The following is a 70084-nucleotide window of genomic DNA, read 5'->3' on the forward strand; positions in this document are numbered from 1 at the left end:
TCCAGGACCAAGGAGAGGCAGGCTTACTGCTCCCTATAAAAGATGTCAGAGCTCCTTAAAGTCAGAGCTCCTCTGCTGGGGTGCAACCTCCCACATGCACAGCACCCCCTGGGCTGCTCCGACAGCACCCCCTGGGACTTGGGGCCCAGAGAAGTAACACAATTCCTGACATGGAGTTGTGCCAGCACTAAGTCCTGTGTCTCTGACCTAGGATTCTCGTGTCTTCTGCCACCATCCATGAAACTGGACATCTAGCTCATTAACTTACAAGTAGCATGAAATCTCAGGTCCTTCATAAGGATGGACAGGCAAGTGGATGGCATAGACAAAGGCCCTGTGGTGGGAGAGAGTAGAACCAATAGAAGGATGTGGAAGAAGGCATGTGTGTGTGGGGTGGAGGGAAGGGGTGTGGTGTGAGATGAAACTGAGAAGTAGTGAGCCCTGGGGCCCTTGAACTGTTCTGCTGGGGCCATTCATCATGACAGTGTCACCTTGAGGTAGAACATGTGGAGTTAATAAGCTGAGCTTGGGGGAGCACAGGACAACAAGAGATAACTTTTTTTTTGCATAGTAGAACTGGGGTGTAATCCAGAGGTACAGGGCATAAGAGGATTCACCAGAGACAGAGTGGGGAGCAGAACAAGCTTATTTACTAAGGGGAGCAGTGGGCAGAACAGGAGAGGTCTGCTGGCCATATGTGGGTTAGCCCCGGGCTGGGGATTGAACTCAGGCTGCAGTGATGATAGTGCTGAGACTTAACCCTATGGCCATCAGAGAGGCCCCCCCAAGAGATAACTTTCAACAAAGAGAGAAAGGGAAAGTGGAAGGGTTTCCTTTTCTTTTTATTTATTTATTTATTTTTTTGTTTTTATATTCCCCATACAATTGTACCCCCCCTTATTTTGGCCCCAATCCCTCCTTTCCCCACCCCCCACATAGTGTGTCTCTGGTTTATAGTTGTTTGTTGACTTTGATTTTTTTCTTTCTTACAGTTATTCTTTTAACTGGTCCCTTATTTAGGTATTCTAGATTCCTGCTATGAGTGAGACCATCCGGTATTTTTCTTTTTCTTTCTGGCTTATTTTGCTGAGCATGATCCCTTCCAGCGCCATCCATCTTGCTGCAAATTGCATGAGTTTATCTTTTTTGATTGCTGAGTAATATTCCATTGTGTGTATGAAGGGTTTTCTTAACATCCTGCACTCTGTTATGAAAATATCCTGCTACTTTGTAATACATCTAGGAGAGGTTGAAGGGAGTCCATTTGCAAATGAGAATTATCATGCCTCTCACTGCTGTCAGTCATCTGGGTTACAAAAGGAGGCAGTGGCTTAAAGGCTAGTGACTCTTTAGCACTCAGAATATGACTGTGGACAAACCACTTTTTTGCCGACTCCTCATATAATAAGAGGAGTTATTGCTAATAACTCTTATAATAATAAAGAGGAGTTGTTCCAGTTTGCAGGGGAAGGAAGGTGGGGGAGAGAAACTTCACCCAGAGAGGCTTCAGCAACAGCAGGGAGGCTGAAAAAAAGCTCCTTTATTTTTACAGTAACATCGGATTATTACCTAATGTTATTGTAATAATAAAGGAACATTGTGGAGAAGCCTCTGACCCATTCCGGCTCTTGGAGCGCTGAACTTTCCACACACTGCCTGTTCATTAATCTGCAGCCTGCAAAGAACGGAGTTGCCATGGAGTTTTGGCCAACTCTCCACAACCAGGGTCAGACCAGGCAGGGCCTCGTTAAGAAGTTTTGTTCTTATCCTCAGAGTGCAGAGAGGCCGCGGGAGGACTTAGGGGGTGGCGTCATTAGGCCTGGGTTGCAAAGGCTGGGTTGAGAGAGGAGCAGAGATTATCCATCTCCCAAGGTTGTTCGCTCTTGGGGGAAGTGAAGAGACTTTGTGTTTGCTCCTGGGCAGCCACCGCCACCGCCATCACGGCCATGGCCACCTGGGCCCAGGCCGGGGACAGATCCTTTCTCACTTGTTTTAACCGCCATTTTGAAAGGCAGCAAGAAAGCAGCAGGTCTCAGGGCGTCTGGGAACTTCCCGCTCCTGTCTGACTTCTTTTAAATAATTAGCACAGCAATTACTGAAAGGCCCTGCCTTCCCCTGACTCTCAGCCGCCCTGTGAGAAACACTTAGAAGGAGAAGCTTTCAGGGGAGAGTGGGCCCGGCAGCCTGTTTGGTGGCACAGAGGGTTATAGGACTCAACTGCACCCCATTTCCACCTGGCCAAAGCCAGAAAAGCCGGGAAACTGCTGGCAAGAAAAGCATGTGGTGAAGGGTTCAGAAGGACAGGGAGGAAGGTCTCTAGAAAGAGGGTGAGTCACGCACCCCGGGAGCCCACAGATCTTCACCCAGAAGGCTCTCCTGCTAGCAGGTGCCTTTGAAGACTTGACCCAAATTTTCAAAACTTTCCAGGCTTTCTCAGTCCTTCTCTGGGCCCTCAGCTCTCCTCTCCCACATGTCTAGCCCAGTCCAGCTCCTCCCTGACACACAGCTTAGTTGGAAATGGCATCACTTGGAGCAAGGGGGTGCGGGATGCAACAGGTACAAAAGGAAGGTCGAGGGGCCTACCTGGTAGCGCAAGGGGTTAAGCACAGCACTATGAGGCTGTCAGCAGCCTCTGTAGCAAGAGTTTGATCCCCCGCCAGGGAGCTACCCACATGGAGCAGCAGACCTCTCCTGTCTCGCCTGCTGTTCCCCTCAACAGTGTATTTCAGTCAGTCTGCCTGTTCTGTTCCCCACTCTGTCTGGTGAATCCTCTTACCCCCTGCACCTCTGGCCTGTACCCCACTTCTTCTATGCATAAATAAATAAATTTAAAAAAAAAGAAAGAAAGCAACGACGAGGGTGGGAAGAGGCATCTGAACACCTGGAGCTGAGGGGCCCTGGTCAGCCACGATGCTGAGGTCTCTGAGAGGCTGCAGTGGTCAGGGATGCAGGTTTTCAGGTAGAGAGCCACTGGGCTCTCCTTCCCCTTCTAGATTTTTCTCTCAGGCTTGGGGGCTCTGAACTTGCAAAAGGAAAGGCCACCCTGGCCTCTGGCAGGCCCAGGGAATCCAAAAGGAGGCCAGCGCGTGGTCTTGCCCCAAGATGGCTGATTGCCTACCAGATAGAGAAGCCATGGTTATCCAGAGCTGGCAGGCACCATGCATCCCCACCCTTCATCTCCTCTCACCCCAGGACAGGGGAGGGAGCCAGCCCCAGGGCCAGTTAGACCCTGGACTTCCAGGACCAGAAGAAAACATTGCTGTCACCCCAAGTGTACTCTCTCCCTCCATTCCTCCCAGAAGTGGGGTCTCTAGAGGACACTTGAGAGGTGGGACCCCAGCCTCCCCGGTACTTCCAGTGACCAGTAGCTCGTGATCTTAAGGAGTCCTTTCCATTGCTGGGCTGAAGTCTGTCAGATGTCCTAGGCCTGCAGCTCAGGCCTCTGTCCTTCTGCTTGTCCTGACCCTCTGGGGACACGCTCATCCCTCACCTATGCAGAGGTCAAGGCTCCTCTGCTCCTGCTGAGGGGACGTGAGGTGGGAGGGATGGATGAGGTGGGCTCTGAAGACCAGCCAGCCTTCCTTCCTGTGTGAGTTGCCCACATCCTTACCAGCCAAGTTCTGCAACTTCCCAGGGCACAGCATTCCTTGTTTGAAGAGAGTCCAGAGGCAGGACATTCTCAAAGAGAATGTATTTGTGGATGTCCTGATATTCCAATTCTTGGCCTAGGGGTTAGTGACACTGGTTGGAGGTGTAGGGAAGGCTATACCTGTTGACTGCCCTGAAATCTGAACCAGCTAGAGCCGGGCAGATGTAACAGAACCCAAGGTCACAGCCAAAGGCAGAGAGACTCAGGGCTTGGCCAGAGCTGCGGCGGCATTTCACTTCCAGCCGGTGGCCAACATTCCCTAGTCCCTGCCCATGGCTCACCCTACCACACGAGGGTCTTTGAAACCCCAGGGGCTATGAGCCCTCCTGGGCAGCACCCTCCCCTGCCCCCAGCTGCCCTGCCCCCCACCTGAGACAAGCTCGGCTGGGCTGACTCAGGGTCCTTTGGAGTTAGTCACATTCACTTATAGCTGCAGAGTCAGGCCAGGGAGAGATCGGGTCTCCTAGGCCCACCCCTGGCTGACAGGACACTGAGTCACCTGGCAGAGGGCATAAGCACCCAGGCCGGGCAAGACCCGGAGGCTTCCCAGGCCCTCCACTGCCACCCCCAGTGAGGACAGGCAAGGATGAGATGCACCCAAAGAAGGGGTGTATTGGGGGCCCCGATCAAGTACATGTTTATTGACTTCTAAGTTGTGGGATAGAGTGTGTAGAATGTGTTTAATTTAAAGAATTATTATGGAGTGAAACTTGTGTAATCACCACCCAGGACAGGAAATGAGCCCTCAGTGGTGTTCCTAAAACTGCACAATCAAATACACCCCTTCCCTCCACTGAGGCCACCACTGTCCTGACCCTCAGCTTTCCCAGGGAAGAGCCTGGCTTTGAACTTGAGGTGGATGGGATTCCGCCATCTCCGTTACCTGGCGCCTTTGCTCACCACGTGTCTGGGGCGCGATCTTGTTTGAGCTGGTTTGTTTATTTTATTACATGTCTTGTTTCATGGGTGCAGCCACACTTATTACTACACATCGCACTATTGAAGGGCAGCTGTTGCCCCCAGGTTTGGGCTGAACAGATTTGGATGGCTCTGAATGGTTCCTTGCAAGCCTCCTGGGGCACAGGTGTGAGGGTTTCTGGGGTGTGGCTGCTGAGCCAAAAAGCATGCGCCTCTTCACTTTCACCAGGCACAGCCTCACTTTCCCCAAAGGGATCGCTACACCCACCACCAGCCAGGAGAGAGCTCGCTGCCTCACCTCCTCCCTGAAATGTGGTGTTTTCAAGCTTATTAAATGATCACCAACCGTAGTGCTTATTGGATAAATGAACCAATGTCTAGAAACTTGGTCATGCCTGCCTCATTTCCCCACCACAAATGCCCATGCCTGCGTCCTATTTGGAAGAGTCTAGAAGTTTCAGATTGCCCACCTCCTTGAGGGTCCCGTCTAGATCTGCGTTAGGGCTGAATCCCATCCCAAGGGCTAAGGGGCTATCCCTGTGCTCACCATATAAGGAGGAAACTGAGGCCCAGAGCAGGGATTAGGGAGACCAGGTCCTTGCTAGTCTCCCCAACATGGCAGTAACCAGGGGTCTTAGATTCCCTTCCTGGGGTCTCATTGCTGGAAGATCTTCCTCACCCCCACCTTGGACATCTTAGTTCCTCCCCCACCGCTGGGACCCTCCACCTCATACAGCACAGAGGAGAGTCCCCAAGGAATGCAGGAGCCAGGGTGGTGTGGAACCCCTGGGCAAAACTGGGAGTGGTGGCCGGGAAGGCTGTTCCCAGCTGTCTGGGTCCCCGCACCCAGGCGAGAAGCCCTGGGCACGAGTGCCCCACAGCAGCCAAACACACAGAGCGTATCTGGGCTCGTGCTCCTGTGGGAGAACCTGCTCCATGACCGCGACCCCTGGCACAGGCCCCTGCCTACGTCCCATCCCACCCATGCGTGCCCTCCTCCCCTCTGGGCACCAGCACCCTGGCTGCTGGGATCCAATCAGGGGATGGACGAGGTAGTGTGCTCCTTAAGGGACCCTGTGGTTCCTCCCCCAGCGCTATTCCTGGCCTGGGTGCCTCCCGCCCTCCAGTCCTCCTGCCTGACCTGACCTCACAGCTGGGAATCATTCTGCTGGGGGCGGGGCCACCCGACTATATAAGCCCAGACCTAGGTGTCCCGGGCACCCTGGAGACCCAGCCCCTCCACTGCTGACCCCTGCACACTCCAGCCCGGCCCTCAGCTGACCGGCAATGACAGGGAAAGCCACCTCGGAGGCTCCTGCCGGGGGTCTGGAGGAGATGGCTGCTGAGGCTGCCAAGATGCCCATCACAGAGCCCTCGGGAGAAGGGGCAGCATCGGAGTCCACTGGGGAAGAGCCAGCTCCCAAGCCACAGGAACCAGCTGCTCAGGAACCTGCCTCCACTGCCCCTGCGGCCCCAGCTGCCTCAGCCACCCCAGCCGACCCTGCAGCTGACCCTGCAGACCCTACAGCCTCTGCTGCCCCAGATGCCCCTGAGGCCCCTGCTGCTCCAGACACCCCTGCAGCCCCTGCTGCCCCAGAGGCCTCTGTGGCCCCTGCTGCCACTAAACCTGCACCTCCCAGTGAAGGTGACACGTAGGGCAGGTGGAGGAGGGAGAAGCACAGCAGGGAGAGGGTAGGGAGAGCCCTGGATATGAGACTCATCTGCCTGCTTCTCCCCCAGATGTTCCCAGCGCCCCGCTGCTGTTGGCCTTGGAGGACGTGAGTGACAGCTCCGTGAGTGTGAGCTGGGAGCCCCCAGACAGGCTAGGGCGTCTGGGGCTCCAGGGCTATGTGCTGGAACTCTGCAGAGAGGGAGGTGAGCTCTGGGCTAAGCCCCATACCCAGGGGTGGGCCAGGGGACAGCAGGGTCGGACCCCCGCCCTGTGACTGTGTCGAAGCAGGGGCAGGGGGAGACAGAGGAGGAAGTGCAGGCAGTCCACTCACCCACTCACCCACCACTTCTTGCCCAACCCATGCCCCTCTGAGGGCAGGAAGATGGCCCAGTGACCTCAGGAGGCCCTGTCCTCTCACACCAGGGAGCCTCTATGCAAAGTGATGGGACACTTTCATGAAAAGTGACCCACCTAAGTCTCAAGGACCCTGCTTGGGGAGGGCCAGTAGGAGGTGGGAAGCAAAGCAGCTGGGGACTGGGGGCTTAGAATAAGAGACAGTGAGGACAAATAGAGGGACAGGCCTAACTCCTGTTGCCACTGTCCTATTGTCCACTCCGTGGCAGCTGAGTTCAGCCTGGCCTCTGCCTTTGCCCCTACCTTGCTGTGTGACTTGGCAAATGTGTCCAACTCTCTCTGGGCTCCAGCAACCCCATCTTTTGCCTCCAATCCCAGGCTCAGGCATCAGGTGTCTCTAATGCCATTTAGCAGTGAGAAGTCAGGGAAGTGGGACAAGGGGAACATAAGGCCCAGAGAGGGAGGTCAACTTCCCTGGCCACCAGCAAGAAGGGAAGCCCCGCTGAGAAGGGTACCCGCAAACACAGAGCCATCTTGTCCCCACTCCACTTTCCCAGCCTCGGAGTGGGTGCCTGTGAACCCCCGGCCCATGATGGTGACCCAGCTGACGGTGCGGAACCTGGCTCTGGGCGACAAGTTCTTGCTGCGTGTGGCTGCGGTGAGCTCTGCAGGGGCTGGCCCCCCGGCGGTGCTGGACCAGCCTGTGCACATCCGAGCCATCATAGGTGAGTCCCGTCCCTCTGCTCCCAGTCCTTCCCAGGCTGAAGGGAGAACCGGAGGCCGGCAGGAGGAAGGAACAGGGGGCCACTGCCCACCCCCCAGCTCACCTGTGCGAGCCATGTGCTGTCACTATCTTGCCTTAAGAAAAATCCAGGTTCCTCAGTAACAAGGGGCCACTGGATGTTCAGGAGGCCATTTCCAAGAGAAACCCAGCCTCTAAGTGTGGGAGAAGGGCTTCCTGACCCCAGAAATGAAAGCCCAACCCCCCAGCTGCCTCAGGGTCCCCAGGCCAAGAGTCCATCCTCTTCCTCCTGTCTAATCTTAAGCCCTCTTGGGGCCCTGGAGCTCATTTTCTTCCCATTTTCAGCTCTTCACATCGCCTGGGGTCTCGCAAAGACTTTGGTGCACAGAGCACTCTCATCCCTCTCCTTCACTGCTGACTTAGCAGGAGGAAGACAAGAATTCTGCAGAGGCCCATGAAGGCTTCTGCATCCCTAGGAGAGCAGGGCTGCGCGGGACCCAGGAGGCCAGCTGCTGTCTCCTTGCTAAGATTTCTATTTGCAGGGTGCAGCCTACCCTCGCTCTCCTCCCAGTACCGATCAGGTTTCAGACTGTTAATGGCAGTGAGTCATTTGGTCTGATCTGAGGTCTCTGGGGACAGCCCAGGGCCACAAGGTGAGGAGAGATATAGGCCAGCAGGTGGCCTGAGGCCTTCTCCACCTCCCTTCTCAGGGACAGATGGTTCCTGGCAGAGGCTGTTGCAGAACCTTACTGTTCTGACAAGGCCTCCAGACAGGGCCTCTGACAAGGGGTCTTCATGGCCACAGGTATGGTCAAGCTTGGATCCAAGGAAATACATCTCGACTATAAGGCCTGAGGGGCATAGGAACCAGGGGGCTAGAAAGCTTCAGATGGAAGATGATCACAGCTGGTCTGTCCCAGCCAAGGAGGCTCCGAGGGTCCAGGAACTCCTTGAAGCCTCCAGCCCAACAAATCACCCAACCCGATTCCCTGGGACTACTCACAGCCTGCCAGGTGGTTTGCAAGGCCAGGGATGTCCCCGTCCTCTAGTCTGGGGGGAACTGCTCCCACCTGGCAGCCACGGTAGAGACACAAGACAGCCTAGAGGTGCCAGGGAGGCCTCCTGGTTGGAAGGCACCTAAACCTTCCCTCCTTGAGTCCCAGGGGCCCTAGACTTCTGGTGCCTGAAGCCCAATGCAGAAGGAGCCAGGCACACTCAGCACCCACCACTCCATTAAGATTCCTCTGGCAGGAAGGAAGGGGATTTCCTGGAGAGAAGAGGGGGAGGAGGCCGTGAACAAGTGGGGAGCAGCCAGGCCCTCTTCAAGGGCTGGGCAGGGCGGGGACCCCATCCAGAATCCTCGGCTGCTCAGCTGTCCCTCCTCAGCCACCTGGAGCTGCCAAGCATTCCTGGCCCCTGCAGCTGCCCCTGGAGATCCCAAGCCTGGCGCTCCTGGAGCCAAGTGCCTACACAGCTAATCCTCAGAGACACAGTGTTCCTTCTCAGCCTTCTCCCCCTCCGCCCTGCGCGGCACCAACCAGCTGTTGCCACCTGTTTGCTGCTGAGGAGCCTCCGCCACCCCTCTCCTCACCCCCCACCAACAGGGGGACAATGGCAGAGGCTGCTGCAGCTGCCCCTGAATGCCCAATGGCTTCTGCGGTTGCACTTGGCCGGGTGGCCGTGAGCAAGCTGCTCCCTCCACGGCAATGGCTGCAGCGGGATGTCAGGAAGGACTGTCAGACTGAAGGCAGCGGGAGGGTGACAGGGGACCAAGGCGGCACGTCTGCTCTGGGCCATTTACGAGGACAGATCCCCATCCTTCCATCTGGCCAGGCCGTGATAGAGCACAGGGCAGACAAGTGTCCGGGAGCTTCTCTGAAGGTCCTGGGCTGGTGGAAGGTGGAAGTAGCGGATCAAGAGGAAAATGGGTGCAGCGGGGCAAAGGGTGCAGCACCTGCTCTCCACCAGGGGGAGCCAGGGAGCCCACAAGGTCCATCTGGAGCCTGGGAATGCCTGGCCTGGGCGGCAGAGCAGATCCTAGGCTGGCAGGGTCTGGATGCCAAGGGCATGCCCGAGAGGCTTACCAGTTCACTCCACAGAGGCCCTGCCCTCCTGGAATGCCCCAGCTCTCAACTCCCCAAGGGCTTAGGGGATTTGGGTCCCTGGATCTCCAGAGCGAACTACACCTTCCCAACAGGAGGCAGCCCCAGAACACACCCAGGAGGCCTCTGGCCAGCAGGCTTCACCAACCACCCCTTCCCCTGACCCTGCCACAGGAGGCCCCCCATCAGCTATCCACTGCTGTGCTAAACCTAGTCTCTTGCTTTGAGGCAGAGGCCCCCAAGATCCGTGTCCCCCGCCACCTTCGTGAGACCTACATCCGCCAGGTGGGAGAGGCGGTCAACCTGCAAATCCCCTTCCAGGTGGGTGTGCCTCCTGCTGGGTAGGGCCTGGCTTCCATGTGAGGTGTGTCGGGAGAGGGAAAGCTCAGGATTCCCGTGGAGATCTACCTGGGACCCACCAGGATGGCCTCACCTTCCCTCAGCCCCATCCACAGCTGGGGTGTGATGCCCCGGCCTATGGACAAAGCAACTCCCGGCTGGCTGGACACCTGGAGGATGTGGCTCTGGTCAGCATCTGTGTCTCCAGCCTCCACTTTCCCTCTTGGGAAGGGCTGATGGGGCCAACTCTCCTCGACCAGGCTCCAGAGATCCCCAGAGCTGAGGGAGTGTGACACTAGTACCTCCTGCACCCACTCTGAGGGCTCCTCTCTCGCAGGGGAACCCCAAGCCTCAGGCCTCGTGGACCCACAACGGCCAGGCCCTGGACAGTCAGAGGGTGAGCGTGCGAACGGGGGACCGGGACTCCATCCTCTTCATCCGCTCAGCCCAGCGTGCCGACTCTGGCTGCTACGAGCTCACCGTGCAGCTGGAAGGCCTGGAGGCCAAGGCAGCCATCAACATCCTGGTGATTGGTACGGGCAGGGGGACAGGGGAGGCAGGGCCTTCTCCGTGGAGACCCAGGCCCCACTTCCTTCCCCCCAAAGCTGAAGGCTGGTGGGTGTCAGGCCAGGAAAGCATGATAGGGGCCTGATCTTGGGTGGGGTGACTTGTGGCACACCCAGCCCTCACATCTGCACCCCCTCGCACTCTGGTCCTTCAGAGAAACCTGGACCCCCCAGCAGCATCAGGCTAGTGGACGTCTGGGGCTGCAACGCTGCTCTTGAGTGGACTCCACCCCGGGACACAGGCAACACAGAGCTCCTGGGCTACACGGTGCAGAAGGCAGACAAGAAGACAGGGGTGAGGCCTGCTGGGGCAGAGAGGGGCGGGGAGGAATAGTGCCTGGAAGGCCCAGCCCACCAAGAGTCCACAGACTGAGGCCTGGTCTGACCACCAGTGATTTACTGACTCCCTGTGTAGCTTTTGGCAAGCCAGGCCTCAGTTTCCTCCTGAAGACTGCAAGGAGGGCTGAATTGTTTCTGGAAACAAAAATTGAGCAGTGTTTCTGGAAACATAATGTGCATAGGAATCACCTGGGAATCTTCCTAAAATGCAAAGTCTCACTGGTTAGACCAGAGTGAGGTCCCACACTTCTAAGAAGCGCCCAGGTAATTCCCAGATTGCAGGTCTGCGGACCACACAGAGTAGTAGCAAGGTTCCAGAATTCTCTGAGGACCCCAGAGAGGTCACCCGAGGGGCCCAAGGGACCCTCTCCTGATTCAGCCCCTTGGGCCCATGGCTGGATGGTTGGACTCTCAGGGCAGAGGGCATGGAGGGAGGCCTCCTGAGGAAGGGGGTGCAGGCCAGCAGTGAGGGTGAAGGCAGGGGAGAGGCGAGGCTGACGGAGCGGGGGTTCCTCAGCAATGGTTCACAGTGCTGGAGCGCTACCACCCGACCACCTGCACCATCTCTGACCTCATCGTGGGCAACTCCTACTCCTTCCGGGTCTTCTCGGAAAACCTCTGTGGTCTCAGCGCCTCGGCCGCCACCACCAAGGAACTTGCCCGCATCCAGAAGGCAGGTGGGTCCACCAGACTGGAAGGCAAGCCAGACCTGGCACAAGAGCCCTCTCCCTGTCTCCGTCTTTGCCTGGGGGTCTCAGAGCCCTCCCCACAGGTCTCTACCCCCATCCCCCAGGCACAGCTATGCACACACACACACACACACAGGCACACACATACACACACACACTCAAGCACATACACACAGAGGACTGTCAAGACTTGGAGTGGCTGATTGGTTTTAACAAACACAGCAGCGAACCCATGCAATGAGAAGCTGGGGGGGGGGGCTGTGTGCTGATTCCAGTTCTCGAAGGCGGCGTCTGGAGGGAGGGGCTCCCCCGGCAGTGGGTCGTAGGTGGACCCGGGAGATAGGATCTAGCACCACCGAGATGGACAGAGAGATACGGGTATTTACAGTCTCCACAGGCACATGACCCTCCTGCGTCAAATGTGGCATTCCAAGCCCCTCTCCCGCCGCGGCTCGCACCCCCGCGCAGTCTGTGTGGGCTCGGGAAGGCGCATTCTTTTTAACACCAGCCTGAGCTGCACAGAATTAAGGAAAATTTTTTGTTTAAAAAAGGAAAGCCAGCCAGGTCTCCAAAGACAAACAGAAATGAAATGTGGTATCTCTGAGTTGCTAGTCTCCACTCTCAGCCAAGATCATCGCTCTGGCTCCCCAGCCCACTCCCTTCTCTGCACCCCTCCCTGGCAGCGAGGGGAGCCCCTAGGCTCGGTCTCCACACAGCTGCCTGCTTGGGACATTCCATCTCTAAGGTCCTGCATGTAAGCCTTCCTTTGCTCCCCGAAGATCCCAGGGGCCTGGGGCCTGCCATGGAGCTTCCGAGGAGGACCCAGGAGGACATGGACGGTCCCCCATGAGGCTCTGACTTGCTCCAGAGCCCCTGCTCCTACCCAGGGAACCTCAGTCATCACGTGACCGCCCACCCCTAAGTCACTCGGTCACCAAGGGTTTCCTTTCCCACCTGTCAATTGGGAGCAAAGTGTGGAAGAACGTGCAAATCAAATGCGATGCTGCGGTGTGCACTAAGATTGTTTTAGGAAAGTAGGGAAATCAGTGCTACAAGGTCTACTCCTATAATCTCCAGTTCACCCCGTTTTCTCCCCTGAACCCAGATATTGTCGCTAAACCCAAAGGGTTTGTTGAGCGAGACTTCTATGAGGCCCCCACCTTCACTCAGCCCCTGGCTGACCACACCTCCACCCCTGGCTACAGCACCCAGCTGTTCTGCAGTGTGCGAGCCTCACCCAAGGTGAGGGGCAGGGCCCGCTGTGGGGGGACGGGCAGGGTGCTGGGCTGAGGAATGCTCTGGCATCTCTGCCCAAACTTGAGGGTGGTCTTGGAGAGCCTGCCCAGCCCCCACCTTCCCACCCGCTCCTGATCAACTCCCCCAGCCCAAGATCATCTGGATGAAAAACAAGATGGACCTCCAGGGCGACCCCAAGTACCGCGCCCTCACCGAGCATGGCATCTGCACGCTGGAGATCCGGAAGCCCTGCCCCTTTGATTCGGGGGTCTACACCTGCAAGGCCATCAATGTGCTGGGGGAGGCCTCTGTGGATTGCCGGTTGGAGGTCAAAGGTGAGGGTTTGAAGAACATCCTCCTTAGGGACCCTCCCATGGATGGGAGGACAGACACTACCTCTTCTCCGGCTGGCCTAGGTGAGGCGAGCCCTGGGAGAGGCACAGAGGGGGCAGGTGAGGTGAGGCTGGCCTCAATTCTTTCTCAGTAGGAGGGTGGGAAAGGAGGGAGTGTGTCTGGATCTCCTGGGTAAAGTGGGCAGCTTTGGGCCTCTCTTGTGCCCCCTCCCCTCTGCGGGTCCCCCAGCAGGCCCCCACCCTCAGCTCTAACCTACAGGATCTCTTTCAGCCTCAGCCACACACTGAGGGTGACTGGAGGAAGCTGCCAGGAGAAAGGTAACTGGCAGGGCCCACACCTCTGCAGCCTCTGGAGGTGCCAACTGGAGCAGGGGGTGGTGAAAAGCGGGGTGGGGGGGCAGTATTGGCTCTGGTGCAAATCTGCCATCACAGGCACGTCCTGGGGGACATTTTGGGGCCACCACCAGGATGGGCAGTACTGGTAAGGCCGGGAAGGGGGTGACTCAGTGGATGGGCACAGGACAGGCCCAGTCTTGGGGTATGGGCAGACCCTGGACCTGTGTCCTGTCAGAGGTGGGGCTGACGACCGGACCCCACCCTTGCTTTCTGGGTGGTTCTGAGGCTCTGGACAATTGAGAAAGGCTTTCAAGGCAGAGCACAGATCGGGGTGTCTTGGGAGGGGCTGGAGAAGGGAAGAGGGTGCTTCTTCCCCTGCCCCACCTCACCTCTTCAGCCTAACATCAGGGGCTCAGGAAGTGTGTTCTCTCCCAGGTGCCACAACCTGAGGGGTCAGACCCCCAGACGAAGGATCAAACCATGGACTTCCCAGACCACGTTTCCACAGCGACAGCAGATGGCTTCGCTCCCTGTCCTTGTCTAGCCTCCCTGCCAGAGGCCGGAGCCCGGTGCCTGGGAGGGCCCAGAGGCCTCAGCCAGGCTTCCTAGCACCAGGATACCTAGCGGGTGCAACACTAGAAGGACCCCGCAGGGTTGTGCTGGGGCCAGACGTGCTCAAATAAAAGCGTGTGGTGTTCGGTGCGGGGGCTTTGCTGTCGTGACGGGGAGGCATGTGTCACCGCAAGGGGGTGCAAACGTGTCACCATGAGGGGCCTTCACGTGTGACACCAGGGGGAGGTGCTGCCAGGAGGGGACTCCAGATGTCAGGGGGCCTCCAGATGTGAGGTTTTTCAGGGTCTTGCTTTCACCTTCAGGGTTTGCTACCCAAGTACATGGCTACAGGAACAGATGCACCTTTCTCTGGAGCGCCCCCTTGCTCCCAACACCCCCACACCTGCCCAGCATCTCCCACACCCCGCCTTGGCATCTTCTCCCTGAGGTTGTCTGTTGCCCTCTGCAGGGCTGGGGTGGGCAGCCAGACAATTGAGATCTCTCCAGGAGGGTTCAGGCTTTTATTAGTCACGTGGCCCACCCTGGGGAGCAGGGGACACCCCCTCTGACAGAGGGAAAGGCCTGGAGTGAAGGCCTGGGGCTGCTTTTCATACTGAGAACCCCGCTCTCCGGACGAGGGGCTCCTGGCTTCGCAGGGCGTCAGTTCTTTCCCAGATGCCTTGAAAGCCTCAATGCTGTTACAGAGCTCTTGAAGTCGCCAAAAAGTGCTAAGTGCCAAAAGGGCTGAAGGCATTTGAATGCCAACAAGCCCTCCCACCCCCACTCAGGAGGGTGGTCTTCTCGGACCTGTGCCAGCCTGCCACACCCCACCCCAAGAGTGCGCAGTCAGTCCACTTGCCCTAGTCCACCCCCTCCCCAGACAGGCAGAATGACTCCCAAGAGTTGGCACATATGGGGTTCTCCTCTCCATCTGGCCAGGAAGCGCAGAGAGGGGTGTCACCTGGAAGAGTCCAGGCCAGGCTGTTCCTTGGGACACGTGCAGCAAGACCTTGGGCTCAGTGCTGCCATCTGGTGGGTATTTGAGAACTGCACCTACCACTCCAATCTCACTGGGGGCCTCCAAGACCCCACCCAGGGTCCAAATGAAATAGTGGAAAATAAAACACATGTTGGAAATGATATCTGGACCTGCTCTTTCTGCCTCTCCCCTATATAACCCCGGGCTCCCCAGAATGAGGAGAGCAGGCACCCAGTCACCCGGTATGGCCGGGAGGGAGCACAGGGTCCTGGCACTGTGGGGCTCTCTGGTGGGAGTCCTGGTAAAGACTGGGGCTCCTCATTCCTACCCCTTGGCTGCTCTGGCCACCTTCTCCTGCAGAACAGGAGAGAAAGCGAGGCCAGCACATTTAGTTTCTCTCTTTCCCTGATCCTGGAGGGACATCTGTCCTCTTCTCAAGTTGAGTCTCGGGCTTGCACCGCCAAGGGATTCCTGTGTTTGCCCTCCCGGCACCTTTGACATCTCAGTCCGCGGGTCACCCAGGTCAATGCTGGGCTGCTCAGCAAGTGGGGGGGCTCAGCCCACTTCCCTTCTCCCCTTGGGTTACATGGTTCCTTCCCCATAGGCTGCCCTTCCAAACCTCCCCCAGGAGCCGAGGTGCAGGGCACCACACCCCACAGCCCAGCCAGGGAAGGCTTTGGGGAATGGGTCAAACAGTGAGGAGGTGCCGACCGGGCTGAGATACCCGGATGTGGGCAGGTGGGAGCAGAAGGCAGAGTCTAGTCATCGGGCCTCTCTTCTGGGGGGTCCTCGTCAATGGGGGGTGCGGGCCGGCAGCGGAAATGGTCATTCCAAATCTTAAGAAAGGTGACCCGGAACTTCTGGATGCGAAAGGCATAGACGATGGGGTTCATGGCCGAGTTGCCATGTGTGAGGAAGATGGCGATGTAGATGAGGATGCTGGGCTTTTGGCAGGATGGGCAGAAGAGGGTGATGCAGTTCAGGATGTGGAGGGGCAGCCAGCTGAGCGCGAAGAGGAAGAGGATGAGGGCCAGTGACTTGGCGATCTTCAGCTCCTTCCCATAGTACTTGTGCGGGTCGCCCGAGGACGCTGACACCTTCTTGTTGAGCTGCTTGCGGATCAGGTAGAAGACCTCCAGGTAGATGAGGACCATGAGCAGCAGCGGGGGCAGCACCCAGACAAAGAAGTTGAAGTAGACCATGTACTCCATGCTGATGACCTTCTCGAACTCGCACTTGATGACCGGCTCGCCCACGCTGCCGTTGGCCACCCAGGCCCGCTCCACCTCACTCAGGTTGTTCCAGCCCAGCATGGGCGTGAGGCCCACCACAAAGGAGAGAATCCAGCAGCCCGCGATGGCCACGGCCGCCCTCCGCGGAGTCACCACGGTCTTGTACCTGGGGGAGAGAAGAGCAGAGAGTGAAGCAGCCTTCAGTCTCACCCAGGCCCCAGGGGTCCCTAAGAGAAGCCTCCCACCCCCAGCCACCCAGCCAGGACCAGGGAGGGGCAGTGCAGGTCTTTGGCTACAGGGCAGAGTCTTCAGGAGCTAAGATGCAGGCAGAGCTGCCCAGGCACTTGCTAGTCCCTCCTGTGGAATGTGGGAAACCAGAACAACAATAAAGATATTATTGAAAAAGAAAAATAACAAAGAATCTGGGGCCTCCCTGGTGGTGCAGGGGTTAAAGACAGTGCTATCAAGCTATCTCCAGCCACTGCAGCACGAGTTCGATCCCCCAGGAGCAACCCACATGGCGCAGCAGACCTCTCCTGACTCGCCCACTGCTCCCCTCAGCAATGGATTTCAGTCAGGCTGCCTGTTCTGCTCCCCACTCTGTCTCTGGTGAATCCTCTCACCTGCCCCCCCGCACCTCTGGTCTGCACCCCAGTTCTTGTAGGCATAAATAAATAAATCTTTAAAAAAAATAACAAAGGATCTCTCTTAGGGGTTTTAATCAAAATTAAGAAATAAAAATCATTAAAGGCAAATCACTGACACATTCTCGATCCATCCCTACTGGTCATCTCATTGCTTCTCAACAGCGCAGGTACAATGAGGACCCAATGGACCGAGCAGGAAATTGAGGTTCAAAGCAGACACGTGACCTGCCCAAAGCCACACAGCAGGCACCACACACTCTCACACACACCTACACCGGCCAAAACAGCCAAGACAGCCCTTCCCTTGGACCAGCTGACAATGCCATCTTGGCTCTCCCCGCACTCCCCTGCCAGCACCCCCACTGACCTCCATCTTGACCTCCCCTGCTCCTTGCAACCAGTGTACAGTTTATCTTCCAACAGGTTGGTCTGAAAAACCAGCTCTGTCCCAGGCTGACTGGGAATTATTCTCAGGAAAGAAAACTGAGGGTCACTGAGCACACCCCAGAACAGGACTTGGCTTGTGGGGACACAGGTGTGAGTGCCCTTTTCAGCCAGCACTTTTGAGTGCTTTCCTTGATGGCAATGCTCTCTGTGCTGGGAATATGAAAAAGGAGCCTTGACTGGAAACAGCTCGCATTGGGGGAAAGCAGTAAGGAAACACTAAAACAAGACAACTAAGGTTGTGATTTGTCCTTGGAAGGACATGAGCAGGGCACTGGCAAGGGGCAGCCTTTTCATGTTGGGACACACTGACGATGAAAGCATGAGGTACCCCGGTTACCTCCCCTCCCCACTGAGAGCTAAGGATTTCAATGGCTTTGGGGCTCCGCTTCTGTTTACTGCAGCCCAGCCAGCAACCAGCGAGTCCTCTGCCCACACACTGGCCCGAGAGCCAGTATCAGGCTGGGGCCGCCGGCTCCATGCCCAGGAGCTGGCTCAGCGAGCAGCTGCCCAGTTGTTATTTTCCAATGCAGCTTCCGAGAGGGATGCAGTGCCCTGGAGCTGTAAACAGCTACTGAGCCCCACGGGTGTGAAGGGGGAAGCCTCGCTCTGTTTTCTCTGCCCCTGCAAAATCTGAGGCTCTCTCCTCCACAGCAATTCCACGCAAGGGTCTTCTCACCCCAATACCTTTCCATCACCGAAGTCCACTGCTCCAGGAAGGCTTTATGAGGATAGGAAGGAAATGATTTGGGGGAGATTGGAGAGGTCAGACCATATCCCACCCCCAGCCATATCTGGAAAGCAAGCACTAGAATGGACCTTTGGAACCTCACTCCCAACATCGTCATCATTCCAATGGGGAAACTGAGGACCAAAGATGAAGCCCACAGTCTCCTACTCTGTGATCAGTCATGGACTCCAGGGTCCCCAAAGCACCAGGGGGTCTTGAAAGCCACCAGCCAGCGTCTTCCTGTGCCACTCCGAGGCACAACTCTTGCCCTTATATTGTAACTGACACCCAGTTCCTCCTCTGGATCCCCACAGGACAGTCAGCTGTGTGCAGACACCGGAAGTCAGTGACCCAAACTTGAACCACACTTCTGCAACCTGCAAAATCAACTCTTCCTCTGCAAAATGAGATGGTGTTGGGCCTCCCTGGTGGTGCAAGGGGTTAAGCACTGCACTATGAAGCAATCCACAGCTACTGCAGCACAAGTTCAATCCCTGGCTGGCCAGGGAGCTACCCACATGGCACAGTAGACCTCTCCTGTCTGGTCCGCTGCTCCCCTCAGCAGTGTATTTCAGTCAGTCTTCCTGTTCTGTTCCTCACTCTGCCTCTGGTGAATCCTCTCACCCCTCGCACCTCTGGCCTGTACCCCAGTTCTTGTATGCATAAATAAATAAATCTTTTTAAAAAAGAAAAAAAAATAATCAGATGCTGGGACCCACTTCAGAGGGTGAGGATCAAATGGAATAACACATGAAAACTCCCTGCAAACATTCCTGTGCCTGAGCTCCCACCCCTCCAAGCCCCAGGAAACCCTGGCATCTTTAGGTGCTCAGAAATGCAAACTAACTAGCAGCTCTGCCAACCTTGGCTCATTCCCAATGACCCCATCTGCTCCCCGCATGCCCTGTGGAGAAAGGACCTCTGGATGAGTGTGGCCATGGGAGTGCAGGTCACTGTGATCAGTCACAAGGCGGGGGGGGGGGGGGGGGGGCCTGAGTCCCCAGAGGGGGGCAGCAGGACCACAGAGGCTGCAGCTGCAGAGAGACAAAAGCCAGCACCCCACCACCACCACCACCAAACAGCTAAGGTTTGATCACTTACAGAGCCTCTTACACTCATGTCTGAGTAAACCTCATAACCACCTGGGAGTACAGCCCTGTGGAACCCCGCTTCACAGATTAAAACCTCAGGCACAGAAACAGGCAGCACCTGACTCCAAGCTCCGTGGAGCACCTGGCTGAGCACTGGTGGCTTAGAAGCAGCAAGTTAGGCAGACTGGGAATACTCCTTTTTGATGATAAGCTTTAAATCAGAACCTCAGGGCCCTGTTCAGAGAGTACTGCCCGGCAACGGGGTGGGAAAGGTGACCTCTGCTGTCCAGTTTGAGTGTGGGGGCCTAGCCCAGGACTCACACCTGGGCAACCACATCCCACCGCGACCCCCACCAACCCGACGAAAGAGGAGCTAGGTTCTGACAGCCGCCCAGGTGGGAGAGCGAGGAGGCCAGGCCTAGCTAGAGGGGTGCGCCCATCCCCCCCTTTTCCTGATAGCTGGGAGCCCTGGGATTAAAGCTTTCCTGGGGCTCTTCCAGGGCCAGGTCCCAGCAGACCGCAGTGCAGGGTATCAGTTCTCATCTGTTTTTCTTGCTATTTTCTCCGTGGTGGGAAAGGGCTGTGCACGGGACCTTGGCTGAGGTGGGGCAGGTTCTCACAGGAAGGGCTGCCTTCCGGGCACAGGGAGGAGAGGACTCACCTCGCCCTACATGTCAGAAAGACATGCAGAGGCTGCAAGGCCCGGGGTCTGCAGGGCTAGGTCGTGTGGGGGTCCTAGGCCTCACACCCCCAGCCTGAGAGGTGGCCGCCTACGGGAGTGTGCAGGCACCTATGGGTGCCAAGGGGAGAAATGCAATGGAGACTCAAAGCACAGGACAGCGGGGCAGGCAGCTCCTGAAAGATGTCACGAAGCCACCAGCCCCACCACCCCCGCTGTGACTGAACTCACCAGGGACCAGACGCTCCTTTGGGCTAAGATTTGCCCTCTGAGGGGATGTGTTTTTTAAAGTCAAGGTAACACCAGCTCCACTGCATGCATTGCTTTATGAGTCTGTATCTTCGCAACTCTGGTGACAACAGGGTAGAGGAACTCAGGGGGAGGAAGAGCTTGAGGAGAGAGGAGGGCAGGGCTGCTGGGCTGAGGCCTGGGTGGGCTGTAGACACCATTTCACAGGCGCCCCAGAGGACGCGTGTGCTTCTGAGAAGTGGGCAGGAGGAAAGGAGGGCTCTAAGCCCTGCATCCAAACAGGGCAGGATGCTGGGGGCCTTGCTACTTCCCTGGACACCTGGCAGGGCTGCCAGAAGAGAGGAGGGAGGTCCTAGAGGGGAAGGGAGGTAGGCACCCCAAAGTAATAGCTGCCAGACCAAGAACAAAAATGATGCTAACAAGAGTTAATGTTCATTGCAGACAGTCCCAGGAGTTATAGTTCCTTTTATTATTTTGATTGTTCTCATTTTCTAATTGTAGTAACGAAGACTCAGAGATTGCAAAACATGTCCAAGATCACCCAGCGAATAAGAGGCGGGCCTGGGATTTCTAAAACTGAGGTCTGCCCAAGTCCAAGCCAGTGCTGCCACTCGGGAAAACAGAGGACTTGGGTTTGGAGGGCGGAGGCCCAGAGCCCAAGAAGGCACAGTGGAGGCAGGAGCCTCCCTGGACTGAGGCGTTGTGAGGACGCTGCTGGACCTGCCTGGGAGCCTCCCTCCTGCCGACTCCCTGACTCTCCGCAGCCCTCAGACTGAGCTGTTCCCGAGCTGCCTGGCTGTCAGTCGTGGTGCTGGGGCAGCCAGAAGACTCCCTGTTCACTGAGCACCTTGGGTACTGGGTAACAGTGGCAACTTCTGGAATATGAAGAGAACAGGCTCTCAGAAAAGTAACACTCTAGAGGTAGGGGGACAGGGGACAGAATCATACAAATAGATCATTCCAGAAAGTAAAAGAATACACAGGCAGCCCTGAGAGCGAGCGGCGGGGCTGCTGGCTTGGGTGGGTGGGCGCTCTGAAGAGGAGACATGGAGTCAGCAGGGAAAGACAGGGCAGAGGGCAGCACAGGTAAAGGCTCCGAGGCCAGGGTGGCTCCAGGAACAGAGCCGCTGGGTGAGGGGAAGTGAGGGCAAAGGTCAGAGCTGTGGTCAGGGATGGCCATGGGGCTGGGCTGGAGTAAGGCTTCCAGGGTTTATTCTAGGTGCAGGAGAAGTCACTGTAAGCAAAGGAGTAATATAATCAAATTTCTGTTTGAAACGAGAACCCAGACTTCTCTTCTAGCAGGGATAGCACGAAAACCACAGGAAGGCTATTTGAACCGTCCAGACAAGGGGTGGGGAGCGTTCTGGCTGGTGACCGTGGAGTGGGGGAGGCAGATGGTGCTGAGCTATATCGGAACGAGGCCAACAGCACCTGCTGTTGACTTAGGGTGTCCGGACGAGAGAAGAATCACTAAGATGAAGGCCAGGTTGTGATCCTGAATGTCGAGCAGCGGGGTGCTGTCCCCTGAGACCCCCCCATCCCTTTCCTGGGGCCCTTCCATACAGCCCTCGAGGCCACACGGGGCAACTGGGCACTTCATGTGCCTACGGGTACCTCCCACCTCGGGCCTTCACACCTCCTGTTCATCCCCAAGATGTCCGGGAAGGTTGCTTCCCCTCACCAGCTCTTGGCTCACATGACACCTCCCAGGAGAAGACTCCCCAACCAGCAAACATGAACCCTGTCATGCTTGGCTCCCTGCCATGTTGAATTTTCTTGATAGAGCTTATCACCTCCTGCCTGTGTCCCCCCTCCCAGCCCTGCATATGGATACCTGGATCTCTCCCGGGGAAGAGTGCCCCCAGGGCTGAGCCTGTGCTTTGCAGGGTCACCATGGCCTCCCCAGAACCTGAAACGGTGCTTAGTAAGTACACACTGACTGAATCAGTAAATGCATGTAAAAACAGATAAATGAATCCACACATCTTCTTCCATCATTTGCTATTTATTCAATGACAAGATGTATGCACTGAGATTAAGATGATTTATTCAATCATTTATGACTGATGGAGGACCTGCCATGTGATGGGGCTGCCACGTCTCAGGAACCAGAGATAAGGAATAAGTGGTAAATGCTGGATTAGAGACGATCCAATTAGAAAGGCAGAACCAGAGCCCTGGAAGCAATCACGGTGCCCTGGATAAGGAAATTGTGCCCTGGATAAGAAAATTATTCCCTGGCTCCCCGGTCTGGCCCCCTGCCGTGTTGGGACTGGTGGGGAATCGCCACTGAATCAGACTAGTCCCCACTCAGGCCCATGCCGTAAGAGCAAGTGCCACGGAGCTGGGCACATCCAGGGCAGTCCCGACCTTGCACTGGCCATAGGGGTGCCTCGGCCAGAAGCAGCCCCACCCACAGCTTCCAGCCACGTCTCCAACTCAAATTAAATCCCAGCGAGGGCCATGCGCACACAGCTTCCCACTGGCCCTCGGCCTTCTCAATGGGCCCTTCCTTGGATGTGGTGACTTCCTGCCGGAGCCCAGCGATATCCAGGGGGTGGCCTTTCCCTGCCAACAGCCTTAGAGGACAGTTCCTCCTGGACATGCCAGGACTGGCTTTTAGGTTTGTTAGGGGGAAAAGGATAATTGTTAGAGGGAAAAGGATGTCCTAAAGCTAAGTCCATACAGGCTTTGTGGACTCCATCCCCACCCCAGGCCAAAGCCAAAGACACTGGGAACTCCAAATCCCATCACCACCAAAGGGAAAGTGGCTGGGACCTGAGGGTGGGGTTAAGCAGCCAGGTTGGTTTAAAGCCAGACACGTGGGCTTTGGAGGGGTCCCCATTTTGGCTCTCCGCCAGCTCGCAGCGTCCCGCCAGCTCTGAGAGTGACTTTGGGTTTCCAGGTCGGCGGATCGGGTAGGACGCATTAAAGACTTTATTTCCCTATTTTCTCCCTGAGTTGTACATTTTCCTTATTTCCTTTTCCCTTGTAAATAAACCTTTTATTAACCTTTTGTGTGTGCCTGTAGTGAAGTATTAATAAGTCCCTTTTAAGTGCGCGCGGGTGAGGACCCACAGCCAGGAACCCGTTCAGTATCGGGGCTGCCCTATAACAGGTTGACTCTGAGAACAGGAAAAGCTCAGAAAGGCACCCAAGGATGGACAGGCCATGGGACCTGGGCAGGAGCCTCTGCCATAGAAAAGAGAAGGGATGGGTGTTGGGGCCCGAAAGATGCTGGTGGACGAGAACTCACACCGAGGTGGGTGATCAGGGGAGCGACGCCATCACAGGGCAAGTGAGCCTGGAGTGTGCTGGGCCTGAAGCTGTCTCCTCAGCTCCCCCTCTCCCCCTGCCCTGCTCTGTGTGGCTGGTGCTTACCCTGCAGACTTCCTCCCGAGCTGGGTCAGCCAGGTCCATGGGACCCACCAGGCAGCTGGAGGCAGCGGAGAGAAGCCGGAATATTTCTGCTCCTCTCTCTGCCCGAGATGGGGTCAGGCAGTGGTGACTTCTCCCACTGGACAGGTCACCACGCTTCCAGCCTCCACAAACCCCTGGGCTTGGGGGGCTAATCTTTGCTTCACCTCACTAGGCCCCGTGTGCCTCTCTGCTGCTTCACCACCTGATATTCCTGGCATCGATGGCCTCAGTTTAAACACCTCAACTATTTCTGCATTCCTGACCCAGCAGCTCAGGAGTGACTTCCGAGCAGGAAGAAGGGAGCACGGTGATCACCAAGAACCTCTGCCAGAGGCTGAGAGAACAGACCACAGGCTTAGTAAAATGCGTTGGCAGAGAGGAGAGAGGACCAGCAAGGTGGGTTTGGAAAATGTTAAACGTGGTTCAGCATGAAGGTGGCTGATGAGGTGTCCTGCCAGCTGCTGGAGCGGGCCAGGGTCCTCAGGCCCAGCCCATGCGTCCTGGTTCCCATCCAGGCACTGGGCTCAAGGGCTGGGGGGAAGGGATGGCCAGCAACTCTCCACGATATGCAGTCTGGACAGTCAAGGACAAACCCTCCACTTCCCCTTCGCTTCCTGGGCATCTGAGAAGCAGCAGTATTTCCCAGCTCTGGCCCTCCTTCCTGCCTCACTTCTTATCAAGAATCTCAGCCACTTGTAACTGGAAACTTGGATCTAAGACTAGGGAAGTAAGGCTTTCAGACTATTAAACTGCTTCCTGCAGAGACATTCTTCCTCCCAAAGGAGAACAGGAAACTAGATACAATCAAAGGTGCTGGGCACACTCCAGGGGCCAAATATTTCACAGTAATGCTGCCCAGGGGAGTCTGGATTAGGTGGGGGAGGGGTGCGGATGGCTGGGGCCCAGTCACCCTGGCTTGCAGTCTTGCTGCTTCAGGACTCATGACTTCACTTCACCCATCTCTGAATACTGGTGTCACCCATCCCCCAAAGGGGTTCCATCTGACACCCCAGGCCACTCTGCAGGGCTACAGAGAGGAGGAGCAAGAGCTCTCAGCTCCCCCTAAGAAAAGAGTCGGATAAATGGATTAGGTTATTAGCATAATGGGAAATAGCTCCTGGTTATTTGCTGACAAAAACTAATTCCACAGCCTGGTGGGAAAGACAAGCAAGTGCGTAAGTAACTCAGTAACGTCTCCTATTCTGAACAGCCCCTACCCTCCCCTCCAACTTCAGATTCTTGGATCTGGGAGTAGGCAGAAGAAACAGCTCCCACTGTAAAGAACTCGGTCTAATGGGGGGGCACAGTCCCAGAACAAAGGGAGCGCCCCGTCTGATAAGCGAGCAGCAAGGCAAAGGCCAAAGTCTCCACATCACCCCCAAACTGAAGGTTTGTGTAGACAACCGACATAACGCATTCTGGCCGTGTGCCACCAAGCACCTCTTTCTTCTCTTTGGGTGGATTCTCCATCCTTACAAGGGGTGTGGATTTGGCCAGTGGTTCTGAACCAGAAGAAGCTGCAGGGGTGGGTGTAGAGAGTCTCTCAGGTTGGAGGGAGGCACATTTTCACAGTGTATTTTGCCTATGTTCCCACCTTTTACCTCCAGCCAGGGAGCATCAACTCATCCCCACACACATGGAGGGGGCCCAGGTATTGCCCTTTGACACGATGCCCTAATGTTCTCTGTGATTTTAGAAGCGGCCACAGTCCCCAGCCAGGTGCAGCCTCCATATCCTAATGATGGGAGGTTCTTGGTGGGGAGAGGGGCGGTCCTGGTCTAAATAGTGAACTTGGGAAACTGGTCCCAGACCTCAGCATTCCTGGCCATTTCCTGGGCTGAGATTTCATTCACTCCCACCTTTGGAAAAAGCCAGGATGGCCTCACCTGCCATGGGTGACTCTGACTCATCAGGTGGGACAAAAAAGCCCATCCTGTCTGCCTATGAGTTTAATGACACATGAGCTGGCACAGCCAGGCCTCACTGGGAAGAACCCAGGGGTACAGGTGGTCAAATACCTTTACCAATGAAGTGGAAAGTCTTGCTCTTAAGGGGAAAGGGAGCTAATTGCACTGTTCCCCACAGCTTCTCAGGACCTGCAGACAATGGTCACTTACAAGAGTGGGCAGAGAATCCTACTGCAGGGCTGGCACATCGGGAGGCCAGGGCAGGAGGGAGCTGGAAAATGTAGAGCCCCTTGGACTGCAGAGAGCCCATAAGGGCCCACGCCACCCATCGAGGGGTGCCTCCATATAAAACAACAGCATCAGGACCCCCCAAAGAAGAAAAGGCCCCCATGGAATGCCTCATTGTGGTAGGTATTTGGAGACGGGGCTCTGGTCCATGAGGGACTTGGCCCTGAGTGAGACCCCTCCTGGCCCCGTGGGGGCATCCATGCCTTCATCTGGATGACTGGGAATGGGGAGATATGTTTTGCAAACTGGCATGTCCCTGGTTCCCTCTTCTGGAATGTGTCTGGACCCCCTGTGAGAGCTAAGCCTGGTACTAGCAGGGGGAGCACCAGGAACCACACTCCCCTCCCAGTCTGGGAAGGAGGAGCCGGGGTGTGGATGAGAGGCACACACAGCTCCCAGGGGAGTCCTCCAAGGACTGCATGCTCCCCCAGGGCAAGGTGGGGAGCAACATGGAATAAAAAGAGAAATAACTATGTGTTGAGTGAGCGAATGAGTAAGCGGAATGAGGTAATGAAGCTGCTGTGGGGTCAGAACCGAGTCAAGACCGAGTCCAAATCGGCTCCAGCAGCTGTGGCCCCGGGCGAGCCGCAGCCTAGAGCCGCAGCCTTGTCCCGGGCATAGTGGGCCAACAGACGTGCTTGGCAGCCTGACTGTGACCTTGAGACTGTGCGTTACCTTATCTAGGCCCTGGGCAAAGAGTAGCAACTTGTGCTTTTATTATCACCCGGAGGACACTCCTGATTCTACTGGAAAAGACAGTTCTTACAGAGACACAAAGCAGGTTGCGGGGACACAGATAAATAAAAAATTACTTTTTGACTTTGGAAGGCCAGTCACATGGCTTTCTTGCCCTTTGGCAGCCAGCCCTCCCACCTGGCCCCACCTTATCTGTGTCACCTGCCCTGTGTGACTAGTGTCCGAGTCTAGAATGTGGGAACTTGCCCAGCCTAGCATGGAACCCCGGATAGGGCCCTGGGGAGGCTGACTCCCCGGCTGGGCCCTGTAAAACAGTCCTAGGGAATTGGTCAGTGGAGACCAGAAATGGAAGGAGGCAGCCTCAGAGAGTCAGCCTCCCCTCTGGTGCTCTCCTGGCTCATCTGGTACCACCTCTACCTGAAGGCTTGTCTCCTTCAAGGCAGCGAATTCCAACCTCCCACTGGAGGGACCCCAATCTGTGCAGACTCCAGGGCAGCACCCAGGCAGTCGCTTAGGTGGGACCCAGGAAGCAGGCTGGATGATGCCCTAGTGCCAAGAGCCTTGAGTCACAGGCCACGCCCTTCCCAGACCCTCCCTGGCTGAGGAGACAGGAAGCTCACCCTTAGGAGGCACCTATTCTCCTGGGGCTTGGCTTCTTTCTCTGTTTCCACAGCCTGGGTCCTCGGGGCTCCATCGGGTTCACAGCATCTAGCCCTCCACTCTAGAAAAGATGTCACAGACGGCAGGACGTGGGAGGACAGAGAGCAAGGGAAGTTTTCCTCCTTGGAAATCTCCCCAAAAGAGGGCACGGCCACCCTCAAGCCTCTATTCCATAGCTTATACTTTTACACTGGGAAGTCCTTCCCAGAGACTACCTTCAGTCCTTCCGGCTGCATCACATTCCAAGTGGGTCTGCCCATGGGCCCTGGAAGCTTCAGTCATGTCCTCCCAGGTCTTGATCTTTCTTCCCATCTCACTTCCAGGTCCGTGGGAATTAGAGCACAAATAACAGCAGTTAAGAACCCAGCACCAGCTATTTCTGGTCTCAACTGTGTCTTCTGATGCTTTCTTGGCCTATGTTCCCCCCACAGCCTATCCACCAAGCCCCCTACACTACAGGCCTAATGCAGGAACCAGTCCTCCCCAGCCAGCAGCCACCCAGGACAGAAGAGCCCAGCAGCAGCGGTGGCCCTGAGCCCCAATCACTCTGTGCCCTTTATTGTTCCAGGCTTCCCCCTCTCTTCTGCTCCATTCCAGAAATGGGCTAGGGGTGGGGAAAGAGAGGTCCCGATATGGAGAAGGTAGGGCAGCACCAAGCTGGCCCAGAGGGATGCAAGTGGACATGAATCCCCTCCCAGGACAGCTGAGACAGGAGGACTCTGGATCTCTTGGGCCATGGAGGCCAATGGCCCCTTCCTCTCTGCCTAGGATAATCAGTAAAATTTTTGGTTTTCTTTCCCAAGATTGTAACAAGTACCCCAAGTCAGTTTTCGTATTGGATTGGCTTGGATTCCTAGCACAGTACCTGGCACACAGTAGGCACCCAATAATATTTGGGGAAGGAAAACGGATTCCTATAAAACACTTAACTGAACCAGAGAAAGCAGAAAAAGAGGTAGTGGGAGAGAAACAAAGAACAAATCCAGTGAATAGAAACAGTTCCGAGAACACAGTAGATAGTAATCCATCTGCATCAGTCACCACTTTAAATGTGAACAGCCTAGGAGGCGGGTGAGAGGAAGCCAGGCTGGGGCTCCTTGCTCATCTCTGGGACAGTCCTCCCGAGGACAGAAGAGCCCATGCCCGGCCCCCACAGATAAGGGATTTTGGCAAAAGCCTCGACTGTCCATTCCAAGGTCCTGCCTCAGTCACCCAGCCCTAGTATATGAAGTCACTGAATTCAGGGTTTCCAGCAAGTCTAACCACACTTCCGCCTGAGGCAAGACCAGCCCTTCTCACTGCTTGCCTGGGTGGAGGTGGGGAGCGCCTGTCCTCTTCTTCTGCGGGAGCTGGCCTGTACCCCTGTCACTGGCATGGGGAGAATGGAGCCACAGAGCACTGGCGGTGCCCCAGAGCATGGGCCTGGTGAGGCCACTTCTCTCAGAATTGAACAATCACCTCATTTTCAGCCACTTAGCCACTTCTACAAAGCACTATAAATCACTCATGTCTGCCATGACCCTGGATGGGGAGTCTCAGGTTATAATGGGGGGGGACTGGAGAAGGGAAGCTTATTAAGTCAATGCCTTTGTCCCCTATGCACAATTCATGAAAACTTCAAAGTGCTAAGCTCATGCCTGGAGGAAGAAAGTGCAGAAAGCTGGCAATGATGGGCCTTGGTGACTCAGCCAGGCAAGAATCAGGCAGGACATGCACAGCAGCCAGGGACAGGCAGGGGGGCGGGGGGAGGATGCAGCCACATGGGCGGTAGGCCCCAGGGGCCTCCCTCCCCCAGACAGCATTATCAACTATCTGGGCATTTGGACAGTCCAGCTCCAAGACCCCCAAGACCCAAGTCCCATGCAGGCCTGACCATCACAATTTCCTCCCCAACCTCCAGAGCGGGTCCCACTTGTCTTCAATAGAGACACTCATGGCTGGGGAAGTGAGAGGCTCAAGGTAACCAAACTCTGGCAGGACCCGGCAGTGTTAGAGGGTCTGGATGTGAATCAGATTGAAACTTGATGTGTTAGTAAGTCACATCCACTTTTGAGTTTCCCCATCTGTAAAATGGAGCTGATACCCACCCAGTCCATCTCCCGGTGTTTCCATAGTTACCATTTGGCACTGAGTCTCTCCTTTCCCCTTTTCACCAGTCATCCTAAGAGGAGATTAGTGACTTGCCCAAGGTCATACAGGTAGTGGCCAGAACTAGAATTGCAACTCAGGTGGGAGCTGCCGCCTCCAGAGCCCTTGTCTTCTGTTCCAAGCATTGCTGTTCCCAGGAGGCCACGAGGGATTAGTAGACAGAGACTATGGGCTTGCCTTCCCTGGAATGCACCATTGCCAGAGCTTCTCAGACTGTAATGGACATGGGTAGCAAGGCTCAAGGGCACTCAACTGATAGTTGGCACAAAAGAAGCCCTCCCCACCCTTGTTAGGGAAGGAGGTTGATGGAGGAGCCCAGAAAAAGGACAGGTATTGTCTCAGATCCTGTAGGAAATAGAAACAAAAATTCCCGCCAGGTCCATGGCAAATCCACCCATGTAACCTGTTTCTCTTAATGGACAGCCACGTCCACCACCCAGAGAAGAAAGGCCGAAAGCCAGGATGGAGGCAGACGGGGCCTTGGGGGCTCAACGGGGCAAGAATCAGACAGGAGGTGCACAGCAGGCAGGCACAGCGACCAGGTAGTGGCCGGGCACCACTCACATGTCACTGCCAGACCAAGGACGCTACTTGTTGCCCACATCAATTTGCAAGGTAGAAAGAGCACATTTTGTTGTTGCCATTTTACAGAGGCAGAGGAACTGTCAGTGGGTGCCCGAGGCTGGTTGGTCTTTGACCCGAGACTGAAATCAGCCTCCTGTGACTCACCAGGTGCTCTTCACCTGGACTGGCCACTCAGGTCTCCCTGGACCCTCTCAAGCCCAGCCCCAGGACCTAGCCCAGAGCCTGCAGGCTGCCTCTCCAGGCCATCTCCACCACTCTCACCTCTGTGGACCTCTTGGGATTATTTCTGCTGCTGTGATGCTAGCAACACCTCCTGATTTAGCTTCACTGCACTTGTGATTGAGAGAGCCATGCAAATGAGCACACTTAGGCCCCAGGGCCTGAGAGAAGCAGGCAGGATCTAACGGAAGCTCAGCTGCCCCTCAGGCCTGGCCCACCAGCAGCCTCTGCAAAATCTGGCGCTGACTCCTCCTCAACCTCAAAGTTGTCTGAAGACAGGGGCTGAGGGTGCCCACAGTCTGGAAATGCCCAAACACAGGGGCAGGGGCAGGAGTGTTCACTTTGATATCCGCAGGCACCTGTTCAAATGCAAGTTTTGCTATTTATGAGCTGGGTAACAATATTCAGATTACCTCTCCGGTACTTTACTTGTAAAATGGTGTTGATAAACCAACTTTACAGGACTAAATAAAGTTAAATATACTACAAAAGGAGACACGTAGCCCTTCTGGACACTGAGGGGATTCCCCAGCATGCAGGCATTCCTAACCCACCAGAATTCATTCTCCTTCCCGGGGGCCCTCTGGTGCCAGGCAGCCTCCGAGCTTGAAGCAGGGAAGAGAGGATCCCAGAAAGGGCACAACACACCCTCACCTAGATGTGGGACCTTTATATGCCTCCCAGCCCAGCCACAGCCACTTCCCCACAGCGCTAGGCAATGGCATGCATGTAACAGCAGCCTTTCGAGCCACACCGGTGGTCGGGGTTTCAACTGTCTATCCTAACCACAACAGAGACAGACAGACAGACATGCACATGCTGCTTTCCAGTCATCCTCCTCCCTCCCAAAAACAGCAGGGGAAGGATGAGCCCCCTGATATCCAAAAGAGACAAAAGCTTACAAATTTGTTTTCACATACAATCCTCTCAACAATCCCAGTTCACAGATGCAGAAACTGAGGTTCAGAGACTCTGGCCACAGAACAAGTAGCAGAGGAGAACCAGAGGCCATTTTGACCAGTCTGTGTCCCCATGCACTCGGTCACGGCCTCTCGGGGGCCCTTCCCTCACCAGACCCAGCACACACACCTTCTGCCACCTTGCAACAGCCCCGAGAAGTCAGCAGGGACCAGACTCCCTACTCCAGAGGGCGAGATGGCTGATCTGTGTGGAAGACCAGGGCTGAGTTCTGGCCTCCTGGCTCTGGGCCCCAATTCTCTGTATGGAGCAAATTAGGGGATCCCTTCTCTTCTCCCCCAGCCTCCATAGTTTGGGAGGGAGCTCCCCTGTCCCTGACTCTCCTCACAGGTGCTTCTCTTGAACATTTTTACTTCAATTCTTCAACTGTGGACTGACTGTCAACTCAGGTCTCGTTCTGACAGGAAGAATGGGCCCAGAGGTCACCCCATCCTGGCCAGGAGGACTTCAGCAGAGCAGCAGGGGACGCCACTCCCCTGCAGACCCCAAGGTGCTGGAGCCGCCCATCCTGAGTCAATCTGCACATTTAATCCTTGGGTGTAGGGCCCTCATGCAGATCTGCAGGGCCTGGGACCCACATACTGCACAAATCCCACTGCCCACTGATGATGCTGGAGTTGCACACACATCTTTTAGCAGTCGGGAGTGTCTACAGCTCCAGCAGTAGGGAGGCAGACAGAAACAACACCCCAGAGAGAAGAGGCCTTCTCTTTTAAACATCAGCAACAAAGGCAGACTGGGCCCCTCTGCCAAGCCCACCCACACTGACCCCAGGTCTCTGCTCCACTGCTGCCCTCAGCCTGCAGCCAACATCAGCTCCTTCTGCCAGGCAGGCCAGCCCTGTGTTCTCAACCGCAGCCAGAGACCGCAGGGGTCAGGTATGGCTTCCCTTCCCGCCTCCACACACACCCTGAGCAATGAGGCATTCTTCCTTCCGAGAGCACTGACTCACAGACAGCTCTTTATGGTCTGGAATGATGCCCTTTTTATAGATGTGAAAACTGACATTCAAGGAGGTAAGCGATTCACCCTAGAGTACCCAGCAGTAAGTGTTGGAGTCAGGCTTAAGCACAGGTCTATTCATTCACGCACTCGAGTGTTCATTCAAGAATTCTGGTTACACATAGCAGCCATGTGGCTGTCAGGGAGATGTTTGAGCTCTCTGAGCCTTAGCTTCCTCAGAAAATGTGAAAATGGGGATACATGATACTATTAATTTAAAGGACTACTAGTGGGGCCTCCCAGGTGGCGCAAGGGATTTAGATGTAGCACTATGAAGCTATCTGCAGCCACTGCAGCACGAGTTCAATCCCCAACCAGGGAGCTGACCCACATGGTGCAGCAGACCTCTCCCGTATCCCCGCTGTTCCCCTCAGCAGTGTATTTCAGTAGACCCACCTGTTCTGCTCCCCACTCTGTCTCTGGTGAATAATCCTCTCACCCCCTGCATCTCTGGCCTACACCCCAATTCTTGTATGCATAAGTAAATCTTTAAAAAAAAAATAAAGTACTACTAGTGACTCTTCACAAAATTGTACAAGGACTTAAGTAAGAGAATCCATACAAAGCATTTAGCATGGGGCTTAGCAAATATAGTTTATTCATTTATTACTATTAACTTTCATTCAGAGAGTTACTGGGTCAGCCTTTGGATACCGAAAATGGGCAGAAACTATACTGGGCTCTGGGGAGAGAGATGAACAGGCTTGGACCCCACCTTCAAATTGTTCAGAGACCAGTGAGGGAATTACCATCATGCAACTTGACAAGTATTCAAGGGAAGCATAGGGGCTGAAGGAACATGAAGGAAAATCAAGGAAGGCTTCCTAGAAGAGGTGTCATCAGAGCGCGGCATTAAAAAAGGAGAAGGAATGAAACAAAAGAGGAGACAGTTTCTAGTGTGTGCGTCTATGTGTGTGCTTAAGATGTGGTCTTAGATGTCAAATCTTCTTCTTTAATCCTTCTCTTAAACTCCAAGGCCCAGACAGGTTTAGGCACGACTAGCAAGGGAGGTAGGAAAATGCGTTTTAAGCACAGAGAAGGTGGTGTGGGGCTTAGCATCCAGGCTCAGGGAGTGACCTTGGCCCTGGGAGCCTGGGTGTGGGCCAGGCCTGCTCAGGCCTCCCACTACGTGGCAGCTGGTACTTTGTCACATTGTCCTCCCCCCCACCCACATGAGGCTGCGGGCCTGTGCCCTTGAGGGCAGGACTTGTGTTGTCAGAAAACACTTATTGACTTGAACATGTAAACTGGGTTCCTACATCAAGGATGATTAATAGTGGGGGGTGGGGCATGCGGGTTGGGTGGAACTGGAACAGAAAACAGATTGGCCTGGTCCAAACTCAGGCCTGGGCCTTGGAGAATGAAGGACTGGAGTAGGAGGGGGCAGGGTAGGCAAGCAGAACTGAATGAAAGGTCTGGGAAGCCTAACACATTAATTTTTGACTTGTAAAAATAAAAATAAAAGCAATAACTCCCAATAGCCTCCTACTCTCTCTCTCTCTCTCTCTCTCTCTCTCTCACTCACACACACACACACACACACACACACACACACGCATATGTGAGTACACCCCATTTACACCACAGCCTGGAACACCATGGCCCCCTGTCACATAAAGGCAATGGGGGGCCTCCCCGGTGGCGCAGCGGTTGAGCGCTGGGTTGCGAAGCTGCCCGCAGCCTCTGCAGCGCCGGTTCGATCCCCGGCTGCTCCCCGGCCACCGGAGGAGGGTCCCACGTGGCACGCAGACCTCTCCTGCCGCCCACTGCTCCCCTCAGCAGTGTACTTCGGTCCTTCTGCCTGCTCTGCTCCCCGCTCTGGCTCTGGTGAATTCTCTCACCCTCCCGCACTTCTGACTGTACCCAGTGCATGTAGAAACAAAACAAACAAACAAATAAATAAATAAAAACGTGCCTCTATTCAAAATAAATAAATAAATAAATAAAATAATAAAGGCAATGGGGAGGAGGGATCATGCCTTCACACCCCTCCCTCCCTTGTGTGCTGGCTGACTCCCACACTGTCGGGCCCTGGGACCCAAAGCAGAGGCCCTGAATGGTAACTGTGTCTCTTCCCAGGCCTCTGGGCCATCTTCCCCAAGGCGGCCCCGGGAGCCAGAACAAGAGGGTTGGAGGCGTGTTTTCCCTGCAGCGGACCATGGGCCACCACCACTATCGCAGATGTGTCTGCTGGTCCAATGAGTCCCCAAGCACACTGACTGTTTCCTCCCCAGAGAGGATTTAGGGAGCTGCTGGCCCCCAGGGGAGCCCTTGCTTCTGCTGGATGCCAGCTCTCCCCTTCGAGGAAGCCTCGGTTGGGAAGGACTGGGCAGGAGCCATTCACATCCTCCCTTCATAGGAATAGCAGCTTGGGGGCCAGAGGAGCTGAGCCCCAGGAGATGGGCACTCCCTGAACACTTCCCAGGTAAGCATGGGTGAGCTCTTCACCCTCTGCGTCCCAGCCCCACACCCTCTGATTTCTGGGGACTGTTTTAATGAAACAACCCTTTACTCTCCAGGATCTGCCTCTGCCCTCTGTGGGTGAATATGAAATATTTGACTGACTTCCTCCTAATCTGGCTACTCAATCTCCCCCACTAGAGTTTCCTTCCTTCATGTGAGTGTTCCTCCTCCCTTCCCCGACAAAGACCTTGCCTCCTACTAAGTGCCAGCCAGGTTGTACTAAGTACTAGAATATCACCAACAAGGCAGACTGGGGGGCTGCATATCCTGCCCCTGCAGTGCAGGAAAGTCATATTGGGTGGAGCAAAGGGGGTGTGGGGGTGGGGAGCAAGGAACCCTCTTAATGTCAAGGGGTAAAGAAAAACAACAGTAACAAGCCCATCCACTGAGTGCCTGCTGGGCCCTGATCTGTGAGCTTTCCAATAAGAATTGGGAGGAAGGTTAAGAAACCTGTTTTGCAGAAGAGGTCGTGGAGGCTGAGAAAGGGTGGGTGACTGCTCCCACAGGCTCTAGCTCCAGCTGTCTGCTGGGAGACAGTTCTGACCCTTCCTTCCACTGTGTACCTCCAAGTGAGGGGACAGCGGGCCTCTCTGAAAAGGGGATCATTAAAAATATTCAGGGTAGAGGGGCTTTTAAAACAGACCATCCCCAGGCCGCCTGCTGGGGTGTTCCCCTTCCGGCCAGGTGGGTGTGAGCAGAGCGGCTGCCATGATGGTCGGACAGGACAGAGGACCAGTGAGGCCAGGCTGAGGTCTCAGTTCTGCCTCCAGGGGGAACTGAGAAATGGAGCCCCCTTGGCCTCTGGTAGCTCTCAGCACCCACTCCTGCCAGCCCCGCCAATAGCACTGCAAAGGGCTCTCAGCTTCAGTAGGCAAAGGGAGGTTTGATATGGCTTCTCCAAGCAGGCCAAGGCGACAGACACCCAGCATGCCCAGCAGCCTTGGGGCTCCCCCATGCTGCCATCAAGGGCTGGGCCTGTTGAGTGCATGCCTTTACTGCTGAAGCCAGCGCTCAGCACCCCAGAGGCCTGCAAGGGGACCCTGCTGTGAGGAACAACCACTGGCCGGGTGATTGCCACAGTTCATGCTGCCAGGCCCTGAGGGATCCAGGGGTGGGGGTGTGTCTGTAGAAGGACAGGACCCACTCCAAGGTGACTGAGGATGGGCCAACTTGGGGAGCAGAAATCACTGTGTCTCATTCTGAATGGAATCTGGCAGGAAGGAGCCCCAACTCTGCTGTCTCCTTCTGGAAGTTTAGGGAGTTTCTTGCTGTGGTCCAGCCTCCTGAGAAGCCAGGTGGGAGACAGCGGAGGTAGCAGCTGGTGGCGCCGGTGGCCAGCTGCATGCTCCAGGGACCCTTTCTTTGAAGCTCTGAGAGGCAGGCAGGGAGCGTGTCCTCTGGACCACATGGAGGCTCAAGAGCTGGGGAACAAGAAAGAAAGAGACCCCTCGTGGACCTACCATCCCATCACCTCCACTTCAGTATCTAATGGCATCTGAATTGCATGCCCCCCCCAATTTCTCCGCTCCACATGCTCCCCATCACACCTCAGAAATGCTCCTGCACCCGCCCTGTAGCTTAGTCATAAGCCCAGGCAGCCACACTGGAGCTCTTCTCCCACTTGGCACATCCAATCCATGACCAGCTGGTTTTAACTCTAACACACCTGAAATCTTTCCAGTTCTCTCCAGCTCCACCATCTCCTTGGCTCCCTGCCTGCCTGCCACCATGCCTGCTAAATAAAGTCTTCTGTCACCCCGCTCCAGTCCCCCCGACTGCAGGCAGGGCAACTTTCTTATGTTGATGTGGATTACAGGGGCTGATTTTTCCCAGGTGGTAAAGCACCCTTGTATACATGGAATAAACCCTACTTGGCTGTGATATATTGTACCTTTTCTATACCACTGGATTTGATTTGTTAATATTTTATTAAGAACTTTCAACACTTTAAAAACATAATTTGAATTATGTGTTTCCCTGCTTAAAGCACTCAGAGGCATCACAGTGCACTTAGAACAAACAAACACTCTTGACCGTGAACTTTAAGGCCTATGAACCCGCCTAAGTCCTTGGGCTTCTGGCATCTCTCTGGACACTGCCACAGGGCTTGGAGAAGGCAAGAAGGTTCAGGTGTCTTTCTCCTTGAATTCTTCTCCAGGCATTACCACAGGCACCTGTTTATTTCTCTTGTACTAGCCCCTCATGGCTCATCTCTGAGATCCATGAGGGCAGGAACCTCTCGATCATGTAAGAAACCGAACGTCTGGCCCAGAAACTGGTGCTTCATGCTGGAATGAGCCCTGCCTCCTCTGTGCCTGCCCGTGCAGCTGTCCACAGCTGGAAATAAACCGCCATGGGCCTAGTCTCGCTTCAAACTCATTACATCCAGGGCCTCCCTGGTGGTGCAGGCTGTTGAGCACAGTGCTATAAAGCTGTCCTCAGCCTCTACAGCATGAGTTCGATCCTGGCCAGCCGTGGAGATATCCACTGGGCGCAGTAGACCTCTTCTGTCTCACCCACTGCTCCCCTCAGCAGTGTATTTCAGTCAGTCTGCCTGTTCTGCTCCCCACTCTGTCTCTGGTGAATCCTCTCACTCTCCCATACCTCTGGCCTGTACCCTGGTTCTTGGATAAATAAATAAATCTTTAAAAAAATAAACAAACTCATCACACCCACTTGATGCCCCAATACCACTAGTCTCCCCTCTCCTGCTTCCTAGAGAATGCCTCACACCCGCTACTCACTGGACCAACTCCTTTTGCATATTCCCACTCAGCTGATGACCTTGCTCTCCACTTCAGCAAGAAACTAAAACGCTCTGCAGAGAACTTCCCCTACCAGGAGCGACACCCACACCCTGCCTCTGCGATATCCCCATGGTCCTCTAGAGACAGCCTTCTGTGTATGTCCTAGATCCCAACCCTCCTAAAAAGGACATCCTCCAGAGATTCCCTCCTCCGCTCCATCCCTAATGCTGCCCTCTGCCTTATCTTCAGTACATAAATATACAAAGGTCCCTCCCGCCTTAAAAAAAACAACACAAAACAACACAGAAGCATAGTTACCGCTTCTCCTGACAGCTACTGCCCATTCTTTTTTTCTTCTCACAACAAAATTCCTCAAAAGAATAATCCACGCCAGCTGCCTTCAATTCCACGCCTGTTCTCTCGAGTCTTCTCCGATTGGTTTCTGTTCCCGTTGCTGTCGCTCTACTAAAACCTGTAGTAAATCTCTATTTCACTTGACCTCCCCATCCACAGCATTTGCAACAAACAATCTCTTGTTCCTCCTTGATACACTCTCTACTCAGCCAGGATGAAGCCACATGCAAACTTCACAAGTCAGATGCAAAGAGAATGTATTACTTGAGTCCCTTTGTAAAAGTTCCAAAACAAGCAAATTCAATTTATGGGAACAAAGGCCAGAGTTTTTGATAACTGGAACGGACACAAGAGAGCCTTCTGGGCTGCTGGAGATGATCCAATATAGAACTGGGTGGTGGCTATACAAGTATATCCAAGTATATTTATTGCACTATATGCTTAAGACCTACATGCCTAACTATATGGACATTTTACCTCTATAAAAAGGAAATAAAGGTAAAATTTGAAAATGCACTCCCAGAATTTACCACTTGTTGCCACCTCTTCTGCTATTATTCTGATTCAAGCCATCTCCCTCCTCTCTCACCTGAGTTACTGCAATAGCTCCCAACTAGTCCCCCACCCCTTGTCCCTGCCCCACCCCCCTGAAACAGCTAGAGGAAGTCTTTAAAACCTAAGTCAGATCATGCCATTCTTTTGCTCTACAACCTGCAATGGCTCCCCATTTTCTGTAGAGTAAATGCTAATGTCTCTCCAGGGGCCTCCAAGTCCTATCTGGGCTGACTAGTTCCTTATTTTCCCAGGGGCATCTCCAACTGCTCTCTGCTTTTATCTCTCCATCCCAGTCATATAGGCCTCTGGCCAGCCCCAACACTTTAGGTACATTCCTTCCCTGGGGCTTTTCTCTGTGTAGAATGTTCTCCCATTACCTGTATGGCATAGTTCCTCACCTCCAAGGTTTTGCTCAAATGGCATCTTCTCAAGGAAGTCATACTGAAATCACCCCATTTAAAACTGCAACCTTTTCTCCCCATCCCACTCTGGCACCCCCAATCTCATGTACCCTGCCCTTTTTCCCCCTTTTCTAAAAAGTTCATTTTACTTTCTAACTCATATTAGCTATTGCATTTACTATTTAGCATCTGTCTTCCAGCCCATTAGCCCATAGGCTCTACAGGATCTTTGCTTTGTCAGGGATGAACACCAAGTATCCTTAACAATCCACCTACCTCAGGGCCCCATGCAGAAACAAGCCAGGATGACCAGTTCCCTCCTCTCCCAAAGACCAAAGAAATTCTGGGGGCAGGTGACAATGGAAAGGTCTCCCCCAGAGAAGGAATGTGGAGCACTGTCCAACTGCCCAGCTCAAGGGCTAGGATGCCAGGTGCCATTCTCCCACCACCCCTACTTCCATCAAATGCAAGTAGGGGGCATCCCTGGTGGCACAAGGGTTAAGATGCAACCTATGAAGCTGTCCACAGCCACTGCAGCACGAGTTTGATCCCTGGCCAAGGAGCTACGCACATGGCGCAGCAGATCTCTCCTGGCTCGTCTGCTGCTTCCCTCAGCAGTGTATTTCAGTCAGTTTGCCTATTCTGTTCCCCATTCTGTTCCCCACTCTGCCACCACCACCCCCACACCTCTGGCCTGTACCCCAGTTCTTGTATGCATAAATAAATAAATCTTTTCTAAAAATATGCAAGTAAGGGGCCTCCCCGGTGGCGCAGCAGTTGAGCACTGGGTTGCGAAGCTCTGCAGCGCCAGTTCGATCCCTGGCTGCCGGGCGAGGGTCCCACATGGTGCGCAGACCTTTCCTGCCGCCCGCTGCTCCCCTCAGCAGTGTATTTTGTCACTCTGCTGTTCTGTTCCCTGCTCTGGCTCTGGTGAATTCTCTCACCCTCCCGCTCTTCTGACTGTACCCAGTGCTTGTATAAATAAATAAATAAATCTTAAAAAAAAAAAAGATCCATCCATTAAAATAAATAAATAAATAACTACTGAGTTTTAAAAGATAAAATGAAGAAAAAATGTGTATAAAAAAAATGCAAGTAGGGAGTTTATTCTCAGCCACGCTGGTCAGTAAGAATCCATAATCTCACAGGCCAGCCTACCCATCTCTGTATCCCCAGTCCCAAGCAGCGCCTGGTATATAACAGATGCTCAAAATACATTGACAAGATAAATAGATGTAACCAGCTCCCTAAACGCTTACCTCTAATCTAACTAAGGAAAAAACTTGCAGGGTGAGGACCCAAACAGGAAAAGGCACCCCATCTCTTTTTCTAAGTCAGAGAAGCCCCTTACCAGCTGCCCCCTTCTCTCCACCCACCACTAAGCCATTATTTCCAAGGGAATATGAATGCCAAAGCCCACCCACCAACCCCCTAAAGGTAACTGAATCAGACCACCCCAAGATTCTCAGAACTGGTCTCCTCAAGCCACCCCATTCTGGCACTCAGAGTATTTGGAGCTAAGAGCAATGAAATCCTGGGAGCTTCTGCCCTTGCCTAATCAGGCAAGAGCATCACATCCTAAGCTTCGGCCTTTTCCTAATCGGAGATGCAATCACTACTTTCCCTCTTATGGCCTAGAAGAGTGTAGTTGGGGGTGTCTCACCCAGTTGTAGGTTTATCAGTGAACATGTCCTCTCTATCTATGAATCCCATCTTTACTCTCGGGGTAAGGATGAAGGCACCTCTCTTGTGTGTCATGTGAAGTCCCTCCCCCTCTTTGAGTCCCCAGACCCCTAAATGCAGGATAAAGACCCCTGGCCTGCATCTTCATTCTTTAGCATTCATAACCGTGTAAACTCTCCATACGTGTGTCATTAAATCTTGGCCTTTTCTCTGAGTAAACCGTCTGATGTTAATTTGTTCATCCGTCCAGACTTAGAAGACCCAGACGGGGTGGAGAAACTTCCCCTGCACCTTGACACTCCCTGCCTCTCCCATCCCACTCCAGTCACCAGTTTTTTCTTTCCTCCACAGCAGCTGGAGGCCTCCTCTGGGCTGGAGTTAAGGAGGCCAAGACTGAAGAGGTGATCTTTGCAGCCCAAGTTGCTGTGTGTCCTGCTGTGCCCAACTTAAAAGGGGAGCCAACCAGGAGGCACTGCTCTCCAAGTCTTCCACTCTGAGTGCTGTTCTCCTCACCAAAAGGCAAAGAGGCTGGTGCCCAGGCCACAGGGAATCAACACTGAGCAGGAAGGACTAGACTTGGGACCCAGACAGTCTGCCCTCCCTTGCCCAGAAGAGCAAATGGGCAGAAGAATACCAGCTGCACCCCAGGGGATTTCCAATTCCAATGAAATTGGGCAGGAAGAGCAGGAGCATTGCAGAAAAGAGAGTTGAGAAATATTAATCTCATAAGAAAATCCTTACAGATAGAAGCTGTCCTATTTGCCTGGAGGCAAAAGCCAGCGTTCTAGGTTAGGCTGTGATCTGAAAAACAAGGTGAATTTATGGATATTATTGTGGTGTTATTGGTGATAATAATAATAATAAGTCCTAAGAATGAGAACAAATGATATTCACTTGTTCAAAAATGTTTGCAGCATACCTGCTCTGTGACAGCCATGGGGGTGCGTGTGTGCGCACCTTTGTGTGTGTGTGTGTGTGTGTGTGTGTGTGTGTGTGTGTGTGTAAGCTGATGTGGGCCTGACCCTTCTGGCACTAACCTAGCCAGAAAAAATAGTGGACCATGAGTGACGGGGAAGAAGTTGATCAACCTGAGTACCTATGAGAGGGAATGAAACTGGTCCAGAGATTTTTGGCTGATTTATCTGAGATGTAAAGAGGAGTAAACAGACAATCTAATATTGCACCATCATGAAATTCCTTACAAAATAATTGTTGTTGCGGGGAAATGCTTCTAGTAGAACACTAGGCATATAAAAAAGATATTAAACCATCGACACTCTCAACCATTTAAAAATAATACATCTATATTTCTCTGTGTGCATATGTGGGAAAATTTTCTGGAACACCAAAGTGTTAACGTCGTCTGTAGGTGGGAGAATGACTGGTGATTTTATCATCTTCATTCCTTTCTATAGTTCTCCAACTTTTTAACAATAAACATGGATTCCTTTCGTGCTCAGAAATAAATATCAAACATCAGACATTGCCTCCAGAGCTCTACCCATGATTCTGGGGTGGGAGGCTTTTCCAGAAGGCTTCCTGGCCATTCCCTAGCTTCCAGGCAGCACCAACACCTGGGCAAGTTGCACTGACCGCGTGTGGAAGCTTCCTGGAAGCCTTTCCATGCCAGCTGGGGCACCTGCACCCTGCAAGGGATCCTGATCACTTTCCATCAAAGCCCACACCCCCTCACTGAGCACTCTTTAGCATAACCCCCTAAAGGTTGTCCCATCTTTTCCATCAAAAGCAACACCAGCCCTTTGCTTTGTCCCTCTAAGCCCACTATTAATTTTCTCAAGGAACCCATTTCTCTATTCTATTCTTTAAAGAGGGGTGATGGCTAAGAGCTCGTCTGGCCCCTTCTTTTACTTCAGAGGCTGGAGAGCAGGACTGAGAGGAGGAGGAGCTTGTGGCTGAAGGGCCGGAGCACCTGGGCCTGGTCTCCCTGCTGCAGTGCAGGGAGCTGGCCCTCGGGCTCCATTGCTTTGCACTCCTCCCAGACACTCAGGGCCTGTGACTAATCCGCCCTGAGAGGATCTGGAGATGGCCTACCTCTCCTCAAAGCAGAAAACATGACCAGAAAGCAATTGTCCTGAGGCTCAATGGCCACAGATGGTCGCCTGCCTGCTGGAGTGGAAGTGAGAGACACTTAGTTGTCTAGAGAAGCCCAGGCTGGGAGCGGGGGGATGGCTGGGGGTGGGGGGCGGGGAGGGAAGCGGGGGTGAAAGGAGGGGCGGGGGGGGGGGGTCGCTGGCTAAATGGATGCCTAACAGCAAACATGCCCTCATCTCCCAGATTTCTTTTCATGCGCTCTGGTCCAGCATGCTACCCACCCCCCCTACTCCCTGCTGTGCCTACCATCAGCAACTCAGCTGGGACACGGACAGAGGCAGGGCTGCCGGGGCTCAATTGCCCACTGGCATGAAGGGGACGATGAGCGTGGGCTGAACAGGTGCATGCACAGGCCACTGCAAAGATGAGGGGAGGAAAATCACCCACTGCCAGCCTTGGGGAAACTCCTCCCCGAATCCTGCAGCTTTGGGAGGCTGACTCAAGAGGCGCATGGCCCCCTGGCTAAGGGCACCTGTCAAAGCCTGGCTTCAAGTCCAGCTTCAGGTCCTGACAAGATGTCAGTCTGGGCAAGTTACTGAACTACTCAAATCTCAGTTTTCTATAGACCTGTCAAGAGAATGGGGATAAAAATGCCCTCTACTATGCGCATTAAATGAGGTAAAGCACACAGAAGCCAGCACTGTGCCGAGCTCTCAGTCCCTGGGAGCTAAACACCACAGGACACAGCCTTCCCAGGACCTCAGCACAGCACAGGCTGGAGTGGCGATAAGGAGGAACATGGAGAGAGCTGAAGGCAACCTCAGAGACCGCGCTTCTGCCCCTCCATTTACAGATGTGGAAGGGGAAGGCTCAGAGAGGTTGAATAATATATACAAGATTGCACAGGTATTTAGCGACAGCGAGGTTGAGACTCAGGTCTTTCTAATTCCGGAAGCCCAGCACAGGTCTGCCCACAGGGGGCTTTGGTCAGGAAGCCCCCACTGGCACTCCCCTCACACCTGGCCTCCTACAGTAGGCCACCAAGCAGCCGCTGAGTTCTTCCAAGAATCTTAGGTAAGGGGTTGGTGGGATGAGTGCTAGAGAACCGAGTAGCTGAGGAGGACTGGGCACTGATGAGCAATCATGTGGGGTGCTATGCAAACAGCATGCAAATGCATGTAAATAACCACTGGTTATTGATGAATCAACAGTTTGTACTTTTTTTTTTCCTGAAACTGGATCGCACTACACAATGTGAACCTGTGAAAGGAAATCTGGCCTGTGGTTGGCTGACCGAACTGTCCCTGGCTTAATGAGGGGTCCAGCCACCCCTCACCAGGATCTCACCAGTATGCCCCACGCATGTCTCCCCAGCACTTAGTATTATGCTCTGGGGCTCAGGGCTGCATTAGGGGAGGAGCCCTTCACCTTGGCCAAGCTCTGGAATCCAGGCTGCAAGAGTTAGGCTCCAGCAGCCTTTCTCCAGCTCTGCATAGGGACCTCTCGTGGGTGGGTGGGTGGGTACTCCAGGCCCAGTCAGGCCTGAGTGGGTGAGGCAGGTTCCGAGACAGAATTCCAAAAAGGTTGAGTCCACAGTAAGAAGGTTAGAGGTAAGACATCTGGAAGGCCTGCCTGAGGCTCCACCACCCCAATTCTGGAAACTCATCAATTCAGTCCGCATTTACTGAGTGTCTGTTCTGTGCCAGACACTGTGCTAGGCATTCCGGAGAATTTGCAGAAACAGACAAAAATGTGGTCACTGCCAGATTGCTGCCCTTCCACCAACAATCTTCCAGGGAGAACAAACAAATACGGATATAACTTAACAGAGCTTGACACCTCCCTGGAGAGGGTGTGCACGCGTGTGGGCATATATATATTGCTGTATAAGAGCCTGGGTGGGGGGTTGGGGGGCCCGGCTTGCCTATTCAGCCCCACTTTGTTAGTAATGCTAATAAAACTATAAACATAAATCTACACATAAATTACAGTTCGCATCTAGCATGTCAGACACAGCACTAAGTGCTTTCTGTGTAGGAGTTTATTATATTCTCCAGTCATCCCAGGTAGAGTCCCCTTTCATGGACGAGGAAATTGAAGCTTAAGATTAAAGGCGTTTAGTGACTATAGTAAAGTTGCTTTGACATTAAAAAGTGACTTTCCCAAGGCCACACAGTTGGAAATTCATGGCAAGGATTTGAATCCAGGCCTGTCTTCTTGGCCTCTATGCATGCCCCTGCTTCAGTGACACCCCCAAAGACAGGTACTCAGGATCCCCCAGCTCCTGGAGGCTGAGCCAGGAGCCAAAGGAGCTGCCTCCAGCAGGCTCTAGCTTGCAGTTCCTGCCAGCGCAGCCCTCCCCAACCCATCGGAGTGAGGACAGCGCATTCTACAGCCTGCGACCTCTGTCACATCAGGCCCAGGCCTTGGGCCTCCTTGGCACCTACTCAGCCAACAAAATTTCTTAAACGTCCTTCCAACAGCTACAAGGCTGTGGGAGTTTCCTAATGTGACAACACTGTCATCAGGTCGCACCCAGGGCCCAGCCCACTCTAATGGTTTGAGACCAGCTTCACCTGCCCGTGGCAGCAGATGCTATCCTGCCTTCCTTTCTCCCCCTGGGCTGCAGTCTCTGCCCCGCCTTCCCTGGGAAACCTGGAGGTTATGAGTGAGGTAGGCAGGGCAGAATCTGGCGGCTGGTGCTGGGACCAGGGAGATCAGGGAGGGCTCCGCATCCGGCCAGCTTCAGGTGACCCTAAGGGTCTTAGTTTCATCCCCCTTTACCAGCTCCTCCTCCACCTCTCTTATAAGATCATAGTGAGAATAGGAAAAAATGGTGCATTCAAGTGAGCTCTGAGAAGTTAAACATGCACAAATGTAATGCAAGCAGGAGAAACGTGGGTGCTTAGGCCTGCCCAGGCAAGATGCCAAGGGAGGCCAGAGGCCCCATGTCCCAGATATGGAAGCTACTCTGGGGATGGCAGGTGCCAGAGATGGTCAGAGATCCCCAGGAGAAAGGGAATCCATTGAAGACAAAATTGAAAGAGCAGACAAGCCCCCTCACAAGAGAGTCCAGGCAGGGCTGGTCCTGGCAGTGTGCCCAGGCATTCACTGACACTTAGTGGTCCAGGCACTGCCTGGTGATGAGATTATGGCCTGGCAGGCCCAGACAAGAAGCCCCAAGATGGACTGGACCCCCAAGTGAGGACTCCACCATCAGGCCACCACCCCAGTGCTGTCTCAATTCAATGTAAGCGCCTCTGTGTGATCAGCAGAGACACACTCTCAGTTTTGCAACAGAGAAGGAACATTAAGAACAGGCGCCTGCATTTCTCCCTCCCTCCTGGATCCTGCAATAGATCCCATAAGTGGGAGCTGGGCAGAGATATCAGATATGTGGGTTCAATAGGACAGCCCTGGAGGGTGGAGTTGGCTAGCACCATTCAGGAATAGGAGAGCTGAGGAGTGTCTTCAGGAAACTTGCTGGGTCTGGGGAGAAGTCTTCCTGCTCCTGGTGTGCCACCCCCAGCTCACCCTCACCCCTCCATAGCAATCTGTTCTGCCCCCTCCACTTCCCTGGGACTGGTGGCTCCACTCCCACCCAGTGCTCACTGTGACAATCTCAGTGGCACATCAAAAGCCCCTCCCCAGCCAGACAAGCATCCTCAGGGCCCTGGCAGTGAGGTGAGAACAGTGGCAGCTTCAGATCTCGGGTCCAGGGCACTGCCAGGTTCACATTCCTCTAGCCAGACAGACACCCCTCTCCACTCAACTGCAGCTCAGCCTGGCACTGCAGAGCAGAGGGCCACAGAGCGAGGACTGGGGCACGTGGCCCAGAGACCATTTGACTTAGACTGGTCTTAGTCTCCACCTATTACCCTCTCCAGGTGGCCCTCCAGCCACCCAGCACAGGGTGTAGTGGTACTTTGGGGAGCTCTGGACTCACCGGAGCGGGATCTTGACACGGAGGTATCGGTCCACAGCAATTGCCAGTAGGGCCAGGATGGAGCTCTGGGTGAGGATCAGGACCGGGCAGGCGACCATGAGGCAGGTGTAGAAGTAGGTCTGAGGCCCAATGTTGATGAGGATGGCGAGGGGGATGACCAGAGCGCCCACTGCCACATCAGCCACCGCCAGCGACACGATGAAGCAGAAGGTGGCATCCCGAAGTGCCTGGTTCACCTTCACTGCCCAGATCACCAGCACGTTCCCAGGCACGGAGACCAGGGCAATGAGCACCTCGATGCCAATGTAGGCGGCCTGGAAGGCTGTGATGGAGGGCGGCATGACTGGCACAGGCTGGGCACATCAGCAGACAAGCACCAAGGGGCACGAGGCAGGCACCTGTGGTCACGGAAGCCTGGGGTGGGGAGGACTGCCTGGAGCAGGGGAGCCCGGGAAGCTCTGGAAGTCCCGCTGCCTTTTGGAGCTGTGCGCCACTTGGCACAAGTAGTGCCCGCCTGGGCTGGCAGGGTAGCCCAGCCCTTCCTCTGCCTAATCTCTGTCCCCTCCCCTTATCCCCAGAGGTTCCATTCAGTAACTTAAAATAGCAGCTCTGGCTCCTCCGCTGGCTTTTTTATCAGGTGTGAGGCAGCTCCCAGCACACACACACCCCCCACAGGGGTCCCCCACACCTGCCTCTGCCCACCCATGCCCACAGAACAGGATGCAGGGAGCTCACCATCCTGCCTGCTGGCTGCCGGGGGGTCCCAGAGGAGAGGCCCAAAGTTCGGAGCACCTGGTGCCGCCCAGAGCTCGGGGGCTGCGCCGGGCAGGGCTGGGCGCTGGGCACCGCGCGGCAGCTCATGGTCCTCCCGGCTCCCGCCGCAGCGCTCCCAGCCCGGCCTTTCAAGCAATCACATGGTGCGGCCGAGGCTCTGCCCCGGACGCTTTTAAAGAGGTAGCGCCCTGTTTCGCACCTGGGACTGGGCGGCCAGACCCGGGTCTTGGGGGGCTGACCCCGCACCGCAGGCCGGGGCGCGGCTCCTCCTCCCCAGCGTGCGCGCACCCTAGCCCTGCGCCCACCCACCTGCGCCTCTGCAGGCGCCCGCTGCCCCGCGGCGCCCCGTCCCGCTCCAGCCGGCCGCGGACCCTCACCCACCGCCTGTCCCGGGGAGGCTTTCTCGCCGCTGCTGTCAGCCCTCTCCCGAGGCCTCACCGGGGAGCCGCGGGCGAACGGGGGACAGACTTACCCAAGGTCACCAAAGCGGGCAGCGCGCCTCGCCACCGGGATGGACCTGCCGAGCCCGGGGCGCGCTCGACGCCTGCGGCAGTTGCTCGCCTGGGGATGCCAGGACGGTGCGGGACCAGCCTGTCGGGTCCACGCGAGGGCAGCTGACTGGGGCGCGCCTCGGGCGCCGGCGCTCGGTCGCCCCCGGCGCGGGAGCTGAGTGACAACCCGGTTCCGCACACCGGGAGGGGGCGGGGGCGGCACCCTCGGGCCCCTCCCTCCTCGCCCTCCGTCTCCTCCCCACCCCCTCCTCTAAACAAAGGAAGTGATTCTGGGTGTGAAAAGCTGGAAAATGTTGAGCTTTTCGGAGGGGTCTGGGGCGTGAATCCAGCCTGGGGCGGGCAAGATGCAGCCTCGCCGCGGTTCACGCGCTCGGCCTCGCTGCGCTGCGCGGGGACCCTGCCCGGCCCCGGGGCCTCTCCGCCCGTCCCGGCACGGCGTCTCGCCAGAGGCCCCAGGGTGCCCCTGTCTGACTCCCCCCGCCGCAGCTAGTTTGGGGGACACTCCTCCACCCCTCCACTCTGAAACCCTGGTTTCCCTTGGAGCCAGCCCCGCGTATGCTCAGGAGCTAACCCTCCAGGCGCTTTTCTTGCGCGCTCTCTCCTGAGTCATTCTTTTCCTTTCGGAGCTGTCTTTTGACCTATTAGGGATTTCCATTTTACCGATGAGGGTACTGAGGCGCAGAGGAGTCACCTGCGTCCCCGCCCGAGTTCATCTCTGTCAGCGTCAGGCCCACCTTTTCCTTCCCTCCTCCCTCTTCACAGAGCAATACCCAAGTCACAGGGGACCCAGTACACCCCTCTTGTCCACCTCCCCAACACTATATAAAGATGCAGGTGCAGGCTCCGGGAGGAAGGCCCTTCCTCAGGGTCACACGGCAAATCCTAATGGAAGTGGAGTGTGAACGCAATCTTCTGGCTCAGCCCTCTCCCCACCCCGTGCTACCCCAGCCCCTCTCTCGGCTCCCTCCTGCTGCAGTTCTGCTAGGGTTGCCTGCGGGTACTGACAAGGACCCCTGGCTCAGAGCCTGGCACAGGTCCCTACCTGAGAAAGCCTTATTTGCCAATATTGATTGGGGTAAGGTCGGGAGGGCAAAGACAGTGTGAGCAGCTTTTCCTGGGGTGGGGGAGGGAAAGAGTCACAGTGGGGAAAGAGAGGGACCAGAGTATCTGGGAGAGAGGTTAGGGGTGGGCTGAATCTTGCTGGGTGTGGAGGAAGCCCTGCTTGGGGAAAGATAACTTCCATTTTTGCCTTCAAGGGGAGCAAGAAATCTGTGCAGTAGAATCAAAAGAGGGGAAAGAGGGGACAAGCCCCCTCACAAGAGAGTCCAGGCAGGGCTGGTCCTGGCAGTGTGCCCAGGCATTCACTGACACTTAGTGGTCCAGGCACTGCCTGGTGATGAGATTATGGCCTGGCAGGCCCAGACAAGAAGCCCCAAGATGGACTGGACCCCCAAGTGAGGACTCCACCATCAGGCCACCACCCCAGTGCTGTCTCAATTCAATGTAAGCGCCTCTGTGTGATCAGCAGAGACACACTCTCAGTTTTGCAACAGAGAAGGAACATTAAGAACAGGCGCCTGCATTTCTCCCTCCCTCCTGGATCCTGCAATAGATCCCATAAGTGGGAGCTGGGCAGAGATATCAGATATGTGGGTTCAATAGGACAGCCCTGGAGGGTGGAGTTGGCTAGCACCATTCAGGAATAGGAGAGCTGAGGAGTGTCTTCTGGAAGCTTGCTGGGTCTGGGGAGGAGTCTTCCAGCTCCTGGTGAGCCACCCCCAGCTCACCCTCACCCCTCCTCTCAAACTAGGAAGTATGGACTCTCCTTCCCCCTCCCCATACTTCCCCTGCTGACTTCCTCAACATCCCCAAGGCAGTTGATGTTGTACTCACTCTGGGTGCCAGGAGAACCCACACATCTTTGCATCCTTCTCTCTGGTTCTCTTGGTCCTGTCTTTGGCCCATGGCATTCTGAGATCAAGACTCTCTCTTCTTAATTTTCATTCAGCTTCCTAATTTTCGCCCATCTAGCTGTCAGAAAAATCTGCACAGACCCACGCAGTCCAGCTCAGGGCAGGGAATGGGTGATTGGGGTCATCATCATCAGCTTTGAGGAGCACCAGAGGCCCCCACCTCCACAAACACATGCATGTACTCCAACCCCAATTCTTCTGTCCTAGGGGTGTTGGCAGGCAGTTGATACATTTGCATAATACCTGTAGGTAATTTGTTCCTCAGTCTGGATAAAATAAATGAAGACCCTCTTCCCTTCCCCCTTACACCCTCCCTCCACCCTTGTGAGTTTTCAGGCATTCTGGGGGATTCCGCTGGCCCATTTGAGAACAGAGCCCAGCAAGGCAGAATCTATCTGCTCTGGGAAAAGCAGGCACCTTCTGTCTGCTCAGCATCTGGGGGAGTCGGGAGGGCAGCAGGTGGGTGCTGGTGAACTCAGCCCTCCGCAGCAGCAAGGCTTTTTGCTTCCAAGAAAGGAGCTGGAGGTTGTTGCTAGGTCCCATGTCAATGACCAGCTGTGTAGCCCCAGGCAGGTCACTTTTCCTCTCTTGGCCTGAGCTTGCCATCAGTGTAGACAATTGCTGTCTATCACTCAGCCCTGTCCTGGCAGCAGGTGAGTCCATTCCAAGGTGTGGTGGGGTGGGGGGCAGTCAGGATAAAGACCCTGGGTGCCGGCTTCTCCACCTAAGAACCTTCCAAGTTCTGGTTGCCCCAGATTCCAGGGTTGAGATGGGGGGAGGCTGGTGCTGGGGGAAGTAGAGGAGGGGTCAGAGACGATAGTGGGAGGGGGTGATGTGGGGAGGGGTAGCAGGCAGAACAGGTGGAATCAGGTATCTGGAATTTACACTAAGAAAAAATAAATCCTCTGTTTTTGCAGGATCCCTGACTACTGCCCCCAGCACACACTGGGTCCCCCTCATGCTCTGCAGACACGTGACCCTCCCTGTGCCACCTGTCTCCAACAGCTCAGCCTTGGTCTCCTCATCCACAGACTCCGTTAGGAACACCACCTCAGCTTGGCCTCGGGGGCTTAATGGGCTGACTTATGGAGCAGGCACAGACCCTTTATCAACCAGGCAAGCAGGCAGCGCTGGGCAGGCAGGAACTGTCAGTGGAAGGGCAGGGGCAGCGCAAGGCTGGAGTCTGCTCTGTGCCCGGGGTCAGCCTTGCTGAAGCAGGCTCCAAGTCCCCCAAGCACCCCTAAATGTACCCAGTGAAAAACTTCTGCTATACGCATATGACTCTGGGGGGCAGATAAAGTCACTGTGAGCCTGCAGACCCCCGCCCCTGCCCTCATCCCCTCCCTCCCTTTACTTCTTAGTCCTTCTCTCCTCCCAAAGCCCCTCCTGGATTTCCCCACTGGCCTCTCACACCAACAGTCTCTCCATGTACAGAGGCGTGGGCTAGAGGGACGGCAAAGTGGGAGCATTCCTGAGGGAGCAACACTGCAGTTCCCTGATCCAGGACTGAAGCCAGCCCCGCATCCCTTCTAGACCCCTAGGGAAGGGATGTCAGTTTGGCTCTGGTCCAGGGAGACATGGGGGACTTTAGGATTGTCTCTTTCCCTTCCCAGCAGGCAGGAGGCTATTTTGGTTCTGGTCTCATTTTTTTTAGCATTGTTCTGGCCAGTGTGTAAGTATGAGGAGGAGGTGGGGGGTGGAGAAGAGGAGGGGGAGGTTGAGCGGCAGTCAGGTTGGAGGGCAGAGTCTCTGGGGGCCAGGGATGCCTGCAGGTCACCTCCCAGCCTGGCCTGCCCCTGTAGAGATGTCCTTGAAGCTACCCCTTTCTTTTCCTTCCCTCCCACCTCCCCCTCTGCAAATTTGGAATCTAGGTCTCTCTGCCTCCATCTCCCTCCTTCCTCTCCCAGGTCAGAAGCGCACGTGGGGGAGAAGCTGGGTCTGTGGGAAGGAGCCTCCACGCGGCTGAGTACTCCCGTGTGACTGCGCATTTGCGAGGGCAGGGCAGGGCCGGGGTAGGCAGCTGAGCCCCCCCACCACACTGCACAGAACTGTTCCCAAATCCTGCAGGGGGAATGTTGCCTTCCTTCCTTTCTTAATCACATCTTTCATTTGTTCGTTCATTCATTCAGTCCTTCTACTCAACAAACACTTGTTGACCCCTTTTAGCAGCAGCCAGTGAGCTCAGCACTTGGGGACCTAGAGCCATGGTAGCCCCCACAGTCTCCACAGAGCTCCCAGTCAGTCAGATGGTAACTTAAGACACAGCAACCCCTTAGCATCGCAGCCCCCTCCTGCGGGGATCAGGGGCAGGATCAGGGGCGTCCTATACTGGAGCTTGTCTTCCCGGCCCCCTGACCCAACCAGCACTTCCCTTTGTTGGTGCTGGTGATGGCAGGATCTTTGTGGACCCCCTGCCTTCGTGGCTTGACCCCCCTCCCCCCCCCCCACTCCTTGAACTTAGCAGAACAGCCTCAGACACACAACGTGGCTGAGAAGGAGGCTCTTGGGGACTCAGAGAATGGCCCCTCATTTAGCCAGTAAGGCTCAGCCCTGGCTCATCGTGTATATGCTTCCTGTATGAGATTTTGCTTGAGCATTAGATTTTAACTTCTGGTTTGGAAATCTTGAAATCTGAGATTGCAACCTATCCCTTGCACAGATAAGGAAACAGACCCAGAGAGGCAGGAAATTTGTTAACCCACCCAGGAATGGGTGCAGAGGCACTGCCCAGGGCCACACAAAGTGAGTCACGCACTGGGCCCCCGCCGCGCCTGTCCCTCAGGGATCCTGGAGCCCTAGCCTACCAAGTCAGAACTTAGACTGGGGAGGGCCAGGAGGTGGGCAGGCTACCTCCACACCTAGAGAGAACTGTTGTGGACACACACAATCTGCAGTAATAAAGGCCCCTCCCAGGGCATAGCAGCTCAGGGTTATAAAGACACACACACAAGATGACATGCAGCAGCCCACTTACTGCCCACCGCACAACTGGAGGTAGCAAAGCAGGTGCCATTAACCCCTAATTGTAGGTGCGGAAACCGAGGCTGAAAGGGGTCGAAGGGAAGCCTCATGGCAAGGATGAAACTGACCCGGATGTGGTGTGTTTTATTCAAGGAGGGGGCGTGATTCTTCAGGCTGATTGAGTCACTGAACCAGTCGGATGGGGTTGGGGGGGCATTCATTGACTTAGACTGGGGTTCGTTGGGGCTTGTTACTGGGAAGGTGGCACTATTCTAAGATGCCCTCTTGCTGCATGGGCGCTGGAGGGCAGGGCTAGTGTCCAGCATGCACAGAGTTAACAAGAGCTGAGGGGGAGGGGACATGGGAGAGCAGGGGAATGAAGGGGAGGGGAGCTTGTCCCAGTGCAGGGGGCAGGAGGGAGCATTGGCCAGCAGGGGCAGGAAAACCTGTCAAAGGGAAGACAGACAGGGGAGACGTCATGTATTTCCAGGCATAAAGCGAGGATGACCCTTGGGTCTCAAGCTTGGCTTCCTGAGGGAGCTGGAAGTGGAGAAGCTGAGAGTGGAGCTGGGGCTGGGTCGGAGGCCCACGCCTGGGCAGGCTGCGTGGAGATGCCTGTGGGACAAAAGGCCCAGGGCTCAGCCGCCTGTGGAAGTGGCCAAGAGAGAGCGGAGCACCCGCTGGTGCCCGCTGGTGCCCGTTGGTGCCCGTTGGTGCCCGCTGGTGCCTGTTGGTTCCCGCTGGTGCCTCAATCGAGGAGGCGGCGGAGGCCCGGGGAGAGACAAGAGGGCTGAGGGAGAGGACGCAGAAGAGGTGTCTGGAAGAAGCGGGCTGTGCCGCCGCCCCGAGAGCAGCAGACGGGGGAGCAGGTGTTTCAGGAAGAAGGGGAGCAGCGCGAAGGATCTGAGGGGGAAGTGGTAGGATTTGGTGACAAGAAGGGGGCGGAGACCTCAAAGAACGCTCTGGAGGAGAGGGGATAGGAGCGCCACCTCATGGCGACCGCTGGAGCGGGCAGGAAAAGGGGGCCGGGGCGCAGACCAGTCTCTGAAAGAGCTTGGCAGGGAAGAGAGTGAAGATGGACTGTTAGTTGCAGGACTGTTGTGCCAAAAAGAAAAATTGGTTTTCCATAGTGATATCTGAGCATGTGCAGAGCCCGAGGGAGGGAAGAAGCGGCAAGGGAGAGATGACTCAGAGGGAAGATAACAGGCCCCACTTGTCATAGTTGCAAGTGCTTCGTGACAGCTGGCTGGACTCGAGCTTGGAGGCCCACAGACCTGGAAGATACAGCTCTCCATTCCACTAAATCTTATGGGGATGTCCCCAAGCCTTCTGTCCCAACTATCTCCCTGTCCCCAGCCCCTCCACTCCCCATCCGGCCCCCACCCAACACAGGGCCAGCAGCTGGCCTGCCATGTTCTCATCAATGAAAGAATCAGCCTTCTCCAGGCACCATCTGGGCTGCATGTCCCAGTCCTTACCCCTGACCCCAGCCCAAGGGTGCCAGGCGTGGGTTTCGTGGCTTCTCTGGCCCTGGATGCAGCCAAAGAGGTGCCTTTGGACAATCCATCTGCCACCCCACCACTGCTTGGAAGACCCGGATTCTACTGCACCTCGTGCGGGAGCTCACGTCTCCCAGAACAGCTCATTCCCCCATCCTTCCCAGACCCCCCAAATCATCTTCAAGAGTCAGAGGGCATTGATCCTGTGCTCCCCCTGCCCTCAGTGGGAAGAAGGGGAAATCAAGGCAAGCTGGATTATGTGGCTTCCGGAAGATGAAGCAGGCTGGCATCTTCACTCACCAATGCCTCCCTTTTCCTCCCACCCATTGAGCAGTGCCTTTGCCCTGCAAGAAAGAGAATATGCCCACGTCCTTTTTTTCTGTGAGGGAGAAGAAGGTCATGAAGATTGGGGGAGGAGGGAAGGAAGACAGAAGCAGAGTTGTCAGATTAAATTCAGGACACTCAGTTAAATTTTTTTAACAGCTTTATTGAGATATAATTTACATATTCACCCATTTAAAGTGCATAATTCAATTTTTTTAATATAGCTAGAGAATTGTGCAACTATCACCATAATTTAAAACATTTCTTCACCCCCCCAAAAAAAACCCCATGCATCCATTGACAGTCACTTCCCAACCTCTAACCATTCCAAGCCAGTTCCAAGTATCACTGATCTACTTCCTGTCTCGGTGGATTTTCCTATTGTTGACTTTTTTTAAAGATTTATTTTTTATTTATTTATGCATACAAGAAGTGGGGTGTAGGTCAGAGGTGCGAGGGGTGAGAGGATTGACCAGAGACAGAGTGGGGAGCAGAACAGGTGGATCTACTGAAATACACTGCTGAGGGGAGCAGCAGGGAGAGAGGAGAGGTCTGCTACACCATGCGGGTCAGCTCCCTGGATGGAACTCAGATCCCAGTGGCTGGCAATAGCTTGATAGGACTGAGACTTAACCCCTGTACCACCAAGGAGGCCCCCTTTTGTAGACATTTTATATGAATGGACACTATGTGGTCCTTTGTGGCTGGCTTCTTTCACTTAGCATAATACTTTCAAAGTTCACATGTCTTGTATCACTCCTCAAGATTTCCCTTTTTATGACTGAATAATATTCCATATGGCATATCCATATGGATATCCCACATCTGTTTATCCATTCTTAATGGATGGCATTTATCCACAAGAATAGATTTAATCCATTCCTAAACTGTTAATGGACATTTGGATTCTTTCTACCTTTATTGTTTTTTTTTAAAGATTTATTTTGATTTATACATACAAGAGCTGGGGTGTAAGCCAGAGGAACAGGGGTAAGAGGATTCACCAGAGACAGAGTGGGGAGCAGAACAGGCGGATTGACTGAAATACACTGCGGAGGGGAGCAGCAGACAAGACAGGAGAGGTCTGCTGTGCCATGTGGGTCACCTCCTTGGCTGAGGATTGAATTCGTGCTGCAGCAGCTGCTTATTGCTTCACAGTGCTGCATCTTAACCCCTTGCACCACCAGACAGGCCTCTCTTTCTACTTTTAGACTATAAGGAATAATGCCGCTATTGATGTGGTTTTGGAGTTTGGAGTGCTGGATCCTTGGGTTCACTCTGGGAAAAGTCTCACTAGAGCTCCCGTTTCGGCAGCACGCAGAAAGTTTCTCCGCGAGACAGAGACAGTAGTACCAGAGATTCCAGGATGGGCCAAATCTCTGTATCTTTAACCTCAGTTCTGTGCTCCGGACACTCTCTATAGCATCTGATACCTGCTTGGGCCTTATGCCTTGTGATAAGGCACTGGCTCTAAGGATCTTGATTTCTGTAACTGGGTTTATGGTCACATTAATCCCCTCTACCCCCCATCTCCTTGTGTGAGTCAGGTTTTAGTCTTGTGAGGCCTGCTTTAGGCTTTCTGTTTTCTCTCCTCCATCACTATGAACATTTGTATACAAGTTTTGGTGTGTTTTCACTTCTCCTGGGCAGACACAGACAGGAGGAGAGGTAGTGCCAGGGGCCTGACCCTTTCTCACTTTTAGCTCATGTATCATCATGCTGCCTGGTTAGGAAGCTATTATGATCCCCTTTCACGGAAATAAAACACCAGGGCTCAGAAGGATGCTTGGAGCCACCAGTAGCTCAGGCCTCCCATTCCCAGCCCAAGGTTCTTTCTAATAATCAAATAGGCCCTCTCAGAGAGTCCACCTGAGGAAACAAAGCACTGGAATTTGAAGAGCAACAACAACGGATGGATGGGAGGGGCACGACAGTTAACCACCCACGGGTTGGGATGGGCCTTCTCCTCAGAAAGGAGCCCTTAAGCCCGGCCAGAGTCTACCACACAGATTTCACAGAGAAGCCCCACCCAGCGGGGATGGAAGTGACCAGGCGTGTTCCCCACCACACCGAGGAATCCAAACTGGTCAACATTCCTGGGAAAAGAGAAAGGAGACCTCTGGAAAGTTCAGGCTTTGCCACAGATTCTGGCTGCAGCCCATTCTCTCAGCTCCAACCTTATCCTGGCCCCAATTCCCTGATCTTAAGCAGAACTCCAAATGCTGGCCTGGGGGTCATTCCATTCGTATTTGCCTCACCCCTCTGCTTTAAACCCAAGGCCCCAGCATGAGAAAGCACTGGGCATGTGCAAGAAATCTTTGTACTAAGTGCATTTTTTTGAAGTCAGGGTGGAGAGATGGGCTGTGGCCGAGCTCCTTGCCCCCCTTGGTGGGCTCCCCTCAAAGTCCAGGCCAGAGGAACAAACAAGAGCTTGTAGAGGTGTCCACCTAACCCTACAAGCCACTCATTCTGCCTGGTTGCTCAGGTGGGAGGTGCAAGGGGGACCTTCAAGGTACTGGACTTCTCTATTTCAATCACTGTCATAGCCCAAGATTTGGGTGGACTTGACCCAGGGCTTAAAGTAGCACCTGTTATATAGGCGAGCTCAAGAAACATTAATTGAATACTGAGTGTTGCAAATAACATAGTACAAGCCTAAAACCACAGTGCTTTCTTATTTTTTTTTAATTAATGCATCCAAGAACTGGGGTCTAGGCCAAGGGTGTGGGGGTGAGATCCTTATTTATAAAATGCTGGCAACATGGCTGGGGACTTGAGCATAATGTTTTTCCCATTTTGCAGAGAGCAAACTGAGGCTCGGGGAGGTGAATGGATCTGATAAGCAACAGCATCGGAGCCAGACTAGCGGCCTTGCTCGGGACCATTGTCTGGGCTCGGGGTCCCCCTGCTGGCCAGAGAGAAGCCAGGGCTTGGGGTGGTGACTGGGAGGGGCGGGCCCTAGTCTGGAATCCGCTCCCTCCCAGGGTCTCAAAAGCTGGGAGGAGCCTTAACTGGGCTGGGGTGAGGAGGCAGAGGCTTCAGAAGAGGTGCGCGGTCTTGAAGGAGTCTGGGGGAGAGACTGACCGCGCCTCTGACCCCTCCCGCCTGGGCGTTGCTGAGCTCCCAGGAAAGCTGCCAGACCCAGGGGGGCTGGAGCCTCGGAGTGCCAGGCAAACCCGCCCCCCGGAGGGAGTGGAGAGACGCTGGTCTCTCGCGATGCCCAATCCAAAGTGATCTGTTCCCTCTTTTGCTAAGCCCAAAAAGATGGGGTGGCTTCTGTTTTGAGAACTTTCCAGAAAAAAAGATTTTCCAGCTTCCTTTACTTTCCATCCCACCTCAGGTTCGACCCAGAGGAAGGCTAACTTAGACCCAGCTACCTCTTGATCTTTCTGGAAATGGGGGATGGAGGCTCTTAGCTGGGCATTTTGTTACTTTAATCTTCCTAAAGGTGTTGAGTTTGGTCTCTAGTGTCAAACAAACTCAGCAGCAAGTCTCATTTCTGTCCCTTCAGAGTGGCTGACATTGAGCACCAGGAAGCCTCAGTTTTTCTCAACTGTAAACTGAAATTATAATCTTTCCGTTATAGGCCCTTGGGAGGATTCAGGATATGCTATAAATTCCAGAGAATTGTGCGAATACCAAGTGGTTAGTAAACATCACTAAGAATTATGATTGTCACAGTTCTTCTACCTCCCCTGCTCTCTCCATCACTTAACTAAAGAGGAATGGGGTGAAGGGTACAGTGGGCAGGTAGCAGCTCTGGCCAGCAGGGTGTGGTGTGTCCTGCCATGAGCTCAAGACTTCCCCAGGCCTGTCACCTCCTTGTGCTCCTACCCCTTGTCTGCAAGGGGAGGGGGAACAGCTGCTTCCCTCCTTGCCCGGGCCCTGACCCAGCCTAAGACTGGCACAGCTGCTGGAATGGCCCAGATGCCTAGGGTTTAGGGCTAGGTAGGAGACAGCTGGGAGTGGGGGAGGAGAGCAAAGGGGCAGACAAGGAACTTTCCTCCCTCATTCTGTCCACCGAGCCTGCAGTCTCCCAGTCTTTCAAGGAAACCTGGGACTTCAGACCTCATTCCTGCCCCAGCCTGAGGGGTGGACAGGAGGAGACCTTTCCCTCCCTTGTTCCCTGCCCTCTCTCCCCCATAGCTGAACCCACTCACGCCTCTGTGACACCCCTGTACTCTTCCCCACCCACGTGCTGGCCAGCTGTCACTGGCGCTGAGCTGGGCACCCCGCCTGGCTGTGCCACTCATGAATCGCCAGCATTCACACTCCGGCCCGGAGTCTCCACCTGTTCCCCTCGGTCTGGACTGTAGGGCCGAGTGGCCCCATCTGTCGTCCTCTATCCAAGACTCGGTGCAAGAGACTGTGCTTCAAAACCCCCAACTTCCACCTGCCAGGAGGGAGTGGGAGGACTGGGCGTGAGCAGGTCTGAGTTGGGGGTACCCTCATCTGCTGTCCGCTGCTATCCGCCCTGTCCCAGGCCCACCAGCAAAATCCTGTGTTCCAGCATGAAAAAGGCAAACTCCACGCTTCCCCAAAATGGATTATTTGTATATTTAAGAACATTCTCTTGTTATGTTTCATTTACTCATGGCCGGCTGCAGACCAGGGCCTGGTAGATATGCACTATAAAACCAGGAAGACAACAGTGGCAACATTTTTTAAATTAATTTTTTGTTATACAAACAATTGTAAATATACTTTCCCTAAAAAAAAAAAAAAAATGAAACCACTATAGCTCAAGCTCAAATTTCCTTTGATCGGTCCCCCAAATCCAAACCCTTTATCCTAAACACAGGGGCAATACTCTTTTCCATTTGTCTGTATATTTTCATAGAGTAGCCAGAGGAACATGGTGCTGTCATGTGGCGTTGTGTGGTGCTCTTGTTTCTTTACATAACTTATAAGCTACAAATATTCTGCAACTAAATATACTTAAAAAGTCTAACCTCTCTAGTTCAGGACATATAGATGGACAACAGTCTTTTTAAGTGCTATATAATATTCCAGGCAGGGACACATCTTCATGGCTTATTTAGCCAATCACCATTGTTAGACACCTCTCGTTTTCTCTCATTACAAACATTGTGTCCCTGTCCCAGGCCTAAGCCTTCTCCAACCCGGTCCTGCCTGGAACTTTGTTCTGTTTCTTATGAACAGAACTTTCATTTACATTGTTTTAAGACTACAAAAGTGGCAAAATGTCCTCAAGAACATTTTATAACAAAATTTTAGTAATTAGTTGTTGTGTTTCAAAATCCTGGGTCTTATTAAGATGGATTTCTACACCCAGATGAAGGTGAATTGTTGCTTTAGGAAAGAAAAGTATAGGCAAGGAGGTAGAAGGAGATATAACATATGATGAGAAGAGAAAGCAGAAGAAAAGTGAATAGGAAGAAGCAAGAAAGATTAAGAAATAAAGAACATGCTTACTGTAACACTCTTGCAACAGGGAAAAATTGGAACTGTCCAGAGAAAGGAAACAGTTAAGCAAAATTAATCTACTCGGCGGAATATTATGCAGCCATTAAAATGATAATTATGAAGACTATGTGGGAGGAAGGAAAATGCTTCTGATATTAAGTTAAAATGTAGACTACAAAATTAAAACTGCATTATGATTACAACTATGCAAAATGATGTGGGCATACAAAGATGGGAAGGAAATACAGACAAATGAAAGCAATTTGATTTGTGTGGTAACAGAACTATGGATGCACCATGTGTGCCTTACTTCCATTAACATTGTTATAATATTGTTTTGTATGATATATGATTAACATAAAATAGCAATAGGACAGAGGAAAGGAAAATGAATAAAAGAAAGAAGACGAGAGGGCAGGAGCAGGGTATGCAAGAAGGAACGAGAAGAGAGGAGAGGACAGATGAGAAGAGGGAGACTGGAGTAAAAGTCTAAGGTCAGCAGTCATGTCAGACATGGTGTCATCTCAGCCTCTTCTTCCAGGCCTCTGGACTGAAAATTGTTCTCACTGTACAAGAAGATGTATGCTTCCTTCCCTCTTCACCCCCATGTTTTTTAAAGCCCATGAAGGAATTAGGAATACCAACCTCAGGACTTTAAAGAACTCAGAAATCTGGTGTATGGGAAGAGATGCGGGCAGAGACAAGTGAATGAACATTTCCATCCCATCAGCAAATACTCAAAGGTCTAATTTTCTGAAAGTGGAAGCTTCAGGGTCCCAAAAGTCTTCATGTGCAAGGGAACATTGAACTGGATCTTAAAGGATGGGCAAGAGATTGTCAGGCAGAGAAACGGGGGCAGCATCCTAGGTAGAAAACACAAGTGCAAAGGCACTGTGGCCTAAACACACACACATACACACACACGTCACATACATTAGCACTTAGTGTGGCTACACATAGGGTTCAAAAGGAACAGAGGCAAGAGATAAGGCTTTGAATTTACCCCAAAGACAATGAGAAACATTAAAGGGTTTAATCACAGCAACAGCACACTCTAAGTTGTGTTTTCAAGAGATGGCCTTTGAGACAATGAAGGAATGGGTGGGAGCAAGGCAAAGTGGAGAGAAAGAAGAAGAGTCAGGAGGTTACTGTAAGAGTTCTGAGAGAAAGAGCAATACCCTAAACTGGGGCAGTTATTGGGGTGGAGATAGAGAGATCAACTCAAGAAATTTTTCAGAAATAGTAGAACTTTATTCATTCATTCATCCAGTGAATGTCTTTTGAGAGCCTGCTATGGCATCAGATAGTCAGAGATCAAAGACAATCCGTCCTAAGAAGCATAGATGGACAGGAAGACAGATGGTTACAGATCAATGTGAAAAATGCTGTGACAGAGACAAGCCAGTGAGGGCGAGGCCATGAGACCAAGAATGCATGGGGTGTGGACGGGAGGAGTTTAGGCTGATTTCGAGGTTCACCTAGAAATCTAGGCTGAGAAGAAGGGGGCCAAAGGCTGAGGCAGGGAGCCTGGGGCAAAGGCTTGTGCGTGTGTTGGTGGGGGCTGGGAAGATGATCAGGAGCTACATGGAAAACACCTAGAATGATTCCTGGCACATATTAAGTGCCCATAAATGTTAATTTAAAGAAAACAAGTAAAAAGTGCACACACTTAAAGCAAGACTCACTTTCTCTGAGTGTCTCTCTCCATCAGACCAGGGGCCCCAGGCTCTAAAAGACAGTCCACCTTGGCCTTCTGACAAAACCAGACTCCAATTTCCCAAAAAAGAGGTCGTTAAAAAGGGAGTGAAGCTATAAACACGCAAACACTGCAGCACTGCCGGCAGTGGGGCTCACATGGAGGAAGGGACAGATGGGGCCAGGCAGGGCTCAGCGGTTTGTTGCCCTGGAAAGCAGCTCTCAGGGCACCATGCACTTTGCAAACCACATTCTTTGTGTCCTACCAGGAGGAAGTCACCAAAGTTGTGAGTTTTCTTCGTTTTTGCACTTTAACTATTGTCAGTTTACTGAAAGTTTGGAAGGAGCTGCCGTTGGTGTGAAGTCATGGAAAGTGGCTGGGAGGATTTGCTGAACTACTCCCATGTCCCAGGGGGAATTAACAGGCTTTGAGGGACCCCATTCTTCAGACTCCAGGCGGCTCACGTCTTACTGATATGACAAGATGTGTAAACACTCTAATCTGGAACGGCAAAGACTGCTGCGGGGAGGGAATGGAGGACGTGCTCAAGCTGACCTTCAGATGGACACGTGACTGAGTGGTCATCCTGCTTCCACTGCATGTTGTCTGATGACTGAGCCAGCAGGACAGGAATGCAGGACTACTGGGTGCCCAGGAAGTCAGTATTCAGGAGAAATTCTCAGATTTTAATCATGAGTCTTGTTTATTTATTTTTAGATCACAACATAAGTAACTTTTAATACTTAACTAATTTCATCGTGTAGGTACACACCCAGTAAAAATTAAAAGCATGCATATTATTTAAAAACAATCTGAAGTGTTTCAATAATTCTAAAAATGATTTTGTCACTGGGTAACAGTATGTCTCAGTTTTGGAATTTATTGAGATATTTGTGTTATCTGCTATTCTCTGTTATAGGTTTATTCAAAGAAAATATCACCTAAAGCATGAATAATCTAAACTTTAAAATGAAAACAAAAGAAAAATCCCTGTAAACTTTTCACATCAGCAAATTCAATAGCTCTAACTAAAAATCCAACATTAAGCTTAAATATCTGACACAAGCATAAATTATGGTCACACAAGTCACCTACATAATTTTGAGGTATGGTAACAAGCACCATAAACAAGAATACAGTGAATTATAGTTTTGTACAAAATGATCTTTTAAAAGATAATAAAATAAAGTTAGAACACAAGTTCAGGAAAAAATTCAAAGAGCTGGGACACTAAATTTCTCAATAAATGATCTTGAACTGAGTTTGCAATCAAGTGTTTATAGTATTACAAACCTAAAACCATCACACAGAATTTCAAACGCATCTTAAGTGTCTGGACATTTTACCTTTTTGGAGTTAGCATCCTCTGTGTGCTCATATGTTTCATGCCCTGGTCTTAGTGACTCACAGAACTAATTTGTACAAGTCTCAAACAAAACTATGGGGTAGCTTCTAGTATTATTCTCATTTCACAAATAATGAAGTGGAGACAGAGAGAGGTTAAAAAGAGAGACTTTCAAGTGAGAGAGCCTGGACTCATTGCTCTTAGCCCCTTAGTGTAAACCAAAGGGCCTGCCTAACTCACCACACACACAGGCCTTCATTTACAGGGAACTTATTATGGTGAAAGTGAATTATACTCACCAAGAAGACTCCATTTCCTAGAATTTTAGGGAAAACTGAATGAATCCCAGAACATGAAATATGTTCTTGTGTGGCCTAACTCAGGGCAATGTTTGGGATCATTTTCTTTTATTCATGGAGAATGTCAAGAGGTCAAAGGAGACCTAGGAAGTGCTTTCCTGAACCAGATCCAGTACATTCAGAACAAGTCCCTGTGTTTTGTTGACTGACTATATGACTCCATGAGGGCCCAGGGACTCCAGACAAGGTCCTGATTCAAAGCTTGGTCTCCCTAAGTGATGTGGAAATGTTGAAAACTAGGTGAATTCAAGAGAAAGTACAGCCAGCCTACAACCTTCAAGTAAATGACAACTAGATTGACAGCTTTTTTTTTTTATTAGTCGTGAAAGCAGGGCACAGAAGAATAACGTCTTTAATGTGCTAAAGAAAAAATAGCTCTTGGGCCTCCCTGGTGGCGCAGCGGGTTGAGCACAGCACTGTGAAGATGTCCGCAGCCTCTGCAGTGCAGGTTCGATTTCCGGCTGGCCAGGGAGATTCCCACATGTTGCAGCAGACCTCTCCTGTCTTGCCCTCTGCTCCCATCAGCAGTGCTTTCCGTCTGTCTGCCTGTTCTGTTCCCCGCTCTGTCTCTGGTGAATCCTCTTACCCTCCAGTGCCTCTGGACTGTACCCCAGCTCTTGTACAAAAAAAAAAAGAAAAAATAGCTCTTATCCTAGAATTGCTATATTAGTGAAAATATCATTCATGAAGAGATATAAAAACACTAAATAATTCACAGATTAAAGAGTAATAAAAATTAATAATGTAAAAGCTAAACGAAAAATGCTACCCCTCAAATTTGTGAAATACAATTAAAATGGTATTGTAGAGGGAAATCAAGTCCTAAAGGCATATATTAGAAGATAAAATAGACTAAAAATCCATGTGTTAGGCATTCAACTTTAAAAATTCAAGAAAAAGGCAGCAGATTAAACCAAAGAAAGAAGAAGGAAGAAAACAACAGAGATAAGAACCAGAATCAATTAAACAGAAAACAGAGAGGATCAATAATGCCAAACATTTGTTTTGTGAAAATTCTAATAAAACTTGTAAAACTCTAGTAAGAATGATCAAGTAAAAAGAGAAGAAATAACTCAAAAATATTACCAGTGAAACAAATTGCTTAGGCTACAAGGATTTTTAAAAAGTAATGAGATGAGGGTCTCCCTGGCGGCGCAGTAGTTGAGTGCTGGGTTGCGAAGCTGCCCGCAGCCTCTGCAGCGAGGTTTGATCCACTGGAGGAGGGTCCCACATGACTCGAAGACCTCTCCTGCCACCCACTACTCCCCTCAGCAGTGTACTTCGGTCCTTCTGCCTGCTCTGCTCCCCGCTCTGGCTCTGATGAATTCTCTCGCCCTCCTACGCTTCTGACTGTACCCAGTGCTTGTATAAATAAATTAAAAAAAAAAAAAAGAGAAACCCCACCGACTGGGAGAACATTTTTGCACACAACACTGATGATAAAGGACTGATCACAAAAATCTACTAAGAGCTGATGAGACTCAACAAAAACAAAGAAAATAAGCCAGTCAAAAAATGGGCAGAAGAGCTAAAAAGAAACTTCTCTGAAGAGGAAATGCAAATGGCCAACAGGCATATGAGAAAATGTTCAACATCACTTGTAATCAGGGAAATGCAAATCAAAACTACAATGAGATACCATCTCACACCAGTGAGAATGGCACATATTGAAAAAACTAGCAACAGAAAATGTTGGCAAGGTTGTGGAGAAAAAGGAACTCTCCTGCACTGCTGGTGGGAGTGCAAACTGGTCCAACCACTATGGAGAGCTGTGTGGAGATTTCTTGACTTACTAAACATAGAGCTTTCATATGATCCAGCAATTCCACTCCTAGGTATTTACCCAAAGGACACAGAAACATCAATTCCAAAGAGCACCTGCACCCCTATGTGTATAACAGCACTATTTACAATAGTTAAGCTTGGGAAACAACCCAAATGCCCAAAAATAGATGACTGGATCAAGAAGATGTCATACATATACACCATGGAATATTACTCAGCATTCAAAAAAGATAAACACATGCAATTTGCAGCAACATGGATGGAGCTGGAAGGGATCATGCTCAGTGCAATAAGCCAGAAAGAAAAAGAAAAATACCGGATGGTCTCACTCATAGCAGGAATCTAGAAAACTTAAATAAGGGACCAGGAAAAGAATAACTATAAGAAAGAAAATATCAAAATCAACAAACAACTATGAACCAGAGACACTCTATGGGGAATGGGGGACAGGGAAAGGAGGGATTGGGGTCAAAACAAGGGGGTTGTAATTGTATGGGGAATATAAAAATAAAATTTAAATAAAAAAGTAATGAGATGATATTAAGAAAAAATTTTGTGCCAAAAATGTTGAAAATTTAGATGAAGTAAAAAAAAATTCTAGAAAAATACAACCTACTAAAGCTAACTCAAGAAGAAAAAATCTGAATAGTCTCAACCAATAAAGAAATAATTCTACCAAAAATTCAAGAAACAATCCCAATCTTACAAAAAAATCTTTCAGAAGTCTAAAGAAAAATGCCCTGCTCATTTATAGAACTTAGCATGATCTTAATACCAAAACAAGATTTTAAATAAAGTATGAGAACAGAATTGTACAGGCCACTCTACTCATGAATGCACATGCAAAATCTAAACAAAACGTTAGCAAACCAAATAGAGCAATATATAAAATGTACTACATCTTGACTAAGATGGGTCTTATATAGAGGAGTAAGAGTTGCTTTATCATTAAAAAATCAATTAATGTACTTTACCACATTAACAGATTAAAGGGGAAAAGTCATTTCACTTTAAAAAAAAAAGCACTTGATTAAGTATGACAAAAGCACTTAGTAAATTAGAAGCAGAAGGAAATTGATAAAAGAGAGATTTTAAAAACTCACAGAAAACATTTTACTTAATGATGAATCTTGAAATCTTCTACAAGATTCAGACCAAGAAAAAGCTTTATAGCATAACACCATTGACCTGGACCTTGTAAGCAAGACACAGAAGAATGAAAAGGATACAGGAAATTTTTAAGAATTGATAAGAAGAAACCAAAATTGTAATTTTTCACCAATGATAAGATTATCTGTGGCAAATCCTAAAGAGCCCACAGATAAATGATCATAATAAATAGAAGCATTTTGCAAGGTTAGTGGACCAAAAAAAAAAAAAATCGATATACAAAAGTCAATTTCACTTGATCAATTTCATTTCCAAGAACAAGAAAAAACAGAGATCATACCTTTTAAGATATGGTGATTCAAAATAACATCAAAATATAGAGGAACAAGGAATAAATCTAGCAAAAGAGTGCAAGATTTTTATGAAGAAATATTTTAAACTTTATTGAAGAACCCTAAAGGAGAATTGCTATGCCATATAACAAGCATTTATGCAGAACCCACTACACGCCAAGTGGTTCTAATGCTTTGCAATTATTAACCTACTAAATCCTTATAACCACCCCTATGAGAAAGTTTCTTTTACTAAAATTATCCTGTTTTACAGGTGAGAAAACTGTCACAAGGTCACAAATCTACTGACTGACAGGGTTGGAATTTTAGTCCAAGCAGTTTGGCTACAAGAACCATGTTCTCAATCTCATATTATGTTTTCTTTTATAGTGAGTTAAATGAATGGAAAGAAATATCTAGTTATAGTTTGCCATGCACAAAATTATAAAGATGCAATTCTTTCCAAAAGTATAGGTTGTCGGCCTCCCTGGTGGCACAAGGGGTTGAGCACCACACTATGAAGCAATCTGCAGCCTCTGCAGCATGAGTTCGATCCCCGGCCGGCCAGGGAGAAACCACATGGCGCGGCAGACCTCTTCTGTCTCGCCCGCTGCTCCCCCAGCAGTGTATTTCAGTCAGTCTGCCTGTTCTGTCCCCCACTCTGTCTCTGGTGAGTCCTCTCACCACCACCACCACCACCACCCCCCACCACATCTCTGGCCTGTACCCTAGCTCTTGTATGAATAAATAAATAAATCTTTAAAAAAAAAAAAGTATAGGTTGTCAATTCTCTTCAAAACTGAGCTATAGTTTCAAAGCAATTCCAACCAAAATTCCAGGCATGCTGTGAGTGGCTTAGGTGCAGCACGGTCCAGATTTTAAGGGTCACTTACAATGTAAGGTGGGGGTGCAAATCAAATTGTAACTGGATACTCAATGCCACAAGCAAGTGGCTTTCTTAGGGCTGAGGCACACGGGATTCAGCCTGTCACCTTCAGGTGTTCCCTGTCTCCCAGCCCCAGCAAGGCTGGCTTCAGCCATGGCTCCCTGGGGCCAACAGGCCCATGAGCATGCCCTGACTTGAGTGCAGGCCAGGCTGGGCTTCACCTCCTTTTATATTTAGCTCTAGGATTCTAGAGTGGACCGATCAGATGCAAGCAAAGTGGACCGACCAATCATGTTCAAGTTCAATTCATTAGTTAATTATTCAGACCAAAATGGTCTAATCAGACACTTAAGATTGAAAAGGATCCAATTAGGCTTGTGAAGCAGGACACCCTGAAGGGGATAAGGCAGAGCAAGAGCCAGTTTGATTCTGGTTCATTCTGCTCCTAGCCTCCCAAGAGAGAAGGATTTGCAGGAAGAAGTCAGCAGCTGTCCATCAAAGAGGAAGCATTCATCCGACCACCTTCAAAGAGGAAGGATTTGGCAAATAGCCTCTGAAGAAAGATAAGCATCCAGCACCTCTGCAGGATTCAGTGGAACTCTGTGGACTTCCAGACTCCACACCTCCATGGACCTTCACAGAGAGACTTGGCCACTGCACTCCAGCCCTCCATCTGACATCGACTACCAGGAGCACCACCGGGCTCAGCCCTGCCTCTCAAAGAGCTAACCACACAGCCTCTGGTGCTCTGGCATCACCTCCTGGTGCTATTGAGTCAGTTGCTGCCTGATTGCACATCCCGCCTAGCTTTTAGATGGCCACTGTGGCCTGCTGCAGTGTCACCTTGTCTTCCACGATCAGCATTTGTTTGGAACTTCTGGACACTGTGACATTATCTGGGGTGAGGCAGCCAGCAACTTGTGGCCTTAGAAACACCTTCCTTTTCCCCTATCTCCTGTTTGTTAAATAAACCCAGTTGGTTTATTTAACTACCCTGAGCCTGGTTGGTCTTGCAATTGTGTGCATGGGTGAGAACCCACTGACAGTGTGATCTGTTCCCTACTTTGGTCGGTGTCCCTTAGCTCTCTTGGAGAACTCTTGTACAGTGTTTTGTACTGTTTTAAAAGCACTACTGTGACTCGCATAGAAGGTAAGGACTACTTGATTTATTTTTTTTTTAAGATTTATTTATGTATGCATGCAAGAACTGGGATACAGGCCAGAGGTGCAAGAGGTGAGGCCAGAGGTGCAAGAGTTGAGAGGATTCACCAGAGACAGAGCTGGGAGCAGAACAGGCAGACTGACTGAAATACACTGCTGAAGGGAACAGTGGGTGAGACAGGAGAGGTCTGCTGTACCATGTGGGTTGCTCCCTGGCCAGTGGGGGATCGAACTCGCACTACAGAGACTGCAGATTGCTTCATAGCGCTTTGCTTAATCCCTTGCGCCACCAGGGAGACCCAGATTGCTCAATTTATTAAGCACTTGCTAGGTTCTAGTCCCTGCCTGGAAACTGAGACACAGTGATGAGTAAAATAGACAAGAATTTGTTCTCGCTGAGTTCAAATTGAGATGGAGAGCAGAGGGGGGATTTTGCTTGTACGTATGATAAAGTACTTGGTATAATTATCCCTCATGCTGACAACTTTAAACACTGGATAAAACTGTTTGAAAGCATAAAATCATGGCAGAAGGACCAAGATCCAAAGAAAAGAAAATGTACTCAATTGAGTTCAATATTCTATTTTTCAAAAAGATTTATTTATTTATGCATACAAGAGCCAGGGTACAGGCCAGAGATACGGGGGGTGAGAGGATTCACCAGAGACAGAGTGGGGAACAGAAAAGGCAGACTGAGTGAAATACACTGCTGAGGGGAGCAGCGGGCAAGACGGAGAGGTCTGCTTCGCCATGTGTGTTGCTCCCTGGCCAGCCGAGGATAGAACTCATGCTGTAGAGGCTGCGGATTGCTTCATAGTGTGGTTCTTAACACTTTGCACCACCAGGGAGTCCCAGGCTTCAGTTTAGACACTGGAAGAACTAGATCCTAGGAGGGTAGCATGGAAACAGACAGGTCTCAGCTGGATCAGGATAATCTGATCCTAAACCATCTGCCTGTCAGAAGAAAATGAAATCCTTATCTAGAGAAAGTTAACATTATAAAAAGCTTCTACAATTTATCAGTAACATTATCCAGCAATTATTCAAAATTGATAACACATGAAAGATTGAAAGCCAAGACGGAAAAGAAAAAAATCCCTAATTCTAAAAATGAAATCCAGCCCCATAGGTGATCCAGAGTTTTTATTTACCAGATATAGACTTTAAAATAACTATGATTAATGTAATTGAGAAAATATATTAAAGGAGAGCATATTTCAGCAGAGAACTAGAATCTTTAAAAGAATTAAATGGAAATCCTAGGACTGAAAAATACAATTTAAATTAAAAATTCATTTGGTGAGCATAACCATATATTAGAATAAGCAAAAGAGAAGATTGGTAAACTGGAAATTGAACCAACAGAAAATATTCAGGCTTAATATACCCCAAAAAAGGATAGAAATACTGTGAGACATACAGTGTATAGTTAAAATCACAATGAACATGTAATTGGAGTGCAAGAAGGAGAATAAAAAAACCTGAGAGTGCAGTATTGCAGTATTTGAAGAGACAGTGAACTACAACATTCCAAAATGTAGCCATAGATTTGAAAAAAAAATCATACACACACACCCCAAATCTATTTACATCATAGTAAAACTGTACAACACAAAACAAAGAGGCCTTGAAAGCAGGCAGAATAAAGAGGCACATGTTGTAAGGTAGCAACTACAATACTGCCAGTGAACTCTGCACCAGGACAATGACTCAGAAGACAGAAGAATTACATCTTCAAAGCGCTGAGAGAAGTAACTGCAGATCTAGAATTTTATAAACAGTAGAAATAATTTGGCTGTGACATCAGAAAAATGACAGCGAAATAGATACTAGCCTTTGTCCTTTGGCAAGAAAAAAATGTGTTTTCCACACACAAAATAGCCCTGGGAGGACTCAAGTGTACAATGGAGCAAAAACAGAATAAATGCACAGAAGGAT

General features: G+C 52.4%; 2 protein-coding genes across 5 annotated transcripts; one reads left to right on the plus strand and one right to left on the minus strand.

The window, feature by feature from the left end:
* The first annotated feature begins 5854 nt into the window (after positions 1-5854).
* MYBPH (myosin binding protein H) lies at positions 5855-13744 on the plus strand. Its single transcript, XM_037497724.1, has 11 exons — positions 5855-6015; positions 6151-6212; positions 6308-6442; positions 7151-7318; positions 9670-9758; positions 10114-10309; positions 10498-10637; positions 11199-11358; positions 12476-12612; positions 12755-13022; positions 13731-13744. The coding sequence occupies exons 1-11, from the start codon at positions 5855-5857 to the stop codon at positions 13742-13744; spliced, it is 1530 nt and encodes a 509-aa protein (XP_037353621.1).
* A 615-nt stretch (positions 13745-14359) lies between these two features.
* ADORA1 (adenosine A1 receptor) lies at positions 14360-47269 on the minus strand. 4 transcript variants are annotated; one of them, XM_037496737.2, is made up of 3 exons: positions 47249-47269; positions 46003-46400; positions 14360-16224 (listed from the first exon to the last, which is right to left on the minus strand). In XM_037496737.2, the coding sequence occupies exons 2-3, from the start codon at positions 46341-46343 to the stop codon at positions 15585-15587; spliced, it is 981 nt and encodes a 326-aa protein (XP_037352634.1). In that variant the 5' UTR covers positions 46344-46400; positions 47249-47269; the 3' UTR covers positions 14360-15584. The 4 variants fall into 4 exon arrangements, with proteins under 4 accessions (XP_037352634.1, XP_037352633.1, XP_037352635.1 ...); XM_037496736.1 differs by lacking the exon at positions 47249-47269 and adding an exon at positions 46738-46901; XM_037496738.1 differs by lacking the exon at positions 47249-47269 and adding an exon at positions 46738-46832 and having other exon boundaries at positions 46003-46324.
* Between the last annotated feature and the right edge of the window lie 22815 nt (positions 47270-70084).

The sequence above is a fragment of the Talpa occidentalis genome, unplaced genomic scaffold (genome assembly GCF_014898055.3).
Source record: "Talpa occidentalis isolate TD23 unplaced genomic scaffold, MPIMG_talOcc4v2.1 talOcc4.8, whole genome shotgun sequence".
Classification (NCBI taxonomy): Eukaryota; Metazoa; Chordata; class Mammalia; order Eulipotyphla; family Talpidae; genus Talpa; species Talpa occidentalis.

Excerpts from the sequence above, each read along its gene's own strand:
- MYBPH (XM_037497724.1), top strand. The coding sequence starts at position 5,855 with ATGACAGGGAAAGCCACCTCGGAGGCTCCTGCCGGGGGTCTGGAGGAG. Across the intron at positions 10,310-10,497 it reads CATCAACATCCTGGTGATTG|AGAAACCTGGACCCCCCAGC; the intron begins GTACGGGCAGGG and ends CTGGTCCTTCAG. Across the intron at positions 12,613-12,754 it reads GTGTGCGAGCCTCACCCAAG|CCCAAGATCATCTGGATGAA; the intron begins GTGAGGGGCAGG and ends CAACTCCCCCAG.
- ADORA1 (XM_037496737.2), bottom strand. The coding sequence starts at position 46,343 with ATGCCGCCCTCCATCACAGCCTTCCAGGCCGCCTACATTGGCATCGAG. Across the intron at positions 16,225-46,002 it reads CGTGTCAAGATCCCGCTCCG|GTACAAGACCGTGGTGACTC; the intron begins GTGAGTCCAGAG and ends TCTCTCCCCCAG.